This window comes from Sorex fumeus, unplaced genomic scaffold, assembly GCF_029834395.1.
Source record: "Sorex fumeus unplaced genomic scaffold, SorFum_2.1 ptg000051l, whole genome shotgun sequence".
NCBI lineage: Eukaryota > Metazoa > Chordata > Mammalia > Eulipotyphla > Soricidae > Sorex > Sorex fumeus.
In genome coordinates, this window is record NW_026606108.1 from 3,115,364 (window position 1) to 3,187,452 (window position 72,089).

A 72,089-nucleotide genomic window follows, 5' to 3' on the forward strand; every position below is an offset into this window, starting at 1 on the left:
AGTGGCCTGGCTAGTCTACTGACACCACTGTCATCATTTGCCCTATTGTTGGATGAATTGTTACCAAGAGATGCATGATTAGCTTATGTTTATTAATCAAGCTGTTCTACATCTTTCTCTTAATTCGTGGCCAAACCATTACATTTGAGGTGATTTTAGCTACCTTAAGACTAGTGCATAGGGGCTGGAGCAATAGCACAGCGGGGAGGGCGTTTGCCTTTCACGCAGCCGACTTGGGTTCGGTTCCCAGCATCACACATGGTCCCCTGAGCACTGCCAGGGAGAATTCCTGAGTGCAGAGCCAGGAGTAACCCCTGTGCATCGCCAGGTATGACCAAAAAAAAAATAGCAAAAAAAATAAACTATGTTTGGAGGATCCTCCCAGGAGGGGAGATGCAGGTTGAAAGTAGACTGGACTGAACATGTTTGCCACTCAATGCCTCTTTTGCTGATCACAACACCCAAAAGGAGAGAGAGAACAAAAGGGAATGCCCTGCCACAGTGGCAGGGGGGTATGGGGGGGGTGGGGGGGAGGGATATTATCCTGGTGGTGGAAAATGGGCACTGGTGGAGGGATGGGTATTTGATCATGGTATGACCGAAATCCAAGCACAAAAATTTGTAAATCTACAACTGTACCTCATGGTGTTTCACTAATAAAAAAAATAAATAAATAAATAAATAAAAGCTAATGATTTATTTTTAAAAAATTTAAAAAAATAAACTAGTGCATATCATTTTAATTTTGTTTCCTTATTTATTTTTTGCATTTCTATTTCCTTTTTTCTGTCTTTCTGTAGGTTTCTTAGATGTCTTGTAAAACTCAAATTTTATTTATCAACAGTGTTTCTCCATTCGCCTCTTTGTGTAGTTTTTCAAATAGTTGTTCCAGTATGTTTTATATACATTCCCCTTAATCTACTTGTAACAACACTTTACTAGTTTGCTTAAAGATATCTTCCCTCCTGTAATCACTTTATAATACACTTACATAAAATATTTCCCTGAGTATATTGAGAGCACATTGCTATTCATTTTTTCTTTCAGTCATGAAATATAATTTAGAAAGGTCAAGACAAAAAAAGCCAATTTATATGCTCATATATTTACTCTTCTCTTCTCATTTTTTTAATTCTCCTTCAATTTAGTACATTTTTTCTTTACGACATTTTCTTTAGGTGGTTAGAACACCATTTAAACATTCTTTTAAATTACATCTGCCAACAACACACTCTTAACATTTTTATTCACATAAGAATGATTTCTCCATCAGTCCAGAAGATTATTTTCATTATCTATTTATAATTGTCTTCTCTCAAAAAATGTATTGCTAAGGAAAATGTGCCACTTCCAGCTGGACACCAGAAATTCTAGTGAGAAATCTGCAATAATCCAATTTGTTTTCTCTCCAGGCAGTGCATCATTTCCATGCCACTTACTTTCAAGGGTCTCTTCCCCTTATTTTTTTTAGGTTCTGTTGTTTGATTATGGTGTTGATTTTGAAAAACAATCCACATCATGATGGTCTCTGCATTACGAATCTATGGTTTTGCCATTTAGAAAGTTTTCAGACATTAATTCTTTCCAGTACCTCTTCTATCTCTACTTTAGATTCTTCATCTGGGACTCCCACAAGAACAACAGCAACAAAAAGAATCTCTCCCCTAATTGCACATCCCTGAAGCTCAGTTTGTGTGTTTTCGAGTCTCCTTTTTCCCCTGCTGATCCGATCAGGTCACTGCTCTCTCTTGTCTTCACATCCATTGATGGTTTTAGATGGCTTCTCCCTTCTTCATGTGCTATGAGACCCTTTCTCTTTTTAAATTTAATTTTAGTTTTATAAAGTTGTTCACAATATTTGATTACATGTAATATTCAAACACCAATCTATCACCATAACCTTCCCACCACCATATTACAAATGTTTCTATCCTAAACCCTAAATTCTGGCCCCAAAGCAGAACCAAAATAATTTATTTTGTATTGCTTGTTGTGAATAATCTGCTAAAAACTATCCTAGAAAGGTTTCTTAGAGGAAAATGTGTGAAGATTGTTGTATTTTACCCAGGAACCATAAAACCCTCCTATAAGAGATTAGTAACATGTTGTTAAAGGTTGAAACTTGTGTGAATATATATATATAATGTATATTATATTATATTATATTATATTATATTATATTATGGGCGGAACAATAGCACAGTGGCAAGGAGCTTGCTTTGCACGCAGCCAACCAGGGCCGACCCCAGTTCGATTCCTCCACCCCTCTTGGAGAGCCTAGCAAACTACCGAGAGTATCGCGTCCACATGGCAAAAGCCTGGCAAGCTAGCCTGGCAAGCTAACTGTGACGTATTCAATATGCCAAAAACAGTAACAAGACTCACAATGGAGACGTTACTTGTATCCGCTCAAGCAAATCGAACAACGGGAGGACAGTGCTATACAGTGCTATGTTATATTATGTTATATAATGTATGTTATAGTGTTATATAATATACAACATTATAATATGTGTATTGTAGATACATTGCTATTTCCCCCTTAGATTGGTTGCCTTCAACTTTAAACCCGAACAAATGTGCTGTGCTACTCTTGGTACATTGGTGGTATAAAGTATGAGAAGTCATGGTCCAGGAATAGATTCACTCATGGGTGAGCCCACATAAGCCTGTGGAGAGTGGCTATGAGCATGGTGGTGGCTGAGTTCTGGAGGTTTTCAGTTGCCGGGGCTGACTCCATTGGTGCAGGAAGAGGCCTCACCTAACCCCCTCTGGGCTGCCCTTAATAAAACAGCCTGGCACAGGGTCTGGAGGCATGGCTGTGGTGTTTCATTCTGTGCTCATGAGACCCTCCCTAGTCTTGGTGTGTTGATATTTGGGTCCCTCTGTCATGATACTTTTGCTGTCGTTTAAATTCTCTGTTTTAACCTACGTCCTTCAACATACACCAGCAGGGAAAGGGAGTGGATTTCACTTGACAGCTGAAAGGATGACTCCCCTTGTCTGTGGGCATTTGGGGGAAGTTCCAGACCCCCTGCTCCTCCAGGCCCCAGGTCTCACTATTACATTAGAGGGAGTGGGTCTAGGAAACAGTGAAAGGTTGACCCATCTTGTCTTTATCTCTCTCTCTCTCTCTCTCTCTCTCTCTCTCTCTCTCTCTCTCTCTCTCTCTCTCTCTCACACACACACACACCAGTTAAAGTTGCCTTTTCCACACTAGGAAAGTGAAGGTGGAATTTTAAGCACCCTCCCCTCTCACTGAAGAAGGGAGGGTCTTTCGGGACTGCAAGGTGCCAGTTCCCACCTTAGCTATCCCTATCCCTGGCAGGGAAGCATTTGGGAACCCATGTGAGACTTTCCATTCTCTACACACTGGTGAGGGGAGTGATGGCAGTTTTTGTTTAGTTTTCTTTCGTGATTTTGTTTGGGGGCCACACCTGGCAGTGCTCAGGGCTTACTGCAGGCTCTGTGCTCAGGGATCTTTCTGGTGGTATTCATGGGATCATATTGGCCAGGGATCAGATCTGGATCAAGAGCAAGGCAAGAACTCTACATTCTGTACTATTGCTGCCCTCACCTCTTTTTTCCTGGAGTTTCTCATAGTTGAAATACAGCATCTGTGTCCAAAAGCTTTTGCTCTTCCAAGTTTTCGCCTTTCTCAATCCTTGAGCTAAAGGAAAAGCTATTCTTGAGTTTTGTGTTTGTTTATTTGTTCTGAGTCCGTTAGTATTTGAAAATTGTTAATTTCTCCAGTTTCTAATCTGGGATCACGATCACAATCACGATCATCCTGTTGTTCGTCTATTGCCTCGAGCAGGCACCAGTAATGTCTCCTTCTTCCTAGCCCTGAGATTTTAAAAGAGCCATATTTAATGCTCTTTCAGGATTAGGAGAATGAGACCCATCGTTGTTACTGGTATTTGGCATATTGAGTATGACATGGGAAGTTTGCCAGACTCTGGAATAAATGAAACAAACATAAAATCCAGGAAACTTACCACATGCCACTTTACAGAGCTTTAAGCAGTCCTTAGCAGTAAAATTATGAGGTATACATCTAATCCATCACTCAAAAATGGACACCATCAATGAATTGAAACTGATTGATCAAAGATGACAAGCTAATTCAATATGGGGAAAGAGTCTTTTTTAACAAATAGCTCTGGGACAGATGGACACAAAATGTAAATTGAATCTTGTTCCATACTACACCACACAGAAAAATTAAGTCAAAAGTTAAGTGAAATCTTAGACCAAAATATTTTATACTCAGGCATAAAATTTCTTTAAGAAAACTTATAAGAATATCCTAGTAGCTGTGGACTTGGAAAAGATTTATTAGCTATAACACAGAAAAAGACAAAAATCAATATAAGGACTTACTCAAAATGAAAACTTTTTTTTGCTTTGCAAAGGCAGCATTACAAAAATGAAGAGGTTGTTCATATCTGCAAAACTTATATTTACCAAAAAATATTTCAATTCTATAAAGAATGCTTTTAACTAAACCAAAGACAATCTGGTTAAAAATGAGCAAAATAGCTGAGCAAACACTTCCCCAAAGAAGGTATACAAATGACCAACTCACTCATGAAAAGATTCTCAGCATCTTTGGCATTGTGGAAATGTCCACAAAGGTCACAGTAAGATATTTACATGCATATATACATACATACATACACACACACACACACACACACACACACATGCTTGCCACACACTTGCTATAATACCATAAATAGATCTGTCCAGAGTTAGTATGGGCAAAAAAGAAAGCCACTAGAACTCTCCGCCCATTGCTGATTAGAATTAAAAATAAATAAACAACCAGGGTGAGGGAGGCGCTGCATATGTGAGGCTCTGAGTCCAACCCCCCCCTCCACACACACACACACACACACACACATGCACACACATAGCAGGGCTCCCTGAGTACCTCCAAGTAGACCCTAGTCCTACTGGTCCCTGAGCACTTCCTGATGTACTTTGAACAATACAATTTACAACACCTTCCTACTGTCTATTGAAAACTTAAATATGGGTCTAGAGCAATAGGACAGCGGGGAGGGCATTTGCCTTCCATGAGGTCAACCCAGGTTTGATACCCAGCATCCCAGGTGGTCCTTTGAGCACCACCAGGGGTAACTCCTGAGTGCAGAGCCAGGTATGACCCAGAAACATGAATCAATCAATAAATTAAATAAAAATTTAAATATACATGAACCATCTGACCTGCACTCCAACTTTGAGGCATTCTCCTAATACAAATGAAAGATCGTGTTCACACAAAGGCTTTGCATGCAAACACGGAGTGCAGCTGTTTGGAATGACCCAAAGCTGCAGACAACTCAAACACCCGCCAAGGGATTACTTGATCCACAAATGCAGCTGCCTCCCTACCAACAGATATTATCGCACAACAAAGCAACGTCAGCAGCAACAAGGACACAGCTCAGCATGATAGTACTGACCGAGAAGTCAGAAGTATGTCACATCTGTTCTCACTTATGGAAACTTCTAGAAAGTACAAATGGCGACAAAGGAAAGATGAGATGGTCTGGGGACAGGGCCAGAAGGGGCCTGGAAGGGGTGACCATGGAGATAGGGGGAGATACAAGAAATGTTCAGTATCTCGACTGTGGGTTTGTTTTCTGTCTGTTCAAGTTTTACAATGTGAATCTGTGTGATTTGATGCTGCGTCCTTATATTTCCATAATGCCAACTGCAACATGACTCCTGGGTTTTTAGATTAATGATGACTAGCAAAATGCCTGGTGCGACTTTTGGTTCTGTCACTGCTCCTTCTGCCTCCCCCCCCCCCATTTATTTAATTGGAGATTAAATGAAAGAAGTTAGGAGAGGGAGCTTTCCTTTCTTTATTTGGGTGGGGGGCAGGGAGTTGGCAGAGTAGCCCAGCTAACACAAGAATTTCACCCAAACTGTCTGTAGGAACACATTCACAAAGTTAATTTACAATCAGATTCACAAATCAGAGGCACAGTTGGGAGTATATAGTCCTGCATTCCAGGCTTCCCATTCAGAGGATATTAAGTCTCCTTTGCTCTCCTTTTTTGCTCGAGCGGGCCCAGTAACGTCTCCATTGGAGACTTTGTTGTTACTGTGTTTGGCATATCGAATACTCTCGGTAGCTTGCCGGGCTCTCCGAGAGGGGCGGAGGAATCGAACTCGGGTCGGCCATGTTGGCCGCTTGTAAGGCAAACGCCCTACCCACTGTGCTATCGCTCCAGTGGGTAGGGTGTTTGCCTTGCATGCAGCCAACATGGCCGACCCGAGTTCGATTCCTCTGCCCCTCTCGGAGAGCCCGGCAAGCTACTGAGAGTATTCGGTATGCCAGACACAGTAACAACAAAGTCTCCAATGGAGACGTCCCATTTAGAGCCTGGCAAGCTACCGAGAGTATTCGATATGCCAGACACAGTAACAACAAAGTCTCCAATGGAGACGTTACTGGGCCCGCTCGAGCAAATCGACGATCAACGGGAGGGCTCTCCTTTTTAAGTCCTTGTGACTAATTTATCTTAGTTTCTTGCCTTCACTTTTTAGTTTATTTATTTCTACACCTACTAGGTTTGTTTTGGATTTGGCATAAAATCCTTTTTGTTTGTTTGTTTATTTGTTTGGGGAGTCATACCCGGCAGTGCTCAGGGCTGACCCACCTGGCACTGTGCTTAGGCTCAGGAGACTATATGGGGGCCATGGGCCATGGTTCAAACCCAGGCTGGCAGCATGCAAGGCCAGCACCCTGCCTGCTGTAGTTTCACTAGAACCATGGCATGAAATGCTTCTTAAATTTCTCGTTCCTGCTCTATTTTCTAGGTGTTCATTGAAGAGATTTTGACCAAGCTAGCATGTCACTTTCATTATTTTTATTCTTTTTTTATTGGAATCACTGTGACCCTTTCAAAGTTGTTCATGATTGGATTTCAGTCATACAGCATTCCAACACCCATCCCTCCACCCGTATACATGTCCCAGCACCAGTGTCCCCCAGGTCCCCCTCCCATCACCTCCCACCCCCAACCCCTGCCTGCTTCTCTCTCTCTCTCTCTCTCTCTCTCTCTCTCTCTCTCTCTCTCTCCTCTTTTGGGCATTTTGCTTTGCAATATTTATACTGAAAAGTTATCAATAAAATCCCTTTACCCAATTTTAACCCTCAGATCTTGTTCAGCATGATCATTCCTAGCTATTATTGTCATAGAGGTCTCTTCTCTATCTTACCAACCCTCAGCCTCACACACACTTGTGGTTAGTTCCAACCATTGACCAGTCCTCCTAACCCCTGTTTTCCCTGAATATATATATATATATATTAGAAGACTAATATATGTATATATTATATACATATATATGTATATACCAGCATGTCACTTTTAAACAGAGCACTGATGACCCATTCACTGACAGGACAGCATTTTGGACCATGACAGCCTGGTAGATGATCTTTATCCAACTTGCTCTGTGCCTCAGTGCCCTGCTCTGTCAGAGGGAAGCTTGATAGAATGTTCACAGACCCTCCACTGCTAGGTGGACTAGCAGTGCAGGGGTGGAAAGAGTGTGACTCACTGACCCAGGGAAAAGGCATTCTGAAAACACTGATGTGAGGCTGAGGAGGGCATTTGATCAGCGTAACTGGAAAATGAGTCAACCTGATTAAATGGAGTTCCAGGAAGACTCAACCACCTGGTATATTTAATCATCTGCCGGGCACCAGACCAGCGGTGACAATCTTGAGGAAACAGAAATCAGGAGAGTGTCTCCCCACTTTATTCCCATTGTCCAGGACAGTGGGCAGGGAAAGGAAACTTGGAGCATGATAGCTGAACAAGTGCATAGCCAGGGCAGACACCACAAACGCCTTAGCAAAGGCAGGAGGTGACTGGCATTTACAGTAGGCACTCTTGTTTTTTTAAGGGGTATATATATATATATTGCTTTTAGGGCTACACCCGACGATGCTCAGGGGTTACTCCTGGATCTGCACTCAGGAATTTTTCCCAGCGGTGCTCAGGGAACCATATGGAATGCCGGCGATGGAACCCAGGTCAGTCGCTTGCAAGGCAAATGCCCTCCTCACTGTCCTATCACACCAGCCCCACAGAACCATTCTTACATGGCTTTATAAACTCATCAAATTGCTTACAAATTCATCAGTTGATTTTATCTGGACAGTCAGGAAGACCCCTCCAGTTTAGGTTCAGTTGAGACGTCATCTAGAAATTGCTTTCCAAAGCTGGATAGCTATAGCTTCTGAAAAAATTCAACAGTGTGTTAGTACCTTTGAGTTATTCACGTATGATGTGCTCATACCATTGGTATTCCCTAATTATGCACTTAAAGCATAGTGATATCAAGTGATATATCATCATAGTGATATAAAGTACTATTATATCACCGAAAGCATTTTGCTGTGGCAGGAGAGATCCCCCGTTATTCCTTTGCATGGGGCCGTATAGATGTCCTGACTCCACTTACCATGAGCCTTCCTCTCTTTTTTGTACAGCGGTAGCTCCTTGGCCCCAGTACTAAGTCAGGCCCAAAATATACATATATATATATATATATATCCTTTTGTTTTTAATTTTTAAGTGTCATTTAGGTGACTTGATGACAGTACTGTTCACATTGATGTTTTTGACCTACAAAGTCACTGCACCTTTGTAACCACCTGTTGGATATTAACCCTAAACGTTTTAGGCTTCATCAGTGAATTGCCCCTTTTCCTCCTCCCAGAAAAACTTAAAGTGCTCTTATGAGAGTTTATCTTTAATCTTTTCTTTGTGCTTTATAATTCCCCAAATCAGTCTTGGCTACTTAGGTGACCCTGGACTTTTATTTGTAGAGAATTACTATCTTTTCTATTTTCCCCTATCACTTGATCACTTGACTTCCCGTTAATCATTGATTTGCTCAAGCTGGCGCCAGTAATGTCTCCATTTTTCCCTACCGCGTGCTAGTGTAGCCCAATGGCATCTGTTCATTCTAGGAACATGAAGAGCCTCAAACCGATCATTCAGGGTCTTGACAAAGAAGTCTGACCATCTGGTAGGTGGGTGGCCACGCGATCTTTTGACGTCCCGTGGAATTCAGTCGGTAACGGCTCTAGTCCAGCGGTCATCTCCAAATCTCATTATGTGTCCAGCCCATCTGATTTCCGATGCCTTGGCAAATGAGACAGTGTCCCTGATTCTTTTTTTTTCATAATTTTATTTATTTATTTTTCTTCTTATATTTATTTATTGAATCACTGTGGGAAAAGTTACTAAGCTTTCAGGTTTAAGTCTCGGTCATACAATGATCAAACACCTCTCCCTTCACCAGTACTCATTTTTCACCACTAAGAACCCCAATATACCCCCCTCCCACCTCTCCCAATGTCTGTGAGGCAGATGATTTCAATTTAACTCTTCTCTACATTGATTACATTTATTATTTTGACAAAAGATGCACCATTATTGTTTAGAATTTCCCTCCCCCAACAATCAGAATTGTTGAAAAGGCATTGTGAAATACTTTGCTTTCTATAGTTGGTTATGAGAATCATATAATCGCTATTGTGGCCACGTGATTTTGGATTTCTGCAGAGAGCCAGATAATTACAAGATTGGTTTCTGTGCGTTTGGTGTTATGGCTGTGCCAGAGAGCTGCTCGTGGGGGGGCAACTCATGACCTTGGTAGGGCGTACCGCCCCCCTTCCCATGAGACTGCAGTTGCCCCATCAATGCTGGCTCATACCTGGCTTTCTTGTAAACTCTGAGGCGGAAGCCACCTTGCTCTTGGGGGCAGGGAAAGGCAGAAGGGAGCAACACCCTTTCCCTCCCGGGGAGGCATTGCGCCAGAGTTTAACGCATGGTTCGTTCACTTTTCTGCCGCTAGCTGCCAGGCTCTGGACTAAGTCCTTTTGCCTCTGGAGCCATGGCTGTTCCAGAGAGTCACTTGTGAGGGGCAACTTATGACCTCAGTAGGGCATGAAGGATGAGCTGGTACCGCCCCACTTCCCATGAGACTGCAGTTGCCCCATCACAGCTAGCTCATACCTGGCTTTCCAAGAAGCTCTGAGGCGGCGGCCACCTTGTATGTGGTCCAGATGCATTTCTGCCAAAAGGCGCTGGGTTTTGAGATTTGTTTCTGAGTCTCTGGGATCATGGCCATTAAGCAACTTGATCAGGAGCCAGAGAGGCCATTTGTAGGCAGCGACTCTGGGTCTCATTGGGATGGGGAGGAAAGGGCTGGTTCCACCCCCATCTTGTGAGACCCCGCATGTCTCATCACTGCAGGCCCAAAACTGACTGTCCAGTGACCTCTGGAGGATGGTGGTCACTGGGCCACCAAGGGGAACAGGCCAAGGAATGAAACCTATTCCCACCTGGAGTATCCCAGCGCCAGTAACCTACTGCAGGAATAGTATGCATTTCTGCCAAAAGCCTTTGGGTTCCGAGATTCATTTCTGAGTCTCTGGGATCATGGCCTTTAAGCAGTTCAATCAGGAACCAGAGAGGTCATGCTTCCAATTATATAGCTGAGCCGGAGGTAGTTTGTGGGTGTGTCTCCCACATACCTAACTTTTGGCCATTTACTTTCTTGGTAAACTTTGCCTCAAATTTTTGAGGTCTGGCCAAGGGCACAGGAGCAATTTTGGGGTACCTGAATGCCTGATGGTGCCATCAGGCTGCTGATGCACTCGCCTCACAGGTACAAATTGACCTGCTGGCGGCATCATACCCCCATCCCTGATTCTTTTTTTTTTTTATTATTTTTATTAGTGAGACATCATGAGGTACAGTTGTAGACTTACAAATTCTGTGCTTGGGTTTCAATTATACAATGATCAAATACCCATCCCTCCACCAGTGCCCATTTCCCACCACCACGGATCCCAGTATCCCTCCCAGTCCCCATCCTCCCCATCCCACCCTGCCTCTATGGCAGGGCATTCCCCTTTGCTCTCTCTCTCCTTTTGGGTATTGTGGTTTGCAAAAGAGGCATTGAGTGGCAATCATGTTTGGTCTATAGACAGTCTACAGAATGGGAAAGAATATTCGCCGAATACACATCTGACAAGGGGTTGATATCAAGGATATACAAAGTACTGGTTGAACTCCACAAGAAGAAAACATCCAACCCCATCAAAAAATGGGGCGATAAAATGAACAGAAACTTTCTCAAAGAAGAAATCCAAATGGCTAAAAGGTACATGAGAAAATGTTCCATATCATTAATCATCAGGGAGATGCAGATCAAAACCACAATGAGATATTTCACACCACAGAGACTGGCCCACATCCACAAGAACAAAAGCAACCGGTGCTGGTGCGGATGTGGCGAGAAAGGGACCCTCCTTCACTGCTAGTGGGAATGCCGACTGGTTCAGCCCTTTTGGAAAACAGTATGGACAATTCTCAAAAAATTAGAATTTGAACTCCCATTTGACCCAGCAATACCACTCCAGGGAATATATCCCAGAGAGGCAAAAAAGTATAGTCGAAGTGACATCTGCACTTGTTTGTTCATTGCAGCACTCTTTACAATAGCCAGAATATGGAAAAAACCTGATTCTTGATCCTTGGTGGAGGTCAGAACTCCGGATTCTTTCTCTCATTTGAGTGAAACGTGATACTCCAAGCATAGCTCTTTCGATTCCTCTTTGGGAGACCCGAATAGAGTTCTCATCCTGGTTTCATAGGGCCCAGGTCTCTGAGGCATATGTTAATGCAGGAAAAACACTGGAATCAAAGAGATGTGTCCTGAGCCAGAGGTTCATTGTCCTCTTAGCTATTTCTTCGATGCTCTTGAAGGTGTTCCAAACCACTCTCTTCCTCCTGCACAACTCAGGTGCCAGGTCATTTGTCATGTTGACTTCTCAACCTAGGTACACATAACTGTTGCATTCAGAGATGATCATTCCGTTGAGAGCGAATGGAGCATCAGGAACGAGGCTGTTTCTCATAAACATTGTCTTTGTGAGATTCAGCTGTAGCCCGACCTTTCCACACTCACTTTCAATGCACATACGCTAGCATCAGATGCATCCATCTCATTCCCCCTATAGCCTTTTTATATTTTACTATAGAGCACTGTTCTTTACTTAAACACAGAAAGACTGCTAATGCTGTGCTCCTAATATTTGGGAGTTGATTGACTCTGAAATATATCTACTCCTGGGCATCTGTCACAATTGTATGACTCAGGCTTTGGTTGCTGTCGTTCCTCTTACCCCAAAAGAGAGGTCCTGCTGAGGGACTTGGATGGGGTGAGTAATGAAGCTATCCCAGAATTTATTTATTTATTTTTTATAATTTTTTTCATTTTTTATTAGTGAAACACCATAAGGTACAGTTGTAGACTTACAAACTTTCATGCTTGGGTTTCAGTTATAAAATGATTGAGTACCCATCCCTCCACCAGTGCCCACTGTCCACCACCAATGATCCCTGTAGCCCTCCCACCTCCCCACCCCACCCCACCCCACCCTACCCCCCTCTGTGGCAGGGCATTCCCACTTGCTCTCTCTTTCCTTTATGTTGTTGTGGTTTGCAACAGAGGATTGAGTAGCCATTGTGTCCGGCCCATAGTCTACTCTCAGCACTCATCTCCTATCCCGAGCTAATCCTCCAAACACCCTTTATTTGGTGTTCCTTTCTCTATCTGAGCTGCCATTTCCCCCAGCATGTGCTGCCGGCTTCCGAGCCATGGAGCAGACCTCCTGGTACTTATCTCAATTATTCTTGTATCCCAGCATTTAAATGGGACAGTCTAGAAAGCATAAAAACATAGTCTTGATGAAAGCTATTGTGACTTAAGAGACAGGACCCCCATGGGGAAAGATAAGCTGAACCAACCTAAAGACTTAGCCTGGGACTTATGGTAAAAGCCTTGCTTGCCTTCAGAGCCCAGAGAACTAAGTTTTGGAATCTGTACTCTTATTGTGTTTATCCAAATGCAAGCATTAATAAGAAGTAAATTTGACTGCTTAATATATACAACCAACAGGAAAGAGGAAAGCAATATAGATGTCCCTAAGGGACATCCCTCCCCCGCCCCCCATATTCTCCCCCCTTCCAGAATAGGGGCAACGTCCAGGATAGACCTTCCATCCTTACCCTGTTCCTTCTCCATATCTTCCCCACCAAAAAAAAATAATGGTATTGGAGACTCAGAGCACAAACACAGGGATGTCACAGAGGAAAGGTAGAAAGGGCCATAAAGAAGGAGATGAAGCGAATTTAAGAAGCAACATCCCAGAGACCCGAAGGGGTCCAGAGGAGGAGAATGAAGGCGAAAGCAGATGAGCAACAAGCAATGCTCTGAGAACAGGAGGCTTGGGGGCGGGTGGAGAATCAGGCAGGAACTGCGGGGCGAGGGGGCACTGAAACTGGGGTCACAGGAATATCTCAGGGGCTGCTGGGGAGATAGAGAATCAGGGAGCTAGATTGGAGGAGCCCCACTGAGGCTGGGATCCCAGGAGTATCTCCGGGGCTGCGGGGCAGATTACGGTCCTTCCTCAGCCCAATTTCCGAGCCTGCAAAGGAGTGGGCGAGTGCGGTCTGGCTGCTGAGATGCCCCCTGGAGCCTGACCCAGAAGAGGCGAGGGCGGAATGAGAGGCGCTTTCCTCTTGAGCTCCATTTGATCCAAGCTTGGCGCGTGGCCCGGAGCTTGGAAATAGGCCGTCTTAGATAAAGGCACTCGGCTGCAGAAGGGGGGCAGGTCCAAGAGATGCCAGGGAAGGCGAGGGGTGCAGAGCAGCAGTGGGCAACGGGGACCTGCAGAATCAGCAAGCAACTGAGCCCAGGAAGGAAAGCACTGTCTGCAGACTCCCTCTCGCCCCCCATCTCTTTCTCTCTCTCTCCCCCTTCTCTCACCCCTCACTCTGTCTCTCTTTCTCCCTCTCTCCCTGTCTCTCTCTCCCTCTCTCTCTCCCTTTCTTTCCCGCTCTCTCTCTTTCTCTCTCCCTGTCTCCCCCCTTTGTCTCTCATTGACTCTCTCCATGTCTCTGTGTGAGTCTCTGTATCTGTTTCTCTCTCTTCTCTCCCTCTCTCTCTTTCTCCCTCTCTCTCTGCATGTCTCTCTGTGTGTCTCTGTGTCTGTCTCTCCCTATCTCTGTCTCTCTCTGCATGTTTGTGTCTTTCTGTTTCTCTCTCTGTGTCTGTTTCTCACTCTCCTCTCTCCTCTCCTTTTCCCTTTCTCTCTCTGTCTCTCTCTGTATCTCTCTGTCTATGTGTCTCTCTCTGTATCTCTTTTTCTCTCTTCTCTCTCTGTCTCTTATTTCCCTCTCTCTCTCTCTCTCTCTCTCTCTCTCTCTGTCTCTCTATCCCCCTTGGACTTAGATACCACAAGATGGAGTGAGAAACCAAAGGTTTGTCAAATTAGTGACGAAAGTAGAGAAAGGAGTCAAGGGTCCTTAAATCTAAGCCCATTTTGCCATTTTCTGTTCTTTCCTTCTCATCCTTTGTGTTTGGTGCTTCCTTTGTCCAGCTACTCCTGGCAGTGCTCACAGGACCCCGAGGTGCTGAGAATGGAGCCCAGAGCTCCTGCACACAGAATCCCCACTCCAGTCCTCTGCACCATCTCCCCCGCCCCCATCCCCACCTTTCCCCTTGAAATTCTTCTACTTTCCTTACCATGAACTCACACTTGCTTCAAACCACAAAAACCACTTACTTCATCCCTATACATATAGAAGATTTTGAAATATCACCTTGATTTTATATCAACACTAGGCAAAACTTAATACTTTCTTTCCCTGTGGAATATACTCTCTCAATTGCCCTAAGCTCCTTAAATTCATATAAAAAGCATGCTCGGGGCATTTGCTTTGTATATGGTCCACCTGGGTTCAATTCCAGCACCAGACAGGATCATGCTCCCACACTATGCTCCTGCCTCGCCAGGAGAGACCCTTGAGCACAGAGCCAGGAGGAAGTCCTGAGTTTCACTGGAATGCCCCCACAACAACAGTGAAAAGCAGACTGAAACTCCAGGTGAGCGCTGGCTCCGCTCTTACATCTTTATGATGCTTCTGTCAGGAGAGCTGCTCCATCTTGGAACTGTTGTCTGTCATCCAGATCTGAGCACTTATGAGACTAGAGAGAATGGGTGGCAGGAGTGGGAGGAGGAGGAACAGCAGGTGTGCTAATAAACTTCTAAAGATACACTTCTAAAGACATTGATCTTTGCGGGGAGGGTTGGGGCCACATCGGGCAGGGCTCAGGGCTTAGTCCTGGTTCTGTGCTCAGATATCACTTCTGTGTTCCTCAGGAGACTATATTCCACGCTGGGGACCAAATTCAGGGTTGGTACATGCAAGGCAAATACCTTAACTCCTGTACTATTTCAAGACATTGATCTAGTTTGGTTTAGATGTTGAAGCAATTGATCCCTGGTTGACTTCTTTCAATCCTTTCTTCCTTCCTTCCTTCCTTCCTTCCTTCCTTCCTTCCTTCCTTTCTGTTTTTTTTTACAACACCCAGCAGTGATCAGATCTTACTTCTGGCTCTATGCTCAGGAATCACTCCTGGCAGGGCTGGGGGTACTGTATGTAATGTGGAGGATTAAACGCGTACATGCCTTACTCGCTTTAATACCTCTGGGAATTTGCAAGGCCTTTTCCCTAAAATGTTGTCTGAGAGAGCAAATGCTCTATTAGGCCTTTCTCAGCCTCTTTCGACTAACTTACAAACAAATCAGGAGGGGCCAGAGAGCGAGCATTAGGATTAGGGCACCAAGCTTGCATCCTGCTGGTTCTGTTTCTATCTCTGGTGCCGCCTATGGTTCCCCAAACACTGCCAGGAGCAATCTCTGAATATAGAGCAGGGGTAGAACTGCCAGATGTGCCCCCTTGCCCCAGTTCTCCTTCCAAATAGCTTCCCCGAAAAAACGCACAAGCCAGAAAATTTGAGAGCATGTGACATCATCGAGAAAAATTCACACCCAAAGAAATAAAATCACCGTGATCCTATTACAAAGGATCCTGTTAATAGTGGGTGCCAGAAGTCTGGATGGTCTCTTTCTGTGACTTGGAATTTATTGCTTTTGTTATTGTAGACATTTTCTTTGGTTCTATACTAAGTGCCTGGTAATATTCTATAAGAGTGTTTAGAAAATCTTCTGCTGCTGATAGATCTCTGCAATCCTGATGAAAGGCCAGCATTAGGCTGAGGGAACAGTGCAGGGGCTGAGATAGGTGCCTCATCTACAGCAGATCGGGATCAATCCCCATCAACACATAGTCCTTGAGCACTAACACTTGTTGCCCTGGGGACCCCAAGCATGTGGGGTGGCCCAGCTACCTCCAGCATCATATACCTGGAGCTGTACCATGTTCTCAGGTCCTAACATTAGACCAGCAACCCTGTTGTCTGATAATCACTGGGAAGAACATCTGGGCACGCTGAGCACTACTTGGGAGCACCCCCAAAACATACCAAGTACGGGGGTTTTTATGACCAAGAAAGAGGGGGAGGAGGGAGGAAGGAGGGAGAAAGAGAAAGAGAGAGAGAGAGAGCAATAATCAAGTCACCTGTCTTCCCCGTCAATCTTTATGAAGCAAGAATCCAATGTGTGTGAGGGTCTGGCCATCACACCCTTTTCATTTTCATTCCAGCTTAAATAGCTTGCTTGGGGACCTGCAGGGAGGACATTTGCTTCTCTTAGTGTGACTTATTCTATCTTTACTCAACAGACATTTGGCAACTAGATCAGCTGAAACCTTCATAGAGAAAAATGTGCACCATCACCCCCACCCCATCCCTGAACAGAACTGGGAAACTTCTGAAAGTCTAAAAGAGAAAAATAATTCTTCTTTAATGGACGCTGCATGCTCAGACAATGTGGTTGTTTGCAAAAAAGGAACCAGAGGATATTATAGACTCAAGACAGCAGATGTGCTTCTGGATACACAGCAAGCCTGTGAATATGTTGGCTTTGTTTTCTGCGGGGAAATGAAGACAAGAAAAGTTTCAACAGCCCTATGGAGAGGCCCAACCTGCCCACCCCCTCTAGCTAATGGCCTGGAGTTTATTTTTTTGTTGACTGTGTTGTGGATAATGGCACAGTTACCTTAGGGAAATTAAGGGCATAATGCAGAAGATGGGGAACTAATTGGTCAATATGGAACAAAATACCTATTACCAGCTCCTTCCTATGGGCAGCAAGCAAGGCCACAAATCAAAAAGAAAACAAACTTCTCTTGGCATAATATCCCCTGGGCACATCCATGTTATTACAAAGAGCAAACTTTTGTCTTTTTTATAGCTGAGTAATATTCCACTGTGTCTATCTACCACATCTTTTTTTCCATTCATCTGTTGAGGGGCATTTAGGTTGCTCTCAGATCATGGCTATTTAAAATGTATGAGATTGTATATATATATATATGTATATATATATATGTCTTTGAATTTATATTTTTACATTCTTCGGACTGCTATCCAGAAATAGAACAGTTGAATCAAATTATGCCTCTATTCTAAGTCAGATGGCAGGAGGCAAATGCCACATAATTTCATTCAGATCTAGAAAATGACAAAGGAAAGCAACATTTTTAAGAACCCTTTTGGCTCAAAGTAGTATGAAGCAAGAAGCCTGCCTGCATGTAGCTGACCCTTGTTCAATCCATGAGCACTGCCAAGAGAACTCCTGAGCATAGAGCCAGGAGTACACCCAGAACTGCCAGGGGACCGAAAACATCCCTGATCATAAAAAACTAGTAATTTAAAAATTCTCAATTGAAGAACAGAATAGAGGTTAGGATAAGGTAATGAGGCTGGGTAAATTGTGTAAATAAGAATCTATTGTATAGTGGATGGTTGAAAACTGGACCCTTAATGGTAGCTATAATGTAAAATGTATATTTTTATGTATATATATAATTAAAATACATACCAGGGATGTGGCTCAGAAGTAGAATACTTATCTTGCATTGTGAGGATCTAAGTTAGATATTCAACACCATGAAAAATATGTATTTTACAATATTTTATGCCTGAAATAATATAGCATTTTGTACCAATACTATAAGGGTCTGGAGATACAGCACAGTGGGTAGGTGCTTGCCTTGCACATGGCCGACCAGAGTTTGATTCCTGGCATCCCAGATGATCCCCAAACTCAGAAGGAATAATTCCTGAGTGCAGAGCCAGGAGAACCACCAACTGTGGCCCAAAATCAAACAAACAGAAAATCTGCTTCAATTGGTTTTAAACTAACATGACTTTAAGAAAAACAACCAGTGCTGGGGACATAGGCAAGAAGGGAGCCATGGTCATGCTGCCGGAATGTTGTCTGGACTAGCCTCTAGGGAAAGCAGTATGGAAATATTCCCCCAAATAGGGTCATAATTCCTATGCAATATAACTTCTTGGCATCTATTTCCAAAATGCAAAAGTATTCACTGGAGTCTGCGCCAATGCTCATGGTCAAACTTAGTCCAAGAACCAACACATGGAAACAACCCAAATGCCCAAGTACAGGCAAACAGATCAAGAAGCCACAGTCTATAGACACAATGGAATACTACGCAGCTCTAAGAAAGAACCAAATCCTGTAATTTGCAGCAATGTGGATGAAACAAGAGAGCTCAAGCTGAGTTAGTCAGAAGGGACAGAGACAGAATGACCTCTCCCATGTGGGACTTAAATACACAGCAAGAGAGCAACAAGGGGCCAAAAGCATCACAATGGGAGAACTGAGACACAGAGTTGGTGGGGTGGGGGGAATGAGAGGGAGGGGGACTGGGGTCCTTGGGGGAGAGAGCTGGGTCAACTGGTGAGGGGGTGGTGTTGGAATTACGTGCACAAGAAACACCGTTAACAATACTGTAAATCACAGAACCACATTCAATTTTTTAAAAAAGGTAAATAAAAATAAAGACTATAAAACTATAAAAAAAAAATTAAGACTAGAAAAGTAGTTTTCTGAATAAATACTGCAGCACCCAGGGTATTGGTGCACCATTCCCCCAACCTCAACCTCTGACCCCAGCACCTCAGGGCTAAGTAGCCTCCACTGAATCATTCAGCCCAATTGTCTGAGTCACCTCGAGCCCCCCATAGTATATAGTTTTCAGAAACCCAGCAAGATTAGAGCCTCATAAGAAACTTCAGAATATGCCATAGGAGGTCCCTCCTAAAGGTCTGTGAAAGCATTCTGAAGCCTTTAACAGCCCAAATAAAGCATGGGGAGGTGGGGGGAGGGGAAGGGGAGGGACATGCTTCCCCACATTTTCACAGTCACATCCCCTTTAGGTCTGAAAAATGTTTACCCAACCCCCATACCCACCTGGTATCTAGGTCTATCAAATAGAGACACACAAAGACCAAACATTTGCTGATGATAAATCATAAAAGGAAAAGTGATTGGGGGTGGGCCACACCCAGCGGTTCTCCGGACTTACTTCTAACTCTATGCTCAGGGAGCACACCTGGTAGGGTGAGCACTCCTAAGGGGGTGCCAAGAATCAAACCCAGGCCAGCCACATGCAAGGAAGCTCCCTCCTCTCTGTGTTATTGCTCTGGCCCACATTTGAAACAAAACAAGTACTGCAAACAAGTACTGCAAACCCCATCAGGGGTCTGGACCTAGAGTTTAGGAAGCTAAGGGGTGGGGAGTCTGGCTTTGATACGTGCTGGAGACTGTGTGGGTGCTGAGGGCAAAACTGACATGTATGGCAGCCATCATGCACAAAGACACAGAAGCCCCTCCCCCAATCTTACCTTTGCACCCCCTGCTCACTCAGCACGACTGAGGCTGGTCTGAATTTTTGTGTCTTTCTAAATGCAGCCCCGCCATTCTGCAGGAAGCCAGCCCCAGAAGCACAGCAGGTTTCGGGGTTTCTTTCTCTCCTCCCCCCACTCCCGGCAGGATTGTTCTTTGATAATGCAAGCCAAGAGCATGGGGCTGAGAAGGGTCTATTCCTGCCTCCTCTTTGACACTCTTTCAAAGCAGAGACTAATCTGGAAGATGAATTAGGCCCAGGGAGAAAGCCAAAGGTTCAGCTCTGGATGAAATTGATTCCGGTGCAAAACTCTGGGTGAGAGAATCCTTATGTGTTAAGAAGGGGACATAGTGGTCTATACCCACCTGGAAATGTGAGATGCTAGGATCCAGTTTTCTCAGAGATGCCAAAGACCTCACTGTCCTTTGATATTTGTCCATATATAGCTAGAACTTGAATCGTGGTACCACCCACACTCAACCTTCACTGCTTGCCATGAAGCACCTGGAGCTCCAGCTAACAGAACAGGCAGTACAATCTGATTGCATGTGATCGTTTCCTCTGAAAAATGAAGAGCAGGCACTGCACTCTCTGGAGTCCCACTTGCTTGATTATTCCATCAATCCATGCTAGCAGCAGGGATTCCCCAAAACAAGAAAGAGTCATATCCTGGGTTGGAAGTGAGGCAGGCAGCTAGAACAGGAAGCATGGCAATGGGATTCCTGGGAAGGAATGACCATAACCCCATGGCTGCAAAAAGCCCGCTTTGTAAGCACAGGAATTAAGGCCTGATATAAGAGCCTCATTGGAGGCTAGCCAAGATGCAGAGAAGGCTGGATACCTCATCTCAGAAAAGCTCCAGCAGGAACAAAGGCCAGGAAAGGAATTTCAAAGAAGTCAACTACTCCCAACTCTACCCCCTTGGCAACCACCCTAGCAACGAACTCTTCCCTAGCTAGAAAGTCCTACATGGGGCAGCCTAGGAGAAACCCTATCAAAGCCAACTTGAACAAAGGAAGCGCCCGCAGATGTTGCCCAAGCATGTGTGCTGCCTGTGTCCATGTGTTCTAGCCAAGTGTGCATGGTACCCGAGCACATGTGTCGCGCACATCTCCACTCTTAAGATGTGCACTTTCATGTTTTCATATCTAATGCTGGGATGTGCACTGGGGTTCTCTTCATCTTTGGAGAAGATGTATATTTTTTCCCACCTTTTCTCTCTCTCTCTCTCTCTCTCTCTCTCTCTCTCTCTCTCTCTCTCTCTCTCTCTTTCTCTCTCTCTCTCAGGCACAGTGCAGGTGTAAGGATTGTTAATCAATGCATCTCTCCCCTCCCATCTAATTCTCTCCTCTCTCTCTTTCTCCCTCTCTCTCTCTTTCCTCTCCCTCCAAAAAAAAAAAAAAACCTCCAAATAAAATCAGTTTTTACTTCATTGTCTCCTCTTGAAATTCTTTTCTGAGAGAAAGGCGAGAACCCAAAAGACCTGGATAAGACCAAGTACCAACTTACCTTTCCTGAATTACACAGAGCAATTCCTCAATCCAGCCCGAATCCCTGGCTCCCCAAGAAACCGGGTGGTGGGGATTAACTTCCATTTCATGCAGAACAAATGAATATCAGGTGTTACTTGACGGCTACCTAGTGGGACTTGCTGTGATGAGACTTGAGGTCTATCCCAGTCAGGGGCTCATCAAAGATTTTATCAGTCCTAGACTTCCAGGCCAGTCTTGGGGTCTCAGAGGTGAATCGAGAAAAACTGGTCGTCTGTCTCCTCTCTGGGGATCTACCGGTATCAGAAGGAAGGATAGGGACTCATAGGGGAAAAGGTTATTGCTGCATGGAGGCAGGCTTAGCATTAAAGGTGCCCGGATTGCAAGCGGCTGTGTCTGCAGGGTCTTCCAGATCCTTCCAGATCCTTCCAGATCTTTTCAGATCCTTTAGATCTGTCCTCCCCCAGGGTTGTTCTGGGTCATACTGACCACTGAAGCCCAGTCAGGTGCTGAAGAAGACAGCGGGTCCCACCTGCAGAGAGCTTTCCCCCCGGCTCCCTGGAGTGAATTCTACCTTCATATTTCAGATTTCTTTTGTGTACTTTTTGTTTCCACTCATCACTGTTTTAATTTTAGCTGAAGAAAATGAAACTGATAGCAAATACCCTTTTCTCACACTGAGGTATCAAGGGTCCAAGTGCTAGATTTATTAAATGGTTTGACTTTATATATAAAGGAGGGGAGGAGGGTTGTGCTCACACAAGCGGTGCTCAATTCAACACGAGGGTCCAAAAATGAGTGTTGCCTTGTCCAGGCATCAGCCAGGCCAGCCAGGGAGTGCTCAGGGGCCTCTAGAATCCAACACAGCAGGGTCACAATGGGGCCAACGGTCAAACTGGGGTGATCCCTGCCTCTCTGTCACCCCCTTTCTTCTCTCAGAGACGGCCTGCGTGGATGCATCTCTCTCTTCTGTGTTGGCTGAAGGCAATTTCCCCCATCTGTGAGCACCTGTCCTCTGGAGAGGCTGGCAGGAGAGCGGCTGGGCCAGGGAAGCCCCGAGAGCACCGAGAGAGGCAGAGACACTGGCCAGAAGCAGTGGCTGCTCCAATGCGCACTACAGACCCCACAAAGAGGGTCAGCAGGAGTCACATGGCAGACACTGTGGCCAAGAAAGCACAGGGTAGATCAGCCTAGGAGGAAAGGGCAAGAGGGCGGCTAAGAAGCTGGGAGCAGCATTTCTCAGCTGAGGGTCCTCTGGCTCCCACCAGGGCCCCAAGAGAGGTCAAGGACCACAGGTGAATTGTGTAATGTAGGACCAGCCAGTAGGACAGAGGGCCACCGGGAGGAAAACCATAGAAGGGGGCATGGTGGGGGAAAGATGGTGAAACAGTGGCCACATCTTGCATTCCAAGCAGCTCTAAGGGTTCTCTGGAGTAATCCATAAGTATCTGGATATCTTAAAGGCCCGCCTCAAAGGCGCCAACGGCAGCCCAGGGAGCCAGGACTTTACCATGTGCACTGAGGAGCAGACAGGAAGAGTTGGTCAGGCCTCGTGCTGCAGGCATCAAGGCTTCGAGGAGAAAGGAACACTCAGATGCGTGGCCGCAGACTTGATTCCATTGCAGGCTTAGATGGTCACTGAAGTGAGTGTGTTTCATGCTGGGCCCATAGGCTTTTCTGACACACATTCCATCACTCCCCAGAGAAGCCTGGCAGTGACGTGCTGAGATCTACCCAGGAGAATAGAAAGCCCAAGACCCAATTAGCAAGAAAGCCCAAGACCCAGTTAGCATCAATGATCAGTAAAATATAACAGTTCTCCTCTCAAGAACACACCTGGGGAGGAACAGCTGGTTTGGGTCATCTTTTTTTTATAGAACCACATGAGCACATTGATGAAAATTCCTATATTGATAGGCCCGTTTCGATTAGTATCAGAAAATGGGGAACATCGATTTGTGGAGTTGCACGTCTTATACATTCCAAACAACCTATAATAAATTTTAAAAAATAGAATAACTCCATTAAAAGAAAGATTGAACTGTCTTTCTGATATATCTAAATATGAGCAAAGTCGCAAAAATGGAGCAAAGAACCTCTGGTCAAAATTCCAGGAAGTAAGTAGGATAAAGGGGTGACAGAAAGTCCATAAAAATAGTTGTTTACACACCAGGCACCTTAAAACATTGCATCCAGTTGAAAACTTACCATGCAAATGAGAACAGGCATTTTATTATATTACATTCAATGGTTTTAATTTCCATATTTACATAGGTTAAAATTATATGGTAATCACAAACTGGCTCATACTGATTTATTTTCTGAACATTCTAATTGCCATTTCTTTAAGTTTCATTGGAGCAAGCAATAGAAAGTCAATTTGTTATATGCCCAAGGGGGCAGATTGGGGTTGGGAGAGACGCTGGGGACATTGATGGAGGGAAGGTCACACTGGTGGTGCAGGAACACTAAATGCCTGAAACAACTGTATTATGAACAACTTTGTAAATCATTGTTTTAATAAACAAACAAACAAACAAACAAACCTGAATCCAGGGCCAGAGAGATAGTCTGGGGTTTAAAGCACTTGCCTGGCAGGACTGAAGAGATTAGCAGCAGGTAAGGTGCTCAACCTTGCAAGCAGCCAACCTAGGTTCGATCCCCAGCATCCCAGACAATTCCCCAAGCACAGCCAGGAGTGATCCCTTAGCACAGAGCCGGGAAGGTGTAGCCCAGAAAAAAACATGGTAGCAATAGAGGTTTCAAATTTAGATATATCAAACCAAGAGGGAAAGTTGCTACTTTTTTCAATAGAGAAACAGGCAGAAAGAGATTCCCCCCCAAACATCGTCAACCTTTTAGACTGATACAAATAGTCATTGGCCTTTAGCCCATGGCAGCAGAAAATCTTCATGGGCAGCATTGCCTTGCCTTTCCTATCGCAGGGCCAGGGTTCAGCTGCAGAGGGGCTAAGTTATTGTACTAATTCCTCACACCCAGCCATGCACACTGCAAGCTACAATCCAGTTTTATCTAGAGCCTTAATTAGAAATAGAGGGTTGGCTTGTTTCCCTGTAAAATCAGCTCTTTTAACGGAGACAAAGTTCTTTCAAAAGATTTTAAAAATGGTTTTAAAAATGGTTTTTAAAAAGTGGGGATACAGAGAACTTAATTTGCCTTGACTTTTTTTCTTTAAGAAAAACATTCTTTATCGCATTGCTGTCAGCATCTCGATAATAATCTCCCATATCATTTTCCATGTGGCCACCATAGTTGAAATGGGGCTTTTTATTGTACTATGCAGTGGTGAACAGACTTATAATGGTCCAACCCCAAAAGAGTAAAAACGTTTATGGCCGACCCCCAACTTACTCAATGAAGGATCAAAGTAGAGAAACTCCAAAGGACCCACAGGCTTCGACTTACTTCATGTACTTCTTTTTCCATGAATAATTCCTGAACATTCCAACACTGATTCCATCACACCAATACTTAAAATCAGGAATGCTCCCAGCCTGAGCTAATCTGTTCAAGGCTCGAATCTCTGAGAAACAGTTGCTGAAGCTCAGTCAGTGCAATTTCTATCCTACAGTAAGTCAGGGACTGAATTTGTATCCAATTCTCTTTGGGAGTCCTTTTAAGAGAAAGCATTGTAGCTACATTTGGGGCCATTGTTCTAATTCTTTTAATGAAAGCATGTTGAGGAAAATGTGACCAGCACATTTAGGTGAATTCAAAGATACTGGATAGATAAGAACTCCGATAAGAACTCTGCTGATGTCAATGAAAATGTTATGCAATGGCTGTGGACATTGTGTGTGGCCAGGACAAGCAATCGTTCTGGTGGGACATGAATGACAGAGCCATGAAAATCAGTGAACAACTGGAATCAGTCTAGGTCTATCCTGGTGGTGCCCTATTTTAACTTTTAGATTTACATACAACAAAATGCGCTACTGAGAGTTACAGATCCACAAGTTTCTACAGATGCGTATATCCATGACTAAAGAGAGACCACAGAAATATTCTAACACAGGGCTGGAGCGATAGTACAGCTTTTAGGGTGCTTGCCTTGCACACAGCCAACCAAGTTTGACCCCCAGCATCCTATATTTGATCCCCAAGCACCACCAGGAATAATTTCTGAGCACTGCGTCAGGAGGAAGCCCTGAGCATCTCTGAGTGTAGCCCAAAAACAAAAAGAAAAGAAAAGAAAAGAAAAGAAAGGAAATACTCTAACACGGTGAAAGGAAACGTGAAGAGAAAACAAAACAAAGTTCGTATTTATTGCCTCACCCTTCTAATCCCAGAAAACCACTGTTTTATTTTTTCTGTTTTGTTTTGGGCTTTTTTCCCTTTTTTAGAATACCACATAAATAAAATAACACCATTTACAAGTTTTAGAAGTCTTTTTTTCACTTAGCACAATGCATTTTCTGATTATTAATTTTTTTGAGCAGTTCATTTCTTTTTCCTGTATTATTGGTAACATTTTATGGTGTGGATATATGTTTAGTCAGTTGCGTAATTGAAAGATAGTATATTTTCTTCCAGTTAAAATGATTATAATTATACTGTAATAGTCACTGACAAAACTTATTTTCCTAAGATAATTACATAGAATGAGATCTTGGGGTCATATTATAAATGTATGTCGATTAAAAAAATTACTAAGCTGAAATCATGGGTGTGGGTCAGTGACAGAACTTTATGTGTGCAAGGCTCTGAGTTCAGTCCAGGCATTGCCAAAAAGCAAACAAGAAAAATTCTTAGACTCTTCTAGAGCAACTTAAGTTTACAGGAAAATTAAGCTTAGGTACTGAGTTGTACCACGTTCCCCCAGTCTCTCACACACCTAATCTTCATGTTACCAATACCCTTTCCCAGAGCAGGGCATCTGCTACACTTGATAAACATGTATCGATGCTCGATCATCGCCCTACAACTGAGCTTACATTACGCTCACTCTTGGTAATGTGTGTTTAACCTTGCAAGCGATTTTCTGTCTTCCGGAGTTACTGAATCATTCAAACTCGCAGTTTCCCCCACACTTTCCATTTCCACCATTCTGAAGGCAGCACCTGGCTTCTTATTATAAACTTCAGTGCCCATGTCTTCAATGTTCAGTGCTCTGGGCTCTGCATTCAGGAGTCACTTCTGGGATGCCTGGGCTCAAATACCTTACCCACTGTACTATCTCTCTGGCCCCAAATGTCCATGTCTCAGTAACTAACAAGTTTAAACATGATTGGAATTTTAATTTTTTTTCAACTTTTCTTTTTTTTATTCCAGGATCCACTTAGGATTCCATGTTATATTTATTTGTCATTTCACCTTTTCTCTGATAGTCTGTTATTATTCTTTAATATTTTCTTATTTTCCTTGAACATTTAGTTGAGCAGTTGTTGTTAAAATTTTGCACGCAAGTTACTTCCTTTCCCTCTGGAGTTAAGTACATTGAGATGCTTTGAGACTATGTAACTCATCAATCTTTTTTCTCTTAAACTTTTGCCACTATTTTTAGCATTCACTGGTGTATCTTGTCTTCGGCATTTAATTCTGTGGCATTTGCCCACCAGTGATTCTCGATTGTCCTCTTTCTGTGACTTTAGTTAATTAAAATTCTGCCCTGGAGAAGAATTGTCTCTTTTTTCCCGTTTGCTTGTTGGATTTTATGTCTTTCTATCAACATAAACACATCATTAGTTGGGGAAAAAAAACCCAGAACCTTTATAGTTTTCACACAAAACTTTGAAACAACACACCCTGATAGCAATGCAACTTAAATTCACAACACATCCCAGTAGCAAAAGAGATACAACTAAACTTAGGTTTACAACACATCCTGATAGCAACACAACTAAATTTAAGTTAACTCTTAAAAACAAATACTAGGAAGCCTTTCTACTTAGAGATTTTGAACCCTGCAGACAAAGTTGAAAAACACTTTGAAATGCAAAAAAATGATCCAATTTGAACAACAAAATAAGTGACTATGATGGGTGTTGAGCACTTTTTGACACTACAAAACAATGTGCAAGCTTTTACTGAGATGTGTGTATCATTAGTCAACTGGATGGAGAGGGAAGAAGGTCAAGTTCTTCACAACAGCATTGCAGTAACTGATGGAGATGAGAAAAGGGGAATAAAAAACTTTGACTCATGATTTCTTTCATTAATCTTTTGTTGTTGGTGGTGGTGGTGGTGATGGTGTATTGGGTTACACCCAGAGATGATCAGGAATCTGTAACTCCTGGCTAGAGCGATAGGACAGCAGGGAGGGCATTTATCTTCTACGTGTCTGACCAGGTTCAATCTTCAGCATCCCATATGATTCCCTGAGCATGCCAGGAGTGATCCCTGAGTTCAGAGCATCGAGTAAGCCCTGAGCACTGCTGTCTGTGGTCCCTTAAAATAAAATAAAAATACACTGCTCCAGGTGCTAAGGGGATGGTCCATCACAGAACACATTCCTATATGTTCAAGGTCCCCAAGTCGGATCCCCAGCAAGGGACCAGGTGTAGCCCCTGTCCCCGCCTCCCACTACCACCCATGGTACTGAGTGAGTTCTGCCAGAAGTGACCCTATTTTAAGAAGCATTTCATTGTCACTCAGCCTTGTGTGTTGATCTAGAGAGTTTATTGCCAATCTGATATTTATGCTTTTAGAAATGATTTACTCTTGGACCAGATAGTCCAGTGGCAGGGTGCTTGCCTTGCACGTGGCCAACCAGTACTGCCCACACATACCGGGTGTGAGCCCTGACCACCGCCAGGTATGAACACAAAAAGACAAAGATAAAATGATCTCTTCATGTCTCTTTTTATTAGTCAATGTCTTGAAATTCATCACACTTGGTAAATATTGCCAGACAGTCAGACAATTCTTCCAATGTATCGGTTCAGAGCTTTTATTTTTTTAAATTCTAAAAATATTCCTTGGCTTATAGTCTATTGTTAGTTCTGTTCAACTGGCCTCTATTCTTTCCCTGTTAAAATTTAAAAGGGGGGGGGGGGGGAGGCAAAAAAAAAAAGAAAAGGAACTTTGGTATCCATTTGGTGGGAATGTAAATAGGGTGTAGCTTCGATGGAAAAAGCCACAGAGGTTCTTCAAATGTCTAGAAGCTGGAAATACCATAAGACCCAGCAATACTGCGTCGAGGTACTAATCCAAAGGGGATGAAAACGTTCATTTGACAAGAAAAATGCACTTTATGTTCACGAGCCCATGTCAAGCTATATTCATAGCAGTGTTTCCGACAGTGGTTAGGACATGGAGACAACCGGAGTGCCCATCCACACATGACTAGATAAAGAAGTTGCTGTGTATAGACTCAATGAAACGCATTTTTAAAAAGGCATGAAATCTTCAATTACCAGATGGTTTCTCTCTTGTGGAATGCAAATAACCAAAGCATATGAATGAATAAATCATAACAAAAATAACTCTTAGAGGCTGCAAAAAAAAAGAGAGAGTAGTTACGGAAGAGGGAGGGGAAGGGTATAGGAGGAAATGGCTGATGCTTCTCCACACACAGCACTTAAGCCATATTCCCCACATGTGCATAGTACTGCAAAACAGTGGGAAAATGGAGTTAAATGGCCATCAGCAATTTGCCCCAACTCATATGCAGGGGAGTACAACAGGGAAGCACCTCTCAGTCCCACCCTTGCTGGCTTCGAGGAGATGGAAGTGCACTAGCTCGCTCTAAGGATGTGTTTGTTGGAGAGCCACAGGTTGGCCGTGAAGCAGGAAGGTCGTTGGTGGAGCTGGGGAGGGCGGGGGCGCTTGCTAGCTGTGATTTCTTGGGATGTACTAAAACCAAGACAATTTTAGAGCTTAAGACGCTGGAAGTCTTCCGGCTGGACCCGCTTTGTAGACATGGGAACTGAGGCCTGAGAAGAATCTAGCTGGCCAACCACAGGCCCAGAGAGCATTGGACCCCCAACAGAGAGTCGCTTCAGCAGGAACAAAGACTGCGATAGTCCTATGGCAGTGAAGGTGGGCGTGAAGGTGGACACCAAATGCTCCAAGCTCTTCCTCTTGCCCATGCCCTAGAACAGACTCTTATCTAGGCACAAAGTCCCATGGAGGAGGGCAGTTTGGGGGGAAACCTGTAAAGTCAGCTCTGCAGAGGCAAGTGGGGGCCTTCCCCACCTGGGGGGTGGCCGCATGTCCACCTGAGGTGTGGCTCTCCGCTCTGTCACTTTAAGAGATACCCACATCCTCCCTTGCAGTGACAGAGGAGGCGAGAGGGGAGCAGCGGGCTCCCTCTGAGGTTGCCCCTCTGCCCTCTGCCCACTTCCCACAATCACCTGCACCAGTCCCATGCCCGTAAACACTCAGGACACTTGCCTCTGAACACCCCCCTGCTCCCACAGCTGCTCGTTGGGTAGGTCAAGCACTTCTCAGAGATCGGTCTTCATGATGGAGAGTGGGTGCCAGGATGGTGCCCCCAGCCTTCTCAGCAAGACAGCCCAAGAGGTTATAAAACGCACAGTAGATCCATCATAACACCGACACCACCAGGGATGGAGTGTCAAATACAGCTGTGGGTCACCGCGGCCCCTGACAGCAGCCAAGATTTCCGAGACCTTGCAGCTTAGTGGCCCCGTGGGGTCCCCGCTGACCTGGGCCTTCCTGAGCCGGTGCCCCTCAAAGCCCCCCAGACAGGACAGCTCCCAGCTGGAGAAGAGAAAGAAAAGCAGGCTGAGGAGAGACCACTGAGAGGAACTGGGAGGCCTCAGCTTCGCCCTGGACACCCAGAGAGAGCCCATCTCAGCTCCAAGGGCTGCCCACTCACTGTCCATCTAAAGGGACTTTCTGGTGGCAGCTCATTGCCCCCCACCCGAGAGGGTCTGGATGAGGCCCAGGCCTTGGTTCTAATGGAACCACAAACACACACAGACCTTGTGCAGGGTGTGGCACAGGTGGTGGCAGGGGGGACATCCTTTCCCAGGGAAACCATAAAAACCCAGAACTTTTCTTTGCGAGAAAGTGTGGGGTGGGGAAAGAAGGGAGAGAGGAAAGGAGGGAGGGAGAGGATGGTAGGGAGAGAGAGGAAGAGAGAGGGAAGGAGAGAGGGAAGGAGAGAGGGGAAGGGAGAGAGAGAGGGAGGAAGGGGGAGAGAGGAAGAGAGAGGGAGAGAGAGGGAGAAGGGAGAGAGAGGGACAGAGAGGGAGATGGAGGGAGTGGGAGGGAGAGGGAGAAGGAGAGAGGGGGAGGAAGGGAGAGGGAGGGAGAGAAAGGGAGAGGGAGGGAGAAGGTACAGAGAGAAAGACAGGTAGGGAGAGAGAGGGAGAGAAAGGGAGAGAGATGGATGGAGGGAGAGGAAAGGGAAGGGGGGGAGAGAAGGGGAGAGAGAAGGAGAGGGGAAAGGGAGAGAGAGAGGAGGGAGAGGGAGGGAGAGAGAGCACCATGAGCTGAAAGGGTCTTTATTGTCTGCTTAGCAACAGTTCCCTATAAATAAAAGTGCCCTATTTTGCCATTTTCTGATTAATAACCCGCCAACCTCACGCAAACATTGGCCCTGCAGTCCAGCCAGCCTGCTGTTGGCAGTAGGCCTGGCTGGGCCGGTTTCTGAATGCAGGTCAGGTGCGAGGGTCTCAAACGAAAGAGATTCTGCCTGGACTTGCTCCCTGGCCCTCAGCTCAGCCTGAGAGACACGGGCAGCTCTGGAAGTTTTGCCTCTCATATCCAGTCACTTTATCACTCATGAAGTCCGGTGTCAACCATTAGGACTAAGCCAATCATTAGGACTAACCTAATGGTTAGGACTAACCATTAGGCCAACCATTAGGACTAAGCCAGGAGTCCCCCTCGGCACCCCCATGGCTATGACGCAACAGGTCCTGCATGGCCTGGCCATGCCCCTTCTCTCTGTGTCCTTCTCCTCCCCCGCCTGCAGAGGTCTGAATGCTCCTGGGAGCTTTACAGGGGTGTGCAGGCTTCAGAGGGGGTGGGGGGGAGCGTGCAGGACTTCCACCTTGTTCTGCCTTAGAGCCTCCAAGTTCTAACGCAAGAGCCCCTGCTGCTCCAGCTTCCCTGCCAGCAGTGCAGGAGGTTGAGTCTGTCCCTCCCGGAAGCAGGGGATGGCGCCAGGACGATGGGTTAGCACAGTGAGCAGACACTAGCCCTGCCCAGAAGTGGTCCCTGAACACAGCCAGTGCCACCCAAAAAATTCAAAAGCAGAAAGGAGGGAAGGAGGTTCCAGCGCTTGGGTGAAAGAAGGGCTGGTTTTCGTTCAGAGAGGAAGTATTCCCCACACTGAGGGAGCCAGTGGCGCCTGGGGAATTCTTTCAGGAAGTTGTTCAGGTCTGGAGTCTGCTCTGGATGAGAGCCTGGGGGCACTGCTCAAGAACTATGAGTGTGGGGAGAAAACTGAAATCACCTTTGGATCCCGACCCCAAAGGGAAACTGATTAATACCAGCAAAGCACTGACCGCAGGTGGGAATCACATGCTGAGACAGAGGTCTCCCGTCTGTCTGTCTGTCTGTCTATCAGCCTGGGGGGTGTTCAAGTCCAAAGAGGAGGAGATGGGACTGACCTCCAGGGGAAAATAAATGAATAAATAAACGAATGTGAGAGGCAAAGGAGGAGAAGGGAGGAGAAGGGGGAGGAGAGGGAATGGAAAAGGGGAGGGGAAAAGAGGGAAGGGGAGGAGTGAGGAGGGAAAAGGATGATGGAAGGGAGAGAGAGGAAGAGAAGGAGAGAGGAGAGAGAGGAGAGGGGAGGAGAGGGAAGGGGAGGGGAGGAGAGGGGAGGGAAAGGAAAGAGACCCAGAATGGGGAGGAGGGGAGGAAGGAACGGGAGGAGAGGGGAGGGGAGAGGAGAGAAGAGGGGAGGGGGAAGAGATGGGAGGAGGTGGAGGAGAGGAGAGAAAGGGAAAGGGGAAGGGAGGGCAGGGGTGAAGAAGCCAGCCAACAGAGAGGTTGGCATTGTGCCATAATTACGGTAATTACAGCCCAGATTGGTGCCTGAGCACCACACAGTTTCTTGAGCACTCCCGGCCCGCAGGTCATGAGCAGCAGTGCATCCTGGAGTCCCTCAGTGAAGCACTGGCCCAGCTGGCTGAGTGTTGCATGCTGCAGGCGGTGCCCTCAGACCTCCTGGGCATGGGGCATCCCCCCGTCCAAACCCCGGCAACACTGGAGAGGAATCAGCAAATCTAGATGCTCCATGTCTGCACCTGAGCAGAGCATCGTGGAGTAGAAGGTCTGGGAGACAGGCCATCTGCCTTGAGGTTTCACTTTCATCAGACCATGAGGAAGACAACTGAGACCACAGTCTTGGTTTGTTTTTAATTTAATAAAACTCATAACCCTGTGAGCCTGAGACTGGCATGGAGGAGACAGGCCCTTGACAGCAGCTAGAGCACGTGCAGCCACTGTCCGGCCCGGCACTGGCCAGTAGGAGGCCAGTGTGAGTAAGGGCCAGCTCTCCAGTGACTTGAGTGTGGCACGGCCACGGTCCCAGGCAGTACCTCCTCAGATTCTTCTTTATGTCCTTCCTGTCTGTCTGTCTTACTGACTGCTCCACGCCCCATCTCTTTCTCAGGCCTCTGCTCCCTATGGTGCCTTTCCATCTCCAGCATCTAAGGTGGCACTATCCAGCCCTGGGGCTCTGGGTCCTAGATGTGCACGTCTGCCTTCTGGGTCATTGTCTCTTCTCCCACACTGCCTTCAGCCCCCGGAACGCACTGACCATGGCACTCTTCATCCCAGCCAATCCAAGTTTCTGCCACCAGCCTTGCCCGTTTCAAGATTCACGTCAGACCTTTCCCCATGCACTGGTCAAGGTGCTCCCAGAGGCAGAGTCTTGGACCTTCTGTAAGGTGACCCTGCCAAATGTCCAGCCCTGGCTTGTGATTCTGGACAAGACAATTTGCTTCTGTGTGTGCAGACTTGACACTCGGGTGTTGGTTGTTTTGTTGGAGGGTCACACCTGGCGATGCTCAGGGGTTACTCCTGGCTCTGCACTCCAGGTCACTCCTGGCGGGGCTCAGGGGGCCATAGTGGGTGCCGGTTATCGAACCCAGGTCAGCAAGCAAGGCAAGAGCCCTCCCTGTTGTGCTAGCTCTCCAACCCTGACACCCAGGTTGACACACGTCCCACCACACCACGCGCCTGCCAGGACTCCCTAAGAGGGCTAGTTAAGAGAACAAACAGCCAAGGGAGCTGAGTCATCCCCCTGGGGGCTGCTCCTGCCCAGACAGTTCCTGGGACTCAGCATTCTCCTTCCCACAGCAGAACATCCTCTATTTCCCCAGTTCCGGAAGCAAGCCACCCCTTGGCTGCACCCGTCACAACACTGATGCAGGAGCCCTAGGGTGCACGGATGGATCTCCAATCTTCCTAGAATGAAAATACTGAGTCCTAAAGATACTCAGACTCAGAGTTATTGGAAAGATAAAAAGTGGATTGGAAAGTAAGTGGAAGAGAAAAAGGTGCAAAGTAGAAGAGATAAAAATCTAGAAGAGATCAAAAGCGGATTGGAAAGAAAGTTGAAGTCCCCAGCAGGGGAGGAACTTAGTAGAGGGCTAAGCCAAGTATGGCGTGGTTTCGTGGGGGCTTGATAGGAAATCTGGGGTCTTTGTGCTACTTACCAAAGTATCGAGAGCTTGATTTGTTCTCAGAGAAGCCATATTGATTTAGAGCTCTTTTGTGTTGCTAAAATTAGCGCCTTGCCTCCCCACTTAGGCTTGGTGGGGCCTGTTTATTTAAGTGAGACCTTTCAGGTTCTGCCTGTATCCCACCATCTGCCCGAGTATTGCGCTGCACTCACTAGCTCTTAGTCTCTGTAAGCCCAAGGTTGGGAACATAATTTATGGTCTTGGGAAATTTTAACATTTCCCAGTCTCAGAGAGAACCCAGAAATGTTCAGGAATGTTTCAGAAGTTGGATGGGGACAGCTGAGAGAGCGCTCAGTTTCCTCTTTCAACACCAGCAAGTGTTCCCTCCAAAATAAATTCCAGAGAGAGAGAGAGAGAGAGAGAGAGAGAGAGAGAGAGAGGAAAAGGGCCTGCCATAGTGGCAGGCAGTGGGATGGGGTTGGAGGGGTAGGTGGGAGGGAAACTGGGACATTGGGGGTGGGAAATGTACCGTGGTGAAGAGACGGGTGTTGCAACATTGTATGACTGAAATCTAATCATGAACAACTCTGTAAATGCGTATGTCACTGTGATTCAATTAAAAATATGAATAAAGGGGGGAGGGGAGAAATTTCTTCTCTTTAACTCTCTAGGCAAAACCAAACAGCAGAAGGCCCTTTTAATCCTCCATCAAGTGATTTTACCTGTCCTGAAGGCCTTCCACCAGCTCCAGCTCCAGGAACTTTTCCCAAAAATATGCTACTCAGGTTTAGTTTGCTTTCTTCTGTTTTTTTGTTCACTTGATTTTTTGGTTTGGGGGCCACACAGAGCAGGGCTCAGGAATCACTCCTGGCCCGGCTTAGGACACTTTATGTGGTGCTGGGGATCAAACCCAGTTCAGATGTGCACAAGGCAAGTGCCTTGCCCTCTCTACTGTCTCTCCAGTCCCTGAGTTTGAAATACTAAACTTTTGCTAAAATATCAACTGAGGCATGTTTTTCACAAAAGTAAGAGTCGGAGAAAACATCTAGTCAAATTAGCAAAACTAAGATTCTGTTAAGTTTTAGTGAGCAGCTCAGGGTGAGACTTTGTGGAGATAAAGTCACTGCAAAGCTCTTGCCTTGCTTAGCCATTCAAGGCGAGAGCTCACTTCATTGGCTGTCTCGGATTGGATGACTTTTCAGTAACAATGCTAGTCTACTTAGGCCAGAGTTGAGCACACTCCTTGTTTAACTCATTTAACACATTTCCACACGTGGTCTTATGTTTTCAGTCCTGTCGCTCCAAAAAAGGTTTTAAGAAACAGCATTTTTTTTTTTTTTTTTTTTTTTTTTTTTGCTGGTTTGGGATCCTCTGATCAGTAAACTAGTTTTAGGCAAAAAGAAAGTGTCTGGGTAGTTTTAGTTTAATTATGAAATGTATCTCTCGTACAGTTAATCCCTTTACATGGGACAGTAAGTTTTTAAAAGGGATAAACAATATCAGTCTTTTCTAGAACAAAAATAAATATGTATCAAGCTTTTTTAAAAATAAATATTAAATTAAAGTGATAAAGCTTTGAGAATTAAGAGGTGGCTTGGAGGCTACTTCTGTTTTGTATGTAAACAGTGACACCTGCTGGTAAAATGCAGGAGTGCTTGCATCAGGCCTGGGAGCTCACAAAGTGAATTGATTTTGCGGGAATCTCTTTAAAAGTGTTCATCGTGGTTCTCTTGTCATCAGGATCCCCAAAAGCCCTCAGTTAACCAAATATGCCCTCACACAAGTCTCCAGAATAGGTCCTCATTCCTGATACCGTAGAATCCGTATTCTGAAACATCTGACAATTTAACTAAGACACTGCATCCATAATGAACACAGAGCTTCCTTGATCAGATTCATTAGCCTAGTTTTGCCTTTGCATTGTATTCCCTTACGATGCATTTATCATGCAGCAGTGCCCGCCGGTGTCCCTAGGGATGTGCTTATGCCCATCCGTCTCATCACAGTTCAGTAATCATGAGTTAATTCGGTTCTCTGCTTGGTTTTCATAGCAAGGTTGTAAATGCTGCCATCAGGGAGAGAAGTGGGTGAGGCTGCAGACTATCATGTGAGAATGAAAGGCATCAAGCCTGAGGACTAGGGGCCCTTTTGTGACCCCTTGGTGTCTGTTTGTACAGGAGACTGTGTCCCTGGCATCTGTGTATGTACAGGAGCCTGGGCCCCTGCTGTCTGTGTATGTACAGGAGACTGGGCCCCTGGTATCTGTGTAATTACAGAAGACTGCATCCTTTTTGTCTGTCTTCGTACAGGAGACTGCACCCCCCCCCCCCCCGTGTCTGTGTATGCACAGAAGACTGTGTACCTGGTGTCTGTGTATGTACAGGAGATTGCGCCCCCTGGTGATTGTGTGTATGTACAGGAGTCTGGGGGCCTGGTGTCCCTGTGTGTACAGGAGACTGCGTCCTTGGTGTCTCTTACGTACAGGAGACTGTGCCCCCACCACCACCCGTGGCTGTGTATATAAGGGACACTGGGACCCTGATGTCTGTATGCGCAGGAGACTGCGTCCCTTTTGTCTGTTTGTAGGTACATGAGACTGTGTCCCTGGTAGCTGTGTGTATATACAGAAGACTGCATCCCTGTCTTCTGTGTATGTACAGAAGACTACACCCCCTTGTGTCTCTGTATGTATATGAGACTGTGTCCCTGTGTCTGTGTATATGCAGGAGACTGTACCCCTTTTGTCTGTGTGGATGTACAAGAGACTGGGCTCCTGTTGTCTGTGTATGTGCAAGAGACTGCATCCCTGATGTGTGTGTATGTACAGGAGACTGTGCCCCCTAACGTCTGTGTATGTACATGAAACTGTGTCCCTGGTGTCTGTATATGTACAGGAGACTGTGTCCCTAGTGTCTCTGTATATGTACAGGAGACTGTGCCCCCTAATGTCTGTGTATGTTTAGGAGACTGTGTCCCTGGTGTCTGTGTATGTACAGGAGAATTCATCCCTAATGTCTGTGTATGTACAGGAGACTGTGTTCCTAGTGTCTGTATATGTACAGGAGACTGTGCCCCCTAATGTCTGTTTATGTATAGGAGACTGCATCCCTGATGTCTGTGTATGTTTAGGAGACTGTGTCCCTGGTGTCTGTGTATGTACAGGAGACTTCATCCCTGATGTCTGTGTATGTACGGGAGACTGTGCCCCCTGATGTCTGCGTATATACAGGAGACTGTGCCCCCTGATGTCTGTGTATGTAAAGGAGACTGCATCCCCTGATGTCTGTGTAAGTACAGACAGGAGACTGTGCCCCCTAATGTCTGTATATGTACAGGAGACTGCATCCCTGATGTCTGTGTATGTACAGGAGACTGTGCCCCCTGATGTCTGCGTATGTACAGGAGACTGAGTCCCTGGTGTCTGTGTATGTATAGGAGACTGCGTCCCAGTGTCCTTCTATATGTATAGGAGACTGGGCTCTTGGTGTGTGTGGGGGAGGGGGGCGCACACAGGAGAGTGGTCCTCTGGTAATTGTTTACGTGCACAAGTAACTGCTCTTACCTGACCACTATGCCCAGTCCACCAGCAGCTCAGCTCCTGCGGGGCAGTAAATGTTAAGTGCAGTAACAGCAGTGAGCCTTCTATTCCTGGCCAAACCAGGTCTGCCAGGGAGGGGAATGCCATGGAGAGGGAGAAGGCCCCCAAATTCCCTACTCCTCCAGTTGAAACTCTGCCGACAGACATTAGGAATTTGAGGAGCTCCAGAAATATGTGCCTGCTTCAAGACTAGCAACAACAAAATGGCACTTCCACAGAAAGACCATCCCGAAGTCATCATATTCCTTGAACTGGGAATAGTTTCTGAATTTCCTCACTGTGTTTCTGTTCACTGTCCACTTAGCTATAGCCACAGGATCTTTGAAGCTTCAGTTCCAACTGCTCTCCTGGGAGCAGGGCCAGCCCAGTAGCCACTCCTGGTGACAACGTGTACCTGTGATGCTCTGACCCAGCATGTGAGTCACCAAACTCACACCTAATACTGCCAGAGGATCCAACAAGTGCAGGACCTAGGGACCAAATTCAGGGGGTACCTGCCCAAGTCCCTTGAGCTTCTCTCCTGATCCCATTCATCCTTATTTTGTTTGGGGATCACACCCAGTGGGCATTCTGGATAGAGTGTTCAGTGGTCACTCTTGGCCATGTTGGCTGGGAAGAGCTGGGATGGAACCCAGACCTCCTGCATATACAACACATTTCTCAAGCAGTTAGGCTCTCTTCCACCAGCCAGTCATTCTTTCTGGTTCCCTGGGATCTGTCCCGGGTTTTGTTCTTTTGACTTTTGGTGCCACACCCAGTGGCTAGGGTTAGCCCTAGCTCCGCACTCAGGAATCACTTCTGGTGAGCTTGGGAGGACTACATGGGTGGCAGGGACTGAATCTGGGTCAGCTGCGTGGAAGGCAAATGCCTTCCCTGCTGTGCTATTGAAAGACAGAGAGGCCAAGGCAGCACCATGACAGACTCAGTAAGGAACTTGGCCTGACTAGGCCTAAGTTTTAGTTGCAGTTTCACTGAAATAAAGTGACGAGGTCAGCAGAACAACTAATCAGACATGATGCCAGCTAGAACATCTAATCTAATCAGACCAGGAAGACCCCACCATGTCCACCATATAACCTCACCGTCACTCGTGTGACCCCAGCCCAAACCCAATCAGAAGTGACTAAGTATTGAAAAGTCCCCTACACCATTGCCAACGGAAAGCCCCCTCTAACTGTTATGTATAAAAACCATGCACTTTTGTGGCTCGGGGCCGCTTTCTCCAAGTAAGCCATTGTGTCGGTGAGCTGGACGGCAGTCCTAGAATGGGCTAGTCCTAGCTTTACCTTGTCAATAAAGATCCTCTTGCACTTGCATCAGAGTCGGCTCCTTGGTGGTCTTTCTGGAAACAGAGTCATAGGCTAACACTGTTGCTCTGGTCCCTACCTTATGTTCAGTAGCTACCCTAGCTTTAAGTGTAGGCCCCAAGCACCTCACAGGACCCCCTGGACTCATGTCACCAGGCAGCACTCTCCAGACACCAGATCTGCAGTGAGACTCACATGAGCCAGGATTCCTGCCTCAAAAATGTGTGACGTGAGCAGGAGATATAGGACAGCGGGGCCAGCAATTGCCTTGCACGTGACCAACCTGGATCTGATTGGCAGATCTGGCACCCCAGATGGTTCCCAAGCACTGCCAGGAGTTAACCCTGAGAACTGCAGAGTATGGCTCATAAAAAAAAAATATATACAAATAAAAAACAAATGCACAATGTGACCATTAATTAGTATAGGGAGAAGACACCTACTTTGCTTGGGGTTCCATCCCCAACACCAGGAGTGATCCCTGAGTTACAGAGGCAGGAGGAAGCCTGGGAACAGCCAGGTTTGGACCAAACCTCCCCACCAAAAAACAACATATGCTTCAAAGTCTGAGCACAGGCTTTGCACAGAGGAGCCCTGGGTTTCAGATCTGCCACCACAGCACCTGAGCACAGCAGGATGTGGCCAAAATCAACAAACGATTAAATAAATCAAATGTTTTACACCCCCCCCCACACACACACACACCTGAGGTCATGAATGGCCAATAATCACACAGCCTTCATACCTGGGAACTTTTTTGTCCATCTTGGCAACCACAGGAAGTAAGGATAGCTCACAATTGGACATCAGCTAAGAGAGCAGATCTTATAGATTTTCTTCCCTTTCAAAGTATTTTATGTTTTTTAGAATATAGATTATATATCATTTCATTGAAATGATATAAAAGTGCTTATTTTAGATAAATTTTAAGCATTAATATATATTTACTTATAATTGTCACATGCTTATATATAAAATTTGACCAACTTTACATGTTAATTATATATCCTATGACAATAATTTATTTAAGTACTCTCTAAAATATACTAAATTATTACTTTTATTGATGAAATTTACAATGTGGACAAGAACATAATATATGAATAAAGTCATTTCTAATATTTCTTTTCTTTAAACCATTATGCCTTTTTTCCTCATCTGATTGATCTTTTTAGGTATTTATGTACTATGTTTAGTAACAACATAAGTGCAGATCTTAGAAGTCTTTTTTCATAGGCCAGAGTGAGTACAGCGGGCAGGACACTTGTCTTGTACTCAGTCTGCTCAGGTTGAGTTTCTGGCATCCCATTTGATCCCCTGAGCATCGCCAAGTGTGCTCCATGAGCACAGAGCCAGGAGCAACCCCTGAGTGCCACCAGGTGTGGGCCAAAAACATACATCCAAGAAAACAAGTTGTGACTCTGATGCAACATGATGGGGGTTGATTCTGTTGTTCACTGCATCATCACTAGTATGATGTTATGTGGAATATCATCCACTGCAGCTGTAAACACACAAGCGTTCAGGGACCTGCCATCTCCTGGACTCAGCCTGAACTGCCAGTTCAGGTCCAATCTACCATACCCTTTGCTTCAGCCTTGCTGAGCTCAGTCCCAGACAGCCCCCATCAAGCTGCCCATATCTGCCCCTTTATCCATCGGGAGTGTTCTCCCTTTCAAAGTTCTGCCCTTCCAGGGCCAGAGTGACAGAACAGCAGGAAGGGCACTTGCCTTCCTGACAGCCAAACCGGGTTTGATCCCAGCACCTCATATGTTTCCCCAGTCCCAACTTGGAGTGATCCCTGAGCACAGAGGCAAGAGTAATCCCTGAGCACTGTTCAGTGCCAAAATGAAACAAAACAAAACAACGTCAAGGTTCTGTCCTTCTGTCAAGACAGTCTTGTGACACCCATGCCCCTAGAAGTACTCATTCTTGTCTCTCCATGTTGACCCCAACCTTCTCCCTTGACTCAAATGACTCGCCTGATGGGTCCCCTCCCTCTCCCCAGTTCAACTTGAAGATGCTGAAAAGGGGGAATATGATCTTTGTAAAACCTTCAATCCTTCACAAAGGATTTGTTGGATGAATGGAGGAAAAACACAAAGAGTCTGCTTCAAGGGTTGTACTCAGGATGCAGGGAAATCGGTTTGATTCGCAGACAGACAAATCAAGAAGATTAGTTCAAAAATTAAACAAGTCTAAACAAAGACCAAGTTCGTAGGCTAGACAAAGTAAAACAAAGCAACCTTGCTTGGGGGATCCCAGTGACTCCAGTTCTTGGTTCCGGTTAACGCTGTGACTCTACCTTGTGACGAGTCTCAAAGGTTCAAGAGGACGGGGATGGGAGCAGGAGAGATAGGAGGAGACGGGAATGAGGGGCAGTGTGAGACTAGAATGAGGGGCTTAGTGAGACTAGTATAAGCGCATGGGGAGAATAGAATAAATGGCAACTGATCACCAACCAGCTTGGCCCTCATTTCCTCCTTCATCCGCCCATGGCATTGGTTGCCCCGGGTCCAAGCGCAGGTGATGAGAGAGAGAGAGAGAGAGAGAGAGAGAGAGAGAGAGAGAGAGAGAGAGAGAGAGAGATGGGGCTCCCTAGCCACCAAGCAGATAACACATGGATGACTCAACAGCATGATCAGGAAGTTAAAAAAGGTCATCAGAAAATTTGAACACAGGACTCTGAAAGAAAAGAATGAGAAATTTCAGTCCCTGCAGGTACATGGTAGCCCTCATAGATTAGATATTGAACTGGAGAGTCAGAACCAAACCAGGAGGCAACTTGATGACCATCTTCAGCAGCAGCAAGATCAGATGGAGGACATCCCAGCAGAAGTGCCCAGAATCCTTGACAGAGCCAAAATCATGATTATTGATTTGAAGGCAATGATAAAGGAACTGGATGCCAGCAAGCTAAAGAATGTGAAGAAATTACTGCATAGGAGTGCTTCAGTTTATCTCAAGCTGAAGAAAAAAGAGCAAGTGAATGATGTCTTCATCCACCCACAGCAGCTCTGACTGTTTCATCTCCACGCCACATCTTACATTCACCACAACTTTCTAAAGTTCTTTCCCCAACAAATACAGTCTATCATTAGTTCTTTTAAAAAAGGAGGATGGAGATGAGGTGATGTTCGCATATAGTACCCAAAGAATGTGGAGTATTCAGTTTTTCCACATTCACGGTTTGTGAATCCTCCAGAGTTGCTTCCTGGCATGCCTTGGAGGAAACCAAGGTTCCCCATCTCTGCTCATGACTTTGGGGTCAGAACACCTGAACTCAATTCTTTTCTGCAGTGTGAACCTTTCTGGGGCATCCAGGTCCTTTGGTTTTTGTTTTAGGCAGTGCTCAGTGTGACTCCTGTCACTCAGGGGACTGTATGGGGTGCCAGGGTTTGAATCCAGGCTGGCCGCGTGCAAAGCAAGTGCCCTACCTGCTGTGCTATCACTCCATCCCCCCCCACCCTGGGTCCTTTTGGAAGAGCCCATATGGTCACAAACCTGAGCATAGGCCCCAGGTCACTGTCAGGACAGAGAACACCTGGATACAGTTTCATGAGGGGCTTCTGTGGCCACCGCTCATGCCTTGGCTCTTTCTTGCTGACAATGATCAAAATACTAGTTATGTAGTATCTAGGAGCTGTGATTCTGGGAGTTCCTGGACTGCCACTCTAGGGCCAAACAAAAGCCACCATGGCAGATCAAGAAAGTGCTTTAGGGGCCAGAGTGATAATACAGTGGGTAAGGCATTTGCCTTGTATGCGGCCGACCCAGGTTCAATCCCCAACATCCCATATGGTTTCCCGAGCATTGCCAGGAGTGATTCCTGAGTGCAGAGCCAGGAGTAACCCCTGAGCTTCGCCGGGTGTGACCCAAAAAGAAAAAAAAAACAAAAATGCTTTATTAGCAACAGGCTGCCGAGCTCCTGTTTTCATCACAGCTGTCTTGTCTGAAAGGAACTGGGGGCTGGAGCGATAGCATAGCAGGTAGGGAATTTGTCTTACATGCAGGGGACCCGAGTTTGATTCCCAGCATCCCATATGGTCCCCCAGGCACTGTCAGGAGTAATTTCTGAGTGCAGAGGCAGGAGTAACCCCTGATCATCGCTGTATATGACCCCCCACCAAAAAAAGGGAACCAAGATTTCTTTATTTTACTTCATTTTGTTTTGTGGTGACTAGTCCCAGCTCGGTGCTCAGGGCTGACTCCTGGCAGCGTTCCAACCCCTGGAGAGGTACAGCCCTCAGAATGGATAGACTCTACTCCGGATAGGCTCCTCTTCCTGCTCTCGAATCGTAATCATTTGTTCTGTGCTTTCTCAATTAAAGCTAGAGCAATCCTGGCTGATGGATTTGGGGCGTTCACCTTCCACCTGCACATCCAACATTAGGAAATGTCTTCTCGCCCTGCCAGCAAGGACTCTTGCATTTTGTCCATGGCTTTTGTTCCTCCAAGCTTGGAGGAGCTGGGCGGAGGGGTGGGATGATAATAGCATAGCATCCATGGAGAAACTTGACCTACATTTCCACGCATGGTCGCACGCGTGCAGACGCAGTATACAGCCCCTGCAATTAACTGAAGGAGGTTGGTGGCGGAAGCACTTCGTTACTGATATAATAATAAGCGCCAGAATGTGAATGTGACAGCTCCACTGTGTGCGATTCTCGGGACAGGGACAGAGCGACATTACTCAGAATGACAACTGCTGCTGCGGGCACGAGATGCACCATCCCTTCCCCACCAGATGGAGAAACGACCATTTCCAGTTCCAGCACTCACTGACCTGTAACTAAGGAAGTGAACCATCCCCCAAGTGCAGAAGTAGCTGTTGTGCTCCAAAATGAGCAGTTTCTTGGGTGGTTGGCCTCCCCCTCCTCCAGGTAGGCCTCCACCCTTTCCCCACTGCCTGGGGGAGTGGGGGGGGGTCTCTGAATCCAACTCGTCAGTGAGAAAATTGCTGGGAGATGTCACGTCTCTTTTCCCCAGAGACAGGAAAGCTGTGTTCAAATCTATGGACATTCCGTCACATACCTTGCATGTGACAGATCATGTCCAATCCATGGCACCCCATAGGGTCTCCTGATCTAGACCCACCAGGAATTATCCCTGAGCACAGAACTAGGAGTCAACCCTGAGCATTACCTGGTGTGCCCCCCCCCCCAAACAAGGAAATTAGAATAAAAGGAATAAAATGAAAAGAAAAATCTCACCCCTGTCTTTGGATGGAAAGAATTTAAACTTTTGAAAAGAAAGTGCCTCAAAGAGGAAAGTGTTCTGAAAGGAAATTGGGGTTTGGAATTGGGGAACTTCTTTGGGGCCTCCTCCCCGCAGCCCCTGTAGAATCTCAGAATCCGTAGGGCTTACGTTGGAGAGAAGCTGTGGAGGAAGCAGAGGCGATGGCAGGTGTGTTGGGGACACACATTTCCTGCCCAACAGATGGCAGTAGCACCATACTGTTTTTATATAAAATCCAGAAGGAAAAGAACCACTGGAAAGAAATGTCAGACCTTTCTGTCAAAAATCAATTTCTCCATCCTCTTCCAGCCATCCTTCTTCAAAGCCCCATGAATGACAATTTTCAAAGAGAACGTCACTAACCCTTGCTTGAGAAAAATCGCCGAGATCCACCCCCCTCTGGACACGTCCCAGGTCACAAATGGGACTGCACCATTTGGTTTCAGGGATTTGTTTTCAGTGGAGAGATTCCGGAAGATTCTGATGCTGGTCAGAATGGAATGAGACTTTAGTGAGTGGTGCAAAAAGTTTCTGATTTTCACAGGCTTGAAGAACAAAGAAACTTCAATTGTTCAGGACCCATCTAAAGCTTGGAATGGCCTGCAAGAGAGCGTAGCAACAATTCAGAGTTTGCAAGTCAGAAGAGCATTGAAATTTTTTTTTTTTAATGTTTTAATTGAATCACCATGAGATACACAGTTGCAAGGTTTTTCACGGTTGGGTTTCAGTCATATAATATTCCAATACCCTCCCCTGTCCCTTCACCAGTGTACATTTCCCACTACCAAAATTATTTATTTGGGGGCTGCAGCGATAGTCAGCAGGTAGGGCATTTGCTTGCATACGACCAACCTGAGTTCAATCCCCGGCATCCCATATGGTCCCCCAAGCACTGCCAGGAGTAATTCCTGAGTGCAAAGCCAGGAGTAACCCTTGAGCATCATTGGTTCTGACCTAAAAATTTAAAAAAAAACATTATTTATTCAATAACCATCTTCTAAGGGGTTAATATCAGAGCATTGACATTTTTAAGTACTGCCTCTCCCTCCACTGCGGATTACTCCAGGAAGGCGCTTAAGTTACTGAAGTTGTAGGAAAAACAGTGTCCCCAGTGTCCCATCCCAGTTGTAACTGTATCCTAATGGGAAGTTGATTTTTGTGGTGCTATATAAAAACATGCGTTTCTGGGGCTACTTGCACAGCCTTCTGTTTCTTGTTCACATTTTTCTCTTGGCTCAATCCCACCACTGATGGTTCAGGTCACTGCTAGCAGGAAAAGAACTGCTTCTCACTTCTTTTCTCTGCTCCCCAGCAGAGAGATTATGTTTGGTAGACACAAACTGTGGTCTAAGGCAGGCACTGAGTTTCTGAATCATTTCAATTTCCAAAGGAACAAGCAACATCTGACAGACAGCTCAGGATAGAGGAACAAGTCAGCATTATTATTATTGTTATTGTTGTTGTTGTTGTTGTTACTAGTTTGGGGACCAAACTGGCAGTGCTCAGGGTTTACTCCTGACTCTCCGCTCAGGGATTACTCCTGGAAGGACCCAAGGGACCCTCTGGGGCTGGGAGGATAAAACCCTGGTCAGTCTTGTCAGATAGTCCGTCCTATTTCTCTAACCCTGCAAGTCAGCTTTATTATTTCATTTCATTCGGGTTTTTTTTTTTTTTTGGTTATAGTGAGTGAAGCTCTGGAACTGCTCCTGGCTCATTGCTTGGTGAGGAGAAGGTGGGGAGTGCATGTACCAGGATCAAACTGGGGCTTCCCAGAGTTACAGCCCTTTAGGTGAATAGTTTCACAGTCCATCATAACTGCCCTTCGTGATGTCCCACCTTTGCCAAACAGGCTTTCTAGAAGAAAAGTAACATGTCCGATTTCATCCATCCAACCTTCAGTATTGGAGGCAGAGATATAGTACAATGGAGGCCATTGCCTGCACACAGTTGACCCATACTTGATCCCCTAGCACTCTATATGATACCTAGAGACCCTGAACATTGTTTGGTGTAGCCCAGAACAAAAATAATCATTAAAAATGTATTAAAAATTTATTTTAGACATTGCTAGCATCCAAAAGATACAGTCATGCCATTAGTAAGAAATTGTGATAAAGAACAACCTCATTTCATTTTTCATTTCATCATCCTGTTATTCGTCGATTGCCTCGAGCAGGCCCCAGTAACGTCTCTTTCATCCTAGCCCTGAGATTATATTCAAGGCTCTTTAGGAGAATGAGACCCATCATTGTTACTGGTATTTGGCATATTTGGTACGCCACGGGGAGTTTGCCAGACTCTGCCCTGTGGGCAGGCTACATTTGATAGCCTGCAAATTTGTCCAAAGTAGGAATGAGATAATAAGATGTCATAAAAAGATGTCCTGATAAGACGAGACCTCATTTTGGGTAAATAGGGACCAGGAGGGACCAGGAGGACTGATCAATGGTTGGAAGCTTGCCACAAAAGTTTGTGTGGGCCAAAGGATAATTAGGATAGAGAAGGGATCAGCATGAATAATCGTTGGAAATGATGGATAGGAATTGAGTGTTGAAAACAGATAAAGGGATAAACTACATGATAACTTTTCATTGGCTATAAGGCCCCAAAGGAGATAGAGAGAGAGAAAGAGAGAGAGAGAGAGAGAGAGAGAGAGAGAGAGAAGAAAAATGCCTGCCATGATGGCAGGCAGTGGGAGTGGAGGGCAGGAGGGAAAAAGGGACCATTGGTGGTGGGAAATGTACACTGGTGAAGGGATGGGTGTTGGAACATTACATGACTGAAATCCAATCACAAACAGCTTTATAAATATATTTATCATTGTGATTGAATTAAAAAATTGTTTTAAAATAACCTCATTTTCCCCAATATAATATATGTATTATATTTTATTCGGCTACTAAGTTGTTATGACATAATTCTTTGTTTTTGTTTTTGGACCAGGGGTGCATAGCTCAGGGGTCTGCACTCAGGAATCACTCCTGTCTGTGCTCAGGGGATCATAAGGTATGCTGGGGGTTGAACCCAGGTCTATCACATGCAAAGAAAACTCCCTATCCACTGTACTATCTCTCTGACCTGTGACATAAATATTTCTTAAGGCTTTTGCACAAGGCTAATTCATGTATAGAACTCTTCAGTATTTATTTTGCCCAAGGGGGATTCCTAAGACATTAATGGGACTGTGAACTGAGAATGTTTAGGAACCTTGAGAATAAAATATTCACTGAGGTGGGTTGCTCAAAATTTTAAATTCTTACCAAGTATGAATCATGAATTTAAAGGATTGATATCAAAATGCAATATGCATGAATCAGAAAGAAAAGAAATGTGCTTAAGGTTGAATCCAGCCTTCCCACGAAGCTGACTGATTTCAGGTAATATTTCTGTGCCTTTGTGTTTTTCTTCTCTGCGTGGGTTTAGAAGAGATACCTTTAACCACCTCTGATCCTTTCTGGCAGTAGCAAACAGTAAATGGTAGCACTAATGATTTCTGCATTAAGTATGACTCATAGAAATGTCTCCTTGCAGGAGATGAGATGCCCTCGTTTGTGGGGCCCAGAGCAAAATGAAATTCAGGGACCCAGAATTGTTTAAAGTGTCATAGTGACAAGAGAAAGGCATTAAGCGATAATGCCATCTCTGTGCAAATCTGTCCCTCCTTTTCCCTTGAATAGCCTTCTCAGGCTCCTGGGTCCAGGCGAACCTTGCCTTCCCCACCAAGCCTTGTCACCCTGGCTATGAGTGCTAAATAATTATCCACTCAGTGCTTTAGCAGCTCCATTATCTGCCATCATCCCCATCTCCAGGACACTGCGACAATTTGTTAGTATTATCACATTCTCCAAGAGCTTCCTGGATGACAATTTCCCTAGCAGAGAGAGCTGGTGAACGGGAGGCTGGGAAGAATTCGCCCCTATTTTCCATCCCACAGTCTCCGGGCATCCTAGATAGCCAGTGAATCTGAACATTTCTGATGTTAAAGGTGCATTTTCCTTTTTATTCTTATATACATGCAATAGAACATTTAATTTACCATTATTATTATTATTGTTGTTGTTTGGGGGGGGCATAGCCGAGGGTGCTCAGGGCTTTCTCTATGTGCTCAGGAGTCTCTCTTGGTAAGGATCAGGCTGTGTGCAAGGCCAGCACCCTTCTCACTGTGTTTTCTCTCTGGCTCCCAAAACAACATTTATTTTATTTTTTATTATTATATTTTTTTAGGTTAGCAAACTTCATCATTTCCTCCTTGTTATTTATTTATTTATTTATTTATTTTTATTATTAGTGAAATACCACGAGGTACAGTTGTAGACTTACAAACTTTCGTGCTTGGGTTTATACAGTTATACAATGATCGAGTACCCATCCTCCACCAGTGCCCATTCTCTACCACCAATGATTCCAGTAGCCCTCCCACCCCCACACCCCATCCTCCCCAACCCCACCCCGCCTCTGTGGCAGGGCATTCCCTTTTGCTCACTCTTTCCTTTAGGGTGTTGTAGTTTGCAGTAGAGGTATTGAGTGGCCATGGCCAAAACATTTATTTTAAAGAGCAAGGGAGTTCTGGCAGTCACTGAGTAGAAAGGAAGAGGGAGATGACATGGGACTTAGGGCCTTATGCATACCATGTGGCCAACCCAGAGTCAAGATTCAGCACTGCCTGACCTCCCAGACAGGCCAAGGTGCCCAGCACTGCCCCTTGGAACCAGGCGTTGAAGGTTAGCCCAGTCTGGCCAAGACTGGCCCCCAGTGCCCATACAGCACTGTTTGGGAGGTTCCCCCAAAAATGAAGGAGGAGAGAAAGGAAGACAGATGGGCTGGGATGGATGCTCCTTCCTAGAACAGGACCCCCCTCCACACCACCACAGGATGAAGAATTGACCTGAGTCTGATTCCTGGATGCTGGAGTGCATACGCCATTCTCATCTCATTTCCAAGTGATTTCACTTAGCTTGATTCAATGCTGTAGAAAGGGTGCCGATTTCTTCCACCCAATTTGCAAAAATATTTTTGCAATTCTCCTAAAAAGACAACGAGATCCTTCTCTCCGTAGCAAATGCTATTAAACATCAAGGAAGGTCAGCAGAACCTGATAAACATTACCAGGTGGCAGCAGCAGCGCCCTGAGCCTGTGCCCCACCCCACCCACCCCCACCCCAACACCGGGGCAGCCACACTGCTGGGCTATCTCTGCCGCCGCCTGGCCCAGCGTGGGTGGTACACCAGCTGAGCTGATTCCATTTCTGACCCAGGGAGGGATGCAAAGCTGCAAGATGAGCGTGTACGGGCAAGAAGCAGAAAATCTGAGGATGGCCAAAAGTGGCCCAGGCATATGCCAATAAAGTAAATAGTCTTAATGCTGGGGTGCATCCTGTTAAAGCAAAAGACAGGCTTTCCCACTCTGGACAAGCTCATGTTCTCTCTTGAATGAGTGTGTGTGTGTGTGTGTGTGTGTGTGTGTGTGTGTACATGCACACGCTCACTTATATTCCCCTAAATTTCTTTAAATAAACTATTTTACTTCACTGGAAAAAATTAAAGCAAAATATAAGGGGTGGGATGTGACCTGGACTCAAAACCCAGCACTGCAAAATATTTGTGTAAATCTGTCATGATGAGCTACATAACACCTTAATCCTGTTCTATTGGGCTTTAGGAAGCAGCTCCTAAACTCTGTGTGTGTGGAGTGGGGGAGGAGTGGTCTATCCAGACACCAAACATAAGAAGTAGAGAGAGAAATAAAAGTTTCTTTGAAAATAATTGCACACACACTTTCTCGCACTCACACACTCACACAGTCTCGCTCATACACACTGTCACACACACTCTCATACACTCTCACACATACTTTCGCACACTGTCACACGCATTGTCATACTCTCACCCATACGCTTTCTCACACATTGTCTCTAACACACACGCTCAGACACACTCTCACACACAATCTCACACACAGTCTCACACTCTCTCATACATATACTCTCTCATATACACTCTCTTACACACACTTTCACATACTCTCTCACAACGCTCTCACACCCATACGAACTCTGACATATTCTCTCAAACACATTCTCTCACACATACACTTTCTCACACGCTGTCTCTAACATGCACTCTCTCGCACACACTCTGTCCCCCTTCTTCTTTCATTCCCTCCCTTCATACCCCCCTCTCTTACACACACACACACATGCACGCACACACACACACACCTGTCCTCCTAACAGAAAGCAGCCTTCTTGAGAATGTGTTCAGAGAGCCCCCGGGTACCCTCACACAGACAGCTGCTCCCAAGCCCAGCTAAGGGACAGGCCAAGTCAGACTTGTGCTGTGGAGCTACAGGAAACACGCTGAATTAGCAGAATGCTTCATGCCTGGGATGGCAAGGCTGCTTGCTTCCAGGCATTTCAAGCATTGCCTGTGGATCCAATGAACATTTTTGCCTCTTTATTTCATTTTTTCCTTAAAAGCAAATTTTACAGCGGGGCCAGATTAGGGGATGGCTGTGGTGGCAAAGGCCACCCTCAAATCTCCACAATCCATACAGAGAATACTCCAGGCTCAGGGAGGTCATATCACAGCACACTCCTCCCGCCCCAGCTGACGGGGGCTCTGCTCCCACATTAGCACACACACACACACACACACACACACACACACACACACACGCACACACAGCAGGGTGTAGCCTGATGGAGGATATAGGAGGTGCTCAAACCGGCTTGGTTCGTGCCTGCACTTCATTAGCCAGCCAGTTGCACAAAGGGGAGGAATTTATTTTGGATTTTTAAAATTGGAATTCTGTGACTTATAATAATATTAATAATGGTTTCTTGGGGAATGGAGTCATAGTATAGTGAGTGGGGTGCTTGCCTTGCATGTGGCTGATCAGAGTTTAATCTCTCACATCCCATAAAGTTCCCTGAGCACCACCAGGAATAAATCCTGAGTGCAGAGCCAGGAGTAACTCCTAAGCATCTCTGGGGGTGGTCCCAAAACCAAATAATAATAATAATAACAAATTCTCATGCATAATTCTAACACCACACCCATCACTGGTGTCCCCACCTCTCTCTCCCAAGGATCCCAGTGCCCCTCCCTCTCACTCCTTCCCCAATTCCATTGTGTGGGTTAATTTTCTTCCCAGTGAGAGGAAAGGGGAGGGGAGTGGAGGGGAGGGGAGAAGAGGAGAGGTCATCTGTCAGGTTTCAACCCAAAGCAACAGAAAACCAACTGGCTGACAAGGTCAACAAGATGAACACTGAGTGACTTAAACCTAATCAATTTTGTAACAGCATAGCTCACGGTGATGCAACAAAAAATAAAATTTAGGAGAGAGAGTCAGAGAGACAGAGAGAGAGAGAGTGCCTGCCAAAGAGGCAGGCTGGGGGTAGGGGTTTTGGCGGGAGAGAAACTGGGGTCATTGATGGTGGGAAATGGACACTGGTGGAGGAACAGGTGTTGGATCATTTTATGACTGAGACGAATAGCTTTGTAACTATGCACCTCAAGTGACTCAATTAAAATCGTTTAAAAATTTAAAAATTTTAAAAAGAATCACGTGAGGATAATTCTTTTCAAAAATTGGCAGGGTATGAAAGAAAATAAATATTTAAAATAAATATTTAAAACCAAAACACTTGAACTGAGGTGAGGGCTCAAAGATCTGGAGGATCTTGCGTGGGGGAGGCCCCAAGTTCCATTCCTGGCACCCCCTGTGCCCAGCATTGCTGGGATCACCCTGAGATCCCTGAGGCATGGCACCAAAATTCCATACCAGAAGATAAAAGTTTAAATTAGAAAAGGAAACAATAAAGTAGTGGCTGGGAGCTGACTTGTGTGACCAAAGCACCTGCAGCCTAGGGCCATGAACTCAAACCTGGGAGGCAGATGGGGAGCACTGTTTAGGGTCCTCACTGCTGCCAGCATTTCCATCACAGGCGGAGAGATGTGTTCTGGGACCAGAATAAAGAGCAGACCTCAGACAAACAGCATCACTGCAAATAGGCAAGTATGGCAGAACTCCAGTGTGATCCCTGGCATCACACGGGTCTCCCATTCTAAACCCCACCAGGAGTAACCTCTGAACACAGAGCCAGGAGTGAGCCCTGAGCACTGCCTGGTGTGGCCCTAAAAATCAAAAGGAAAAAAGTGCCCAGATTCTCACCATAGCATCTCCTCACCTGAAAAAGCAGCCTGAAAGGATAGGTCAAATGACTGGCCGAAGGGACAGGACAGAGGGATAGCACAGCAAGGAGAGCACTTGCCTGGCTGGCCTGGTGTTGATCCCTGACATTCCATATGGTCCCCTGACTCCCACCAGATGTAATCCCTGAGTACAGAGCCAGGAGTAAGCCCTGAGCACTGCCAGATGCGACCTAGAATCAAAGCAAAACAGAAAAACAAACAACTGGTTGGGGTGTGTGTGCATCTGAGTGTATACACATGTGTACGTGTGTGCATTTGTGTGCGTGTGTGCATTTGTGCATGTGTGAGTCCATGTGTGTGCATGTGCCTATCCATGTGTACAATTCATGTGTGTCTGTGTGTGCATGTATACATGTGCATGTACACGTGTGACCATGTGTGTGTGCATGGGCACATGTGCATGTGTGAGTGCCTGCATGCATTTTAGCTTCCTAGGAAGAAAGCCACTTTTTCTAGCGTGACTTTTCCAGGGCTCCATTCAGGAGAGCAGCTAAGTTCCACTGTCTCAGCCGCTCTTGGGAGCACCACGCATGCTGCACAAGCCATTCCACAGCTGGATAGTTACCGCTGCCAACAGATCCTGACTGCAAAGGATGTGGAATGCAGCAACAACAGGAACCCACTAGGCGCTGTGCTTGGGCTGTGTCCTCGGAGCTGCAAGGAGGCCCTGGCCAGAGCCTGGACTCTGAAATGAGTTACAGGGCCCTGGAGAGGACTTTAGTTCCCCTTGATTTTCTTCCTTCTGCAAAAACAAGCAAACACACATCTTTTCGAGTTTTCTACAGAGGAGCTGGTGATCATGAAATCACATCAGCAGAATCGAATCGTCTCCCTTACAGAGGAAGAAATGAGATCTCTGCTTTTTGTCAGACGGGAATGGCTCTAACATTCCATTTCTGAAGGCCTTTCCGGCTCTGAGATCCACCCCAGGGACGAGGCTGGCCCTGGCTCAGGGCTTCCTTGCTTTGAGTCCAGCTGCAGTATGGGACAGAGGGAGCAGGTAACGTGGGATTGGGCAGCTTTATTCATTTGCTTTTCCCCATTCCCATATCCCAGGAACTGGCCTTGTTCAGCTGTGCTGGGCTCTCTCTGTGTTTTCCTAGGAAAAGGGCACAGAGTATTATATTTTCAAAAGTTTGTTACTTTAAACAGGTAGGAGGGCACCATAGATACATTAGGATTCTCACTCAACCTGTCCAGCATTTTTCTGAATACAAGGATCAGATTCTTTTGACTCAGGCTAATTTCATATTTAACCAACTAGTGAAAAATCCATAAATTCTCAGGAGTCAGGGCTGGTTGGGTTTTCTTAGAATTTGTTCTGGCCTCAGTGGAATTAAGGCATTTAGTAGCCCAGGCTGAAAGTAGCTCTGGAAAGCAAAAATGAATCATTTTCTATTAAGCTTCTTTTCAAGAATTTTTGTTAAGTTAACATGTACTATTAGTGTCTTTCTTTTGAGTGACCAGATATGGAAAAATTATATCCAGTCTTTAGTCTGTCCTATTAGGCTGTGTTTTATCATTCTGCATTTTCAAAAATGATTTTGGAAAGAAGAGCAAAAACAATTCTATTTAGCCCACTTCCTCTTTTGTATTTTTGTGTCTCTTTTCTTAAGGAATGACTGGCATGTAAAAATAATTACAGATTTATTGTTAAAAGTGAATGAGCTGGGGAATCAGTAAATATGTGTGCAAATATCATTAAAAATCAGGAATTTATTCATTCATCACCTCCCAATGTTCTTCTCCCACTCCTTAGTATTATGATGATTTTTGTGGTAACAAGATTAAACATTCATTCTCTCCCTTCTATGCTATCACAAAAGTAGTGATACTCTTTTAGAATCCATTCCCTTTGCTAATTTTAAGTATATAATGGCAGATCCTTAGCTATAACACTATACTATAGAGTGCATGCCCTGGAATTTATTCTTTTTTTTTATTTTATTGAATCACCATGAGATAGTTATAAGCTTTCATGTTTGGGTTGCAATCACAAAATGATCAAACAACCATCCCTCCACTAGTGCACATTCCCCACCACCAATATGCTCGGTATACCCCCTCTTTCCCACCCTCCCTCTGTCTCCATGGCAGACATGATTCCCCATAATCTCTCTCCACTCTTGGACATCATGGTTTGCAATACAGACCCTGAGAAGTTATCATGTGTTTGGTCCTTTATCTACTTTCTGCACACATCTCCCATCCTGAACAATTCCTTCCAGCCATCTTTTTCTTAGTGATCCCTTCTCTATTTCCCTGGAATTTATTCTAATCATTTCATTTAAAATATGTGATTGGAACCAGAGTGCAGAGTACAGTGGGGAGGGCATTTGCCTTGCATGCGGCCAACCTGCGTTCGATCCCCGGCAACCCATAGAGTCCCCCAGCACTACCAGGAGTAAATCCTGAGTGCAGAGCCAGGAGTAAGCCCTGAGCATAGCTGGGTGTAGTCCAAGAACAAACAAAAATGTGGTATTTTTTCTTGAAGAACTTTCACAGCACTTCTCTTCCTAGTTTTTATTCCATTACTGAGAGGCAGCATTTGAAAATAAATAAAGGTTTTAAAATAAAGACCCAGTTGTTTGTCCTGGTCTCATATCTGATGTGAAAAATCTCTCCATTTTGGATTTATCACAAAGTAGGCATTACCAAGTTATGGTGACTTCTGAATGAAAAATTGGTGTTCTGACTCCCTTTATTTATCAATTAGTCTAGTTATTGATTGATTTTTCTGTCGGCTTGGTTTGAGTTTGGGGGCCACATCAGCAGCACGTAAGGCTCCTGCTGCCTCCTTTCTGGGAGGTTGCTCCCAGCAGTGCTTGGATAATCATGCAGTGCCCGGAGTGGAACCCAGGGTCCCAGTCCTTTAAGCAATGCCCATGACCCAATCTGCCTCACTAGAAAAGCTGCAAGTTCTGAGAAGCTCCTGTGAGTGCACATCATCCGGGCATCTGGCTGCAGCCTAAGGCAGGATTGCAACTGTGCTGGAGCAAACACAAGTGTTTTAAATGGTCCGAGTGCTACAGTCACACTCTTGGAAGCTACACACCTTTCCTGATGGAGGGGTGAAGAGGGCACCATTCTCCTCCGAGTGAAAAAGACACACATAACAATTACATATTGGAAAGAAAGCACGGTTTATTTCGGGCACAAGTGTTACTCATTAGCCAAATCATTTACAAACATTTTCCATCTGGATGATTTTGAAATCAAAAGGCACTTTGAACTTTTTCCTATGGTTGTATTTCTCCACTAAAAGAAATAATACCAATTCATGTGTTTTCCTGATAAACACACCATTTAATATATAATAAAAATCTTTTAAAAAGTTGGCAGTTCAGGCCAGACCTAGCAGCACTTGGAACTGACTCCTGGCTCTGTATTTGGGGATCACTCGTGAAGGGGCGAAGGGGAAATTATGAGGTGCTAGTGATCAAACCTGGGTCACATTCAAGGAAAGAGCCTTAACTGTACTAACTCTTTGACCCACAAATAATATATTTTAATGAGATTTCTAAGGGCTGGAGCAATAGCACAGCAGTAGCGCATTTGCCTTGCACGCAGCCAGCCCAGCAGAGCTGGGTTCAGTTCCTCCACCCCTCTCGGAGAGCCTGGCAAGCTACCGAGAGAGTATCTTGCCTGCACAGCAAAACCTGGCAAGCTACCCGTGACATATTCAATATGCCAAACACAGTAACAACAAATATCACAATGGAGGCATTACTGGGCCCGCTCGAGCAAATCAATGAACAATGGGAGGACAGAACAGTATAGTACAGAGATTTCTAAAGTAAGACTCACTTATCATTATATATTTCAGGTGAATATATGCATTTGGTAAAAAAAAGACAGAATAAGTATATGCATACAGACCTGATTATCTCCTACAATAGTCAATAACCATAAGTAGTGACTAAATTTAGTTCCTCAATATCACATTTCAAGTGCTTTGATTCATAGCCCTGCATTTATTAATTTATTTATCTATTTATTGTTCAAAAGATGTTGGGGTTTTTTTGGGCCATAGTACAGAGGATAGGACACTTGCTTTGCATGCCCTGCACCTCATATGGTTCCCTGAGCACTGCCAGGAACGATCCCTGAGCAAAGAGTCAGGAGTAAATTTTGATCACCATTGGTTGTGCTCCTTTCTCTCCAATAAAAAATGTCTCTCCATCCTCCTTGAGATGGACCTTACTGAGCTGGCATGAGTTCTCAGTCAGATGTCAGCTCCTCGATTTTTCTGTGGTTGTTCTGGGCTGGACCGATAGCACAGCGGTAGGGCATTTGCCTTGCATGCAGCCAACATGGCTGACCCGAGTTCGATTCCCCTCTCGGAGAGCCCGGCAAGCTACCCTGAGTATCTCACCCGCACAGCAGAGCCTGGCAAGCCACCCGCGATGTATTTCATATGCCAAACACAGTAACAACAAAGTCTCCAATGGAGATGTTACTGGGCCCGCTCGAGCAAATCGATGAACAACGGGAGGACAGTGACGGTGACAGTTCTGGGTGTGAGGCTTGGGTCTTCAGATGACACACCTGGCAGAAGACAGCAGCTTCTAGTATTGGAGAAGTTTCTTTATTTTAATCTTTTTAATTTTTATCTCTAATCATATTTTTATAAATGTGTTCACAATAATTTATTACATTCAGTATTTCAACAACCGATCCCACCACTATTACACCTTTCCACCACCATTATTTTGAATTTCACACCACCCAAATCTGCCCCAAAGGCAGATGCTAAATAATTTATTTTGTGTTGCTTGTTATAAATAATCAACTAAAAATGGTCCAAAAGGTTTTCTTAGAGGAAATCATGTGAAAATTGTTGTATCTCACTGGAAGCCATTAAGCTCCTATATAAGAGATCACTAACATGTTGTTACAGGTTGGGTCTTATGTGCTAATCTCTCTCTCTCCTCTTTCTCTCTCTCTCTCTCCCTCTCTCTCTCTCTCTGTACACACACAAACACACACACACACACACACACACACACATATATATATATATTTATGAAGTCACTTGCCTTCTACTTTACACCCCACCAAATGTGATGTCCTACTCTTGGTACATCAGTGTCATAAAATATGAGATGGAACTGCAGGAATTCTAAAATTTTAAATAGGGTGCCAGAGCTAGAGTTAAACTTTTGACTGGAGTTGATTTTGGGATCCCAAGGCATCTCTGCAGCATGTTGATCTCATTAAGATTTGAGAGTCTCTGGGTTATGGCCATTAATGCACTTCTATGATGCCCAGAGGCAGTTCAAACACCACACTTTAGAGACACTGTTTTCACCTGCTCTGATGGCTTCCAGACTCTGGATTTGAACCTGTATCTTGACCTATGGTAAGAGATGGGTCAGCTACAGGTGGGTTACCTGCATTGACACAAACTGAAGCCACAAACTACAACCACAGTGTTCATACAGCTCATCGGCCTGTAAATGTGTCACAGGTCCAATATTACCGTCAGGTTTATTTGGGGCTGCAGAGCTACAGTCTGAAGATACGGATCTAATAAATGCTTGGTCCGGGCACTGGGGAGGGGACTCTCTCAGTCTACTTGGTGCAAATGAGACCCATCAAGTGCAGCTCTGATAGGTAAAAGCTGGTGTGGCAAAACTGGCTGGATTTCACATGGAGGTATTCTTAGACTTCCTTTTTCATTCTCTTTCATTGAAAAGAAGAGGTGGGCTCTGGGTGTGCCCCCACAGTGTACAGGTCACCTGGGTGTGCTTGTGATGCCACAGTCAACAGCCTCCAGGCTCTGTTTGCTTTTGACCCAAAGTCTACTTCTGCTATTGTTCGAGTGGCCATACTCTGTGGTGCATGGGGTGATGCCACACCCATCTCTTTCCCTAAGAATTACTCCTAGCAGTGTTCAAGAACCACGCAGTGCTGGGGACCAACCCAGGCTGGTCACATGCAAGGCACATGACTTAACCTCACGTGCTACCTTTCTGGCTCCTGTTATTGCTTTTCTATTTCATGAGTTGTCAGGGGCACAATTTATCCGGGGCACAAAGGTTCTGCTCTGTAGTCATCAATCCTCACTGCAGCTGAGCATCAGCAGGGGATCCTTTAAAGTCAGTACCCAGGACTCTCCTCTAGGGATTCTGATTGAATTGGTCTGGAGTGGAGCCCAGGCAACCTCATCTTTTAAAACTCCCCGATCGTTCGAAAATGTGGCTCCAGGCCTAGGCAGTCAGTGCTTAGGGTAAATATCCAGCCAAATGGAATATTAAAAGCAGTTGTACAGAAAAAAGATGCTAAAATAATTACATAATGATAACATAATTAAGAATAGAACCACCAGACAGAAAATTGTGAGGACTATGGATAAAAGCATAATGCCATCAGCTGGTGGTACTAAATAAACACCAACAGAACATAGCTGTTCATGAAGACTGTTGGCACAATTTCTTTTAAGCACATGAGAATATCCACCTAGATGCAGCATGTCTTGAGTCATTGCCATAGATTTGAGCACATTGAAAACAAACAAGGCCATGCAGAGTAGTTCTGGACCATAATCACTCCAGCTAAAAATCAATAAGCAGACAAGAGCAGAAAGACCTCCTCCCCATTGAAAATTAAATGATACATGTGTAATACAATATTTTTCTTTGGGTGCCAGAAGATAGTCCACCAAGTAGGGTACTTGCTTTGCATGCACCGACCCAAATAAGATCCCCAGCATCCCATACGGTGCCCTGAGCACCGCCACAAATGATTCCTGAGCACAAAGTCTGAGTAAGCCCTGAACATCGCTGGGTGTAGCCAAAAACACACTAAAGATTTTGTTTTCTTCTCCTCCTTTCCCCTGATTTTTCCTGGTAGAGTTTCATTCTTTTGTATTTTCCTGGGAGTTCACATGGGTTTACAATGTGGTATTTCAGCAGTTTGACTTTCTGTCACTGCATGTGTGTGTGTCCCCCACCACCATCCAAGAAGACCACTGAAACTCACAGATTCTACCAGCCCTGATCTCCCCTCTGGAGCCACCATCCTATACCAGCTCACGGAGTTTGCCTTGTCAGACAGACACTTCTAACCAAGCCTGGTTCCTGTTGAAGACTTGAAGGAAATTAACAGATATAGTACCTTGCCTAAAAATGCAAATACATTTTGTCAAGATTTGTGCAATGTATCCATGAGGGGCTGGAGAAAATTGGTAGCTTTCAATATTATATTGGCAGGGGGAGGACTCAAATCAATCATTTTCAGTCTCACTTAGAAACAAAAAAAAGAGAAGAATTTTAGCTCATATTAGAGCCCCAGCATTACCTGGTCCCTCCAAACATCACCAGGTACAGCTCTGGAGGCCCCCAACAAGCCTAGGGGTGCCCATATCCCTGGCAGCACCACCTCCTTAAGATCTCACAGTGAACTGCCCATTGGTAGGCCAAGAATCACCAATAGAAAACCCTCCTCCCCTCAAAATAAAGGAAATTAACAGATAAGAACAAAATAAACCTAAAACAAGCAGGAAAGAGGGTCCATCAAAGAAATCAATGAAATGGTGAAATGGAAAATGATCACTATCATGCTGTTGTTCAACGATTTCCTCGAGCAGGCACCAGTAACATCTCCTTCTTCCTAGCCCTGAGATTTTAGAAAGTGCCATATTCAAGACTCTTTCAGGGTCAGGAGAAAGAGACCCATCATTTTTACTGGTTCTTGGCATATTGAGTATGCCACGGGGAGTTTTCCAGACTCTGCCGTGCAGGCAGGATACTTTTGGTAGCCTGCTGGGTTCTCCAGAGTAAGAACTAGATAATAAGATGTCACTCGGCTGCAATTGCAGCTGCACACTTCCGGAGCTGTGTTTTATAGTCTCTGGGTCTTGGCTGTTGATGGGATTACATGGTACTGGGGGCAGTTGGTGAGTGTGACGCTTACCTACTGGAAGATGGGGGATCTGGGTGGAGGAGACCCAGTCCCGACCCGAGCAGGCTTGGAGATCTCAGCCCCAGGACCTGCATGCCTGGGTTCCTCTGTCAGTTACTTCATGCGTGAGGCTTGTCCGAACGTGGAGAGTGGTCTCAACGTGGCTGTGACTGGTTCTGAAGGTCTTCAGCTGCCAGGGCTCTACTCGGGATGGGGAGGGAAACTCAACCCGCCCCCCTCCAAGGGACCTTGGTGAGGACAGCCAGGCGTGGGGGCAGGAGACTCTGCGCTGTTCTCTTTCAGGAGCTGGATTTTATAGTCTCTGGGTCTTGGTCGTTGATGGGATTACAGTGGAAAACAGAAAAAAATAATCAAGCATGACAACTGGTTTTTGGAATGCATCAATGGAATTGGGTGAAAGAGCTAAGGGACAAAGCTGGAAAGAGAAAAGACACAAATTTCTGAGGTCGGGGTGAGGCAGGAACATTACCCCGCTGGGCCAGGTGGCAGAATTTCATCATCTTTATGAAAGGGCCTAATACTAGAGTGAAACTGGGAGGAAGAGCATCTGTTGCATTTTTGGCGGCTTCCTGAGGTTTGATGATTATTTAAAGCTAGAGATTTCTATGGAATGATACTGTAAAAAATGTTAATCATTTAAGGTCCCAATTATTAACAATGAACGGAGTGACTGGAAAGATAGCACAGAGGGTAAGATGCCTGCCCTGCTCATGACTGGTCCACATTTGATCTGTAGAACCCAGAATGGTCCCGAGTCCACCAGGAATGATCACTGATCACAGAGCCAGGAGTAAGCCCTGTATTGCCAGGTGTAGCCCAAACAAACAAAATAAAAATAAACTAACCAAAATATGAATGGAGGGCTGCAGTGACCACATAGCTGGGAGGGCACTTACTGTATATGCGGCCATCCAGTTTGATCCCCAGAACCCCACATTGTCTCTCAAGCCCTGTTAGGAGTGATTCCTGAGTTCAGAGACAGGCATAAGCCCTGAGCGCCAGTGGATGTAGCCCCAAAACCAAGAGAAAAAAGGAGAAAAGGGGAGAGAGAGAAATGTGGGCCAGAAAGATAGCACAGGGGCCAAGGCAGTTGTTTCAATTGCAGCCAACCCAGTTTGATCCCTAGCACCCAATATGTTCCTCAGTACAAAGTCAGAAGCAAGCCCTGAGAACCACATGGTGTATGTGTGTGTGTATGTGTATGTGTGTGTGTGTGTGTGTGTGTGTGTGTGTGTGTGTGGAGGAGGGAAGAGAGAGAGAAGAGAGAGAAGAGAGAAATTAAAAAGTACACTTCGCATTAAAGCTCCAGAAGGAAACGGCGGCATGTCCCAGGCAAGCATGGATGAGAATTCCTTAGAGGCAACACAGGCACCAGATATTAGAAGCAAAAGGCAAACAGATCAGACCAAACGATTTAGAGTGTTTGCAACTCCAGTGAGAGATACTTCTTCACTGGGTGTTCCTCCGGGCATCTCTGTGTGAATGTCTAAAGGCTGCCAGTTATGGAGCAAAATCTATCTTGGGGTGGAGGGTCCATCAGACTGGCTAGGTTCATCAAGTCTCCACTGGCCTCCAACAGGAAGCATCAAGTGGTGCCCGCCAGGGTGAAGTCTGCCCCGTGCGTAGATTTGAGAGTGAATGCATCCTGTGAAGCAGCACTGTGTGATGGGCACGCCAACAAACCCCAACACAGGAAGCATTGATTTTTCTTTTCATGTGGTCCTGATTTCCCTCCTCAGCCCACAATCATGGAATGGCTATGGGAGCCAATTATTGGTTAAAATGTTTAATTCCTGTTTTTTGTCAGCAAAGTTATTAAGCCTGTGCTGGGGGGTGGGGGTGGCACAGGGTGAAAATGGTATTCTGAGCCAAATCAAAAAATAAATGCACTTTCATAACAGGGCATCTTGATGTCAATTTGGTTGTCCTCATTAGCATCCATCTGATCTGTGACAATCACATCGGAGGATTTGGCCCTCCCCATGGGCCCCATACCCCTGGGGAGCAGTAAGGTGACCACTGGTAAGGTTGCTTTTAAGCACTGCTGGTTTTCCCTGGCTGATGGGGTAGGAAGTCAGTCCCCTATGTGCCAGGCCAAGCTGAAGCCCTCAGCACATTCTGAAGGGACCTGGCAATCACTAGCCACTTAATAATGCAGTGTGTTTCAGGATCCCAAAACTACCCCCAAAGGGTACCCTCAGGCTTAAATACCACAGGTTGTGGTAGTGTTTTTTTGCTCATAAACCCAGTTTTCAGTTTCTGGAAACCTCACCTCACACCTAACAATGGACAAAATGTTGCCACTTCTTGGGCTGGTCACCTTTTCCTCACTCTCTGCTGTTCTTGCTGTCATTGTCATAGATAAGGGGATGACCAGGGACTGTACCCTTGGTCGTGGTGTCACCATGTTCCTGGTGTGCTGGAGACTGCAGAGTCTTCCCATGGCACCAAAAACCCAGAAATGGAGTTGGGTCAAAAGCCGACCAAGTTGGGAGGCTGTCGACTGCAGCATTGCAAGCACACCGAGATGGCCTGGCACTGTGACATATTTGTTGGCCAATGAGCTGTAATGGACGTTGTGGTTATAACTTGATCAGGCTTCAGTTTGTGTCAACACAGGTAACCCACCTATGGCTGACCTATCTCTCACCACAGGTCGAGATACAGGTTCAAATCCAGAGGCTGGAAGCCATCAGAGCAGGTGGAAACAGTGTTTCTAAAATGTGGTGCTCAGGGCCGTAGCAATAGCATAGAGGGGAGACGTCATTTGCCTTGCATGCAGCCAACTTGGGTTCGATCCCCAACATCCCATATGGTCCCCTGAGCACTTCCAGGAGTAAGTTCTGAGTGAAGAGACAGGAGTAGCCCCTGAGCATTGCTGGGTATGATCTAAAGAAGCAAAAAATAATAAATAATAATAAAATAAAATGTGGTGCTCAGGGAGTATGGGCGGCCAACAGGTCAACCTGTACTTTCAGGGTGAGTGCATCAGCAGCCTGATGGTGCCTTCAGACTTCCTGATCTCAAAATTTCCGCTGTGCCTTTGGCCATACCCCAACAACTTGGGACCAAATTTGCCAAAAAATTAAATGGCCAAAAGTTAGATATGTGGAAGCCATGCCCACAAACCACCTCCAGCTCAGCTATACAAGCTCATTTATTGGCCTTATTTCAGAGACCCATAAATAAATCTCGAAAGAGATCAAAAGATGCAGTTAAGCTTGTACCCACGCATGGCTGAACAGACCTTGGTAAATCTAAATCGGCAAGGAGCAGGTTGGCCTGTGCTCATCCAAGCAGAGCTCCCAGCAGCCACTTGCTTCCACAATCCAAAATCGCTGCCATATCCCTGGCCTGACTCCACCGTCTCAGGACAGACCTCACCAAGATATAATCTGCTGAAAATTTTGATATGTGGGTTTTGTGACTGAAATCTCCAGGCTTTCTTAGGGTCGGATGGGCTATCTTCCCCCACCTCCCTGTATTTCCAGAAGCCTCAGCAGTCACATGCACACCCCAAAGCTGCCACCCAATTGAAATGCTTCTCCAGCCTTACCATCCCAATAAAAATACCAAATGCCCTGAACAAACACTATAACCTCTTAGCACCTGTATTGCAAACCATAATGCATAATGCAAAAGGAAAAACAGAGAGCAAGAAAAAAAGTGCCTCCCATAGAGGGAGGCTAGGGGTAGGGGCTGACGGGTTAGGGGATGGTGGTGGGGACACGAGGGACATTGGTTGTGGGAAATGTACAACTGGTAGAGGAATAGGTATTAGATCATTGTATGACTGAAACCGATTTATGAACAGCTTTGTAATGGTCTATCTCATGGATATCCAATTTAAAAAAAATTGTTTTTAAAAAGTAATGTGGAGGGGGGTATGGTGCCGCCAGCAGGTCAATCTGTATCTGTGAGGCGAGTGCATCAGCAGCCTGATGGCACCTTCAGACTTCCAGATAGCCCAAATTGCTGCTGTGCCTTTAGCCAGATCCCAAAAACTTGGGGCAAAGTTTACCAAGAAAGTAAATGGCCAAAAGTTAGGTATGTGGGAGACACACCCACAAACTACCTCCAGCTCAGCTATATAATTGGAGGCATGACCAGTCTGGCTCCTGATCAAGTGTTTAATGGCCATGATCCCAGAGACTCAGAAACAAATCTCGAAACCCAGCGGCTTTTGGCAGAAATGCGTTTGGTCCCTGCAGTAGGTTACTGGCGCTGGGCCAACCCAGGTGGGAATAGGTTTCGTGCCTTGCCCTGTTCCCCCAGTGGCCCAGTGGCCCCCATTCTCCAGAGGCCACTGGACAATCTGGACCCGCAGTGATGAGACACGCGGGGTCTCAAGGGATGGGGGTGGAGTTGGCCCTTTCCTCCCCACCCCAATGAGACCCCAATGGGTCACTGCCCACAAATGTCCTCTATGGCTCCTGATCAAGCTGCTTAATGGCCATGATCCAAGTGACTCAAAAACAAATCTTGAAACCCGGCGGCTTTTGGCAGAAATGCATCCAGACCCTGCAGTAGGTTACTATCACTGGGCCACCCCAGGGGGGGAAAGGGTGCTGTCCCTCTGCCTGCTCCCCCTTGGCAGCTCAGTGGCCACCATCCACCAGGGGCTATTGGACAGTCAGGTTTGGCCCGCAGTGATGAGACACGCAGGGCCTCGTGGTATGAAGGTGGAGCTGGCCCTTTCTTCCCCATCCCAATGAGACCCCAAGTCGCCACCCACAAATGGCCTCTCTGGCTCCTGATCAAGCCGCTTAATGGCCGTGATCCCAGAGACTCAGAAACAAATCTCAGAACCCAGCGGCTTTTGACAGAAATGCATCCTGTTCCTGCAGTTGGTTACCGGTGCTGGGCCACTCCAGATGGGAATAGGTTTCATGCCTTGGCCTGTGCCCCCTGGCGGCCCAGTGGCTGCCATTCGCCAGAGGCCACTGGACAATCAGGTTTGGGCTCACATTGATGAGACACATGGGGCCTCACGGGATGGGGGTGGATCCGGCCCTTTCCTTCCCACACCAACGAGACCCCGAGTTGCCACCCACAAATGGCCTCTCTGGCTCCTGATCAAGCAGCTTAATGGCCATGATCCCAAAGACTCAGAAACAAATCTCAGAATTCAGTGGATTTTAGCAGAAATGTGTCCAGACCCACAGTAGGTTACTGTCGCCGGGCCACCCCAGGGGGGAAAGGGTGCTGCTGTCCCTCCACCTGCTCCCCTTAGGCGGCTCAGTGGCTGCCATCCTCCAGAGGCCATTGAACAGACGGTTTGGGCCCTCAGTGACGAGACACGCAGGGCTTCACAGGATGGGGGTGGAGCCAGCCCTTTCCTCCCCACCCCAACGAGACCACAAGTCGTCACCCACAAACGGCCTCTCTGGCTCCTGATCAAGTTGCTTAACGGCCATGATCCAAGAGACTCAGAAACAAATCTTGGAACCCAGCAGGTTTTGGTAGAAATTCCTCCAGATTTAAGTGTTAAAATTTCGGAATTTCAAAATCGAGCGGCCACTACTGCAGCCACACAACATCATATGTTATTCTTAACCAGCAGTAGAAAACAAATTGTCTACTGTTGCCTTTTCAGCAGATCTGAGTGTTGGGGAAAAATCCCAAATAATAATGATGGGTCTGGTGTCAAAATATTGAATGTAACCAAAGTAGCGTGAGAGTAATGTGGAAATCATCTGCCCCACAGGTAGGGGGAGGGTGTGGGATGGGCTGTACTGGAGTTTTTGGTGGTGGAGAATGGGCACTGGTGAAGGTATCGGTGTTTGTTTGCGTGACCAAGACTTAAACACGAAAGCTTTGTAACTGCTCTCATGGTGATTCAATAAATAAAATTATAAAAAAATGGAAAAAAAAGGTAAGGGAGAGTTCATGCCCAATTCATTCAGCTAATCAGTGGCTGAATAAATAGCAGTACTCCTACATAAGAATTTTTTCAAAATTTTAAAAAATTTTAAAAAAGTAATGTGGAGTTCATATCCAGTTCAATCAGTTTAACCAATGGCTGAATAAATAGCAGTACTCCTACATTTAAATAAATAAATCACTTGATCACTTGATACCCCGTTATTCATCGATTTACTCGAGTGGATGCCAGTAACATTTCCATTCATCCCTGTTGCGTGCTAGCGTAGCCCAATGGCATCTGCTCGTTCTAGGAACATGCAGAGCCTCAAACCGATCATTCAGGGTCTTGACAAAGAAGTCTGACCATCTTGTAGGTGGGCATCCACACGATCTTTTGACGTCCCGTGGAATCCAGTCAGTAATGGCTCTAATCCAGCGGTTGTCTGTAAACCTCATTACATGTCCAGTCCATCTGATTTTTGATGCCTTGGCAAATGAGACAGCGCCCCTGATTCTTGAGCGTTGATGGAGATCAGAACTCCGGATTCTATCTCTCATTTGAGTGAAGCATGATACTCCAAGCATAGCTCTTTTGATTCCTCTTTGAGAGACCCGAATAGCATTCTCATCCTGTTTTTGTAGGGCCCAGGTCTCTGAGGCATATGTTAATGCAGGAAGAACCGTGGAATCGAAGAGATGTGCTCGGAGCTGGAGGTTCTTTGTCCTCTTAGTTATTTCTTCAATGCTCTTGAAGGCATTCCAAGCTGCTCTCTTCCTCCTGCGTAACTCAGGTGCCAGGTCTTTCATCATGTTGATTTCTCTACCTAGGTATATATAACTGTTGCATTTGGAGATGGTGGTTCCATTGAGAGTGAATGGAGCATCAGGAACAAGACGGTTTCTCATGAACATTGTCTTTTTGAGATTCAGTTGTAATCCAACCTTCCCACACTCACAGTTGAAGTCGGTCAGCATTTGTGCCGCGTGGCTGATGTTAGAACAATGTCATTAGAACAATGTCATCAGCAAAGCGGAGGTGGTGTAGTTGCCAACCATCTATCTTCACTCCCATTCCTTCCCATTCCAGTTATAGCATGATGTTCTCGAGGGTGGCACTGAAGAGTTTTGGTGAAATGGTATCACCCTGCCGAACCCCTCTCTTGACATGGATCATTACTTCTTTGTAGAATGGTGAGATCCTGGTAGTGAATCCGTAATAGAGCTCATGGAGGATCCTGATGTATTGAGTTTGTATGCCCTGATTGGCTAGGGCTTCTATGACCGCTTCCATCTCAACAGAATCAAAGGCCTTCTTTAAATCAATGAACGTTAGACAGAGCGGCATCCTGAACTCCTGAGAAACCTCAATGAGCTTAGTTATCGTGTGGATATGGTCGATGGTACTGAATCCTTTTTGGAACCCGGGTTGTTCACATCGTTGTCCTTCATCTAGTGTTCTGCCAATCCTATTCAGGATGACTTGAGTGAACAGTTTGTAGATGACAGACAGTAGGCAGACTGGGCGATAGTTGCCAATGTCGTGGATGTCTCCCTTCTTGTATAGTAGTACAGTCTTGCTGGTTTTCCATTGGGATGGAAACTTGCATTCAGACAGGTAGCGTGTCAAGAGTCGAGCCAGTGTATGGATGAGTACTGATGGTAAGTTCTTCAGGTGTTCAGGTCTGATCTTGTCTGGGCCAGGTGCTCTTTGTTTCTTTACCGACAAGATGGTGTGTTGAATTTCGGAAGGGAGAACATTGGGAACGACATATCCATCGTGCGGAATTTGGTATGTGGGCAAGTGGACGTGGCTATTAAATAAATAAATAAATAAATAAATAAAATGTGGTGCTCAAACTACCTCTGGGCACCACATAAGCTCATTATCCTCCTCATGTGGGATGGTGCTGGGGATCGAACTCTCAACCTCACACATTCAAGACAGGTTCTACCATTGAGCCATTGCCGGTCCACAGCCACTATTTTGTTTTGTTTTGTTTTGATGGGGGGTACACACAGCAATGCTCAGGGATTACTCCTGGCTCTGTGCTTGGGAATCAGGAATCGCTTCTGGAGGGACCATATGAGATGCCCATGATGGAATCCTGGTCTGATGCATGCAAGACAAATGTTCTACTCACTTTACTATCACCCCAGTCTCACCCCAGCTGCATTTTTTTCTTTTTAGGTCACACCCGGTGATGGTTACTCCTGGCTCTACACTCAGGAATTACTCCTGGCGGTGCTCAGGGGACCATATGTAATGCTGGGGATGGGACCCTTGTTGGCTGTGTGCAAGGCAAATTCCCTACCCGCTGTGCTATCACTCCAGCCCCACCCTAGCTACTTTTGGCGGCACAAATTTCCCCACCTTCCCAAACTCCTGATGCGAGCTTGTGGTCTTGAATGATACCTGGCTTTGAACAGAAGCCTGGATAAGCTATACCACCTTTGGTGTCTTAATCCTCTAACAAGTTATGCAAAGCCATGGGCTGAAGCAATAGTACAGGAGTAGGGCATTTGCCTTGCACACAGCCAACCCGGGTTCGATTCCCAGCACTCCATATAGCTCCCTGAGTACCTCCAGGAGTAATTCCTGAGTGCAGTGTCAGGAGTAACCCCTGTGCATTGCTGGGTGTGACCCAAAAAGAAAAAAAGTTATGCAAAGCCAGATACTCCATAGAGATGACTCCAGACCCTGCATCAGGCTGTCTCATTCAGGGCAACCTGGGGAGAGGGATGAGTTCCCCTCCCTACCCCAACAGAGCCCCAGTGACTGAAAACCTCCAGAATTCAATTGCCGCCATGCTCCCTACCAATCTCCACAGGCTCAGAAGAGTCTCACCCATGAGTGAATCTGATGAAAATCCCAGGTATGCGGGACTTGTGACTGATATCTCCACGTTCGCACAGAGTCGGAATTGTGTGATCTCCCCTCATCTTCCTGTGCTTCTAGTAGCCTGATAGTCATGCCCAGAAACTGCTTCTGGCACCATATAATCTCATTAACAGCCATGATCCAGAGATTCAGAAATAAATCTCTCAAAGAGAGCAACACAGATCTATACAGCATAGAGAACAGACCCCAAAGTCACCATCCACTTAAAAAAATTAAATTAACCTCAACCATATTAACAGTATTTAAAATTTCAGAATTCCTGGAGTATTCAGCCTTATTTGCAGCTGTGTGCCATCTCATTCTACTTTCCTCTAAGGAAATTTTTTAGGTATCATTTTTAGTGGATTATTTATAACAAGGAATTCAAAATAAATTATTTAGGTCTTGTTTTAGAGCAAAATTTGGGGGTCTGGGTGGAAACATTTGAAATATGGTGGTGGGTAGATGTTATGGTGGTAGAATTGGTGTTGGAATATTGTCATTGTCACTGTCCTCCCAATGTTCATCAGTTTGCTCGGGCGGGCCCAGTAACATTGTGCAAGTTGTTACTGTGTTTGGCATATCGAATATGTCAAGGGAGCTTGCCAGGCTTTGCTGTGCGGGCGAGGTACTCTTGGTAGCTTGCTGGGCTCTCCGAGAGGGGTGGAGGAATGGAACTCAGGTCAGCCATATTGGCTGCATGCAAGGCAAACGCCCTACCTGCTGTGCTATCACTCCAGCCCCGTTGGAATATTAAATGTAACAAATTATTGTGACCAACTTTATATAAATAAAATTAAAATATTTTTTAAAAAACAAGTTATGCTATGCCAAAATCATTCAAAATATTTCTTTAATAATTTTGCCAGCTTCCTTTTTGTTTGCTAGTTTTAGGTCAAGTCCTGGCAGTACTCAGAACTCACTCCTGGTTCTGTGGTCAGAGATCATTCCTGGAGGCCATGATCAAGAGACCCTGTATAGTGCTAAGGGTCAAAGCTAGGTCAGTCATTTGTCATTTAAACATTTTTTCCCACTGTGCAATCTCTCTGGCTCTGTGTCTTGGCTTTGACTTCCATATCCTCCATAAAGGATCACCCTGTCCACCCTGTCTCCCTTCTCCAGCTTTAGAAGCTTGAATCTGAGAATGCTGGAGCCATAGGACAGCAGGGAAGGCACTTGTCTGGCAGATGGATGACCTGGTTCCATCCTTGGCAACTCATGTGGTTCCCTGAGCCCAAATAAGTGATCCCTGTGCACAGAGCCAGGAGCAAGCCCTGAGCACTATTGGGAATGCTCCCACCAAAACAAAACCAAACAGAAGAAAGTCAATTCCAGCCTCTGTTTAATACCAAAGGTCATAGAAGTCTTTTCCAGTCTTGGATTCAACTAGAAACCCCACCCCCAACCCCTGACCCGGAAAACAGAAGCATTTACCCCACACCTGTGCACCAACCTCCTAACCTCCAAATGACCAACTATTTGTGGAGCAGGGTAATGGGCACTGGAGCAGGAAAAACCCACCCTTGCAAAATGACCCTGAAGTGAAACCTTGAAGGGGGAGTAACTGGGAGAGATAGCAAAACAGGATGCCTGTGTCTTGTGTCCAGCCTCAAGCCTCTAGTCACATGTGCCTAAAACACAGAAACCATCACATACACTTTAAGCAAGTCATCCTAACCACAACATATAGCCTTGAAAGGGATTAGACCAGGGGCAAAGCAGAGAGAAAAAAAAGTGATAGGCCAATACTGTTGAGCTCTGAGTGATTGGACCTCCTATAAGCCAAGACTCTATAAGAATGTGTGCATTTGGCAATAAAGTTGAGCTGTAATCACTGAATCCACTCCCGGAGGTGTTTCTCCACGCACCCACCCTCCTTTTGCCACACAAACAGGTTCTTGCCTGGAAGTGTCTGGGCATTTTGGGATAACAGTTCCCCAACAGTTAAGAGTATGAGGGAGTAGAATTAGGAGCAAAGCACAGAGCGAGTTCGTGTTTTCCAGGTGAGGATGACGGCATTATATATTATATACAACTCTAGTCCCTCTGGTTGGCAATCAGGTTCACAGACTGCCTCCACACCTCAGCCAGAGATGATGCCTTCTTGGAACTGCTTCTTTCTCATGCCCAAGTTGCCTCTTCAGCCTGGGCACTCCTTACTCACTCTCCTCGGTAACTTGTCTCCGTTCTCTCTGCCCAGAGCGTCTGAGTAAGAAAAGAGCCTCCTGCTCATATTTCAAAAACTGGCTTGCTTCAAGCAGACTAACGCAGAGAGAACAGGACCTGCCAAGGGGCAGAAGTGCCTGGGTGACATGACAAAACCATGGAGCTCACTTGGGATGCCCTTGACATGGTCCTGGTTTCATTTGTAACCTGGGAAAGCTGGAAACATCCTCCAGATCTGCTGGCCAGCTTGGGTATTTCTGCTACTGTGCTTTCCCACCAGCTGCTCGCATATGGCTGCCCCCACCCCACCAGATATTCCATAAAACGTATCTCTGGCTTCTGTTCTGGAGCACTTGCTCTGCTGGGTCCATGGGTGTAATTAAAACAGTGTTTTCCCACTTCTCAAGATACCTGCTCTTTCTTTCTTGCAGCGTTCGGTGGGGATTTCCACAACGTTCCTGTCTGTGGGCCTCCTGCCCCCTCCCTTGGTATAACTTGCACCCCTGGTTCCTCTGTGGAGGGATGTGTGCTTTTTTTTTCCTTTTTGGGTTACACCTGGCCATGCTCCTTGCTCTATACTCAGCAATCACTCCTGGCAATGCTCAGGATGCTGGGAATCAAATCAGGGTTGGCTGCGTGCAAGGCAAATGCCCTAACCATTTTGCTATCGCTCCAGCCCCAGGATGTGTTCTCTTAAAGTGAGAGGCGCTCTTAAGACACAGTTTCAGCGTTATCTCTACCACATCTGCAAGCACATCTGGCACAGAGCAGGTCAGTGAACACTTGTTGAGTGTGTGAAGATGCAAACATGTAATTTTTCTCCTTGTTGGGGGAGTAGAGCTTTGGGGGGAAATTATGAGTGCTTTTGGGGAAAGTATGAATTACTGTATTCCTTGGAGGTGGGGGGCATGAGGATCTAATCTAACCTCACACCTGCATTGCCAGTGGCCCTCCATAGACCCACAGCATAACATTCATCATGGGGAAATTTCGGGAATATAGGAAAGTATTGTTTTCTAGCCAGAAAAACACAATAATATGAGTTTAGGCATTATTTTCTTTAAAAATGTATTTTTCAATAAAAATTTAATTATTCAGCCACTAC